The sequence below is a fragment of the Coenobita brevimanus genome, chromosome 115 (assembly GCF_032717465.1).
Source record: "Coenobita brevimanus isolate Jiangsu-jjx chromosome 115, ASM3271746v2, whole genome shotgun sequence".
NCBI lineage: Eukaryota > Metazoa > Arthropoda > Malacostraca > Decapoda > Coenobitidae > Coenobita > Coenobita brevimanus.
In genome coordinates, this window is record NC_137068.1 from 25,503,529 (window position 1) to 25,575,617 (window position 72,089).

A 72,089-nucleotide genomic window follows, 5' to 3' on the forward strand; every position below is an offset into this window, starting at 1 on the left:
CCACCACACTTATCAACAACAGTAATTATGAGCACAGATACACCTCTGACATCACACTGAACAATGTACTCATGCCACAAACACCCCCCACTAAAATCCTTAGAAAGACATATTACTCTAACCTTTGCGGTATCAACCTATGGATCCTGTGTATCATTCAGCTGAATAAAGTCGTCTGGATTTATCTGAAAAACATTATTTAAAGACTTGTCTGACCCACGAAAGGGTTTGGTAACTACTTGTGGAATCAATTTTGACATATCAGTGGTAATATATCTTCACCACAGTAAACTCCACTGGAGCAAAATGTTGCATGTTATTTAGGTCAAAAGTGTTCTTTACCTTGTTGGAAGCGACGAGACGTTCATGGTAGCGCGGTGATCCCCAGTCAACACAAACAGTGCCATCCTAGTTCTTCCTGGACACAAGCACACGCCTGAAAACGAAAGCAAGTTTTACTTCCACTACTGAATTTTTCACTTTTTTTTTTTTTTGAGCAATTCTGATAGTGATTTCTACTGGAAATTACCAATTTCGGTGTAATATCTCCCCCACCCATCAGCAAGTTAAAAGGACACCAAAAAATATGTGAATCATATAGCTCCAACCTAAGCGAATCTAAAGCTATCCTGAAACACATTGTTATCACACGCTCGTGGCACAGGCCTGCCATCTCCGAACTAAACCAAGTCAATTTCAACAGTCAGCACTACGCCGAACTGGCAATGGTTGTAATCCCACCACCACAAACTATGACTGGCTGAAACTCAACCCCAATATTATATACCCACACAAATACTAATTTGTGCCGGAACTGTATGGAAGACAAACCTCATAATAAAAAACTTATAAATTGCATACCCTAAATTCCTAAGACTCCATGTCTGAACGGAAGCTAATATAGGTAAGAAACAAGTCAAATCCTCCCATTACTTACTCCAAATCCAACACAGCTAATTTATGCCAAACTCATACTAATGAACTGATCCCAAAACTAAGCTAATGACCTAATTCCCAACTCAACCCAAAGAACTGATTCCAAACCCGACCTAATGAATTACTGTACTAATCCAAGGAATAATCACAATATAATCACACTTCAATATTAAACCCCAAGCTCAATCTCAATTCCATACTCAGTTACCTGTTTTGATTTTGGCCAGATGCTAAAGGGCCAAAGTCAAAATTTCTGCCAAGGTATAACTATAGGGAAATTATTACAATATCTAAATTTAGATTTGCAACCTGTGTAGCACCGAAAACTTAATTCCTTCATTCTAATACCGTAGTCTTGCTGCCTCCTGTCTATTACTGTATATTACTGTAATACCGTAGTCTTGCTGCCTCCTGTCTATTACTGTATATTACTGTAATACCGTAGTCTTGCTGCCTCCTGTCTATTACTGTATATTACTGTAATACCGTAGTCTTGCTGCCTCCTGTCTATTACTGTATATTACTGTAATACCGTAGTCTTGCTGCCTCCTGTCTATTACTGTATATTACTGTAATACCGTAGTCTTGCTGCCTCCTGTCTATTACTGTATATTACTGTAATACCGTAGTCTTGCTGCCTCCTGTCTATTACTGTATATTACTGTAATACCGTAGTCTTGCTGCCTCCTGTCTATTACTGTATATTACTGTAATACCGTAGTCTTGCTGCCTCCTGTCTATTACTGTAAATTACTGTAATACCGTAGTCTTGCTGCCTCTGTCTATTACTGTATATTACTGTAATACCGTAGTCTTGCTGCCTCCTGTCTATTACTGTATATTACTATAATAACGTAGTCTTGCTGCCTCCTGTCTGTTACTATAATAACGTAGTCTTCTTGTCTCCAGTCTATTACTGTATATTACTATAATAACGTAGTCTTGCTGCCTCCTGTCTATTACTGTATATTTAGCATTGCAAACACCTCATACTCAAGAGACTAATGAAGGATATAAATCTAACCTTTCACCTTCAAAGAAAAAAAAAACTATCAAGGCATATAAAATGATGTAAATACGGTAGCAAGAACAGTATGTAGTAATAACAGAATATGTGCCGTAACCTGGCTGAAGGTTGCAAGATCAGGAAGGATCCATCTATTAACGTCCATTTTACATCTTCAGGTAAAAGGTGAAAGTCGTGATCTAAAGTCCTTTTTAACATTCCCTCACGCCGAACTAACTCCAAAATAGATTAACTTTATTCCTAAAAGGATAATACGAAAAGAGGAGGCTTCAACACACACACACACACACACACACACACACACACACACACACACACACACACACACACTCTCTCATGCTGTTCTCTAATTTTCGCACTTTTCCTCACACCCTTCCTACCTTCCCGTGTCGGTACTCTCCCTTGTTATGCCTGTCCCTCAGTCTCTCAACTTCAATTATTCTCTCTCACTTGCTCAGTTTTTCCCACTTCTCGGTGTTCATTTCTTTTCCGTTAACTCTGTCCATCAGATTAACTTTATTTTTCTCTAACCCCCCCTCACTTTTTTTCTTAATTTTCTGTGCCATCTCTCTCCCTTCGTATCTCTCTCCCCGTCTCTCTTTACCTCTCACACTTTTCGTCCTCACCCTCAAGTGCAAGAGTTAGTTTAATCAGCCAGAGAGAAGGCGTATGCAAGCCGGCAACTAAAATACATATAACTATGCAAACACTAATAAACACTTTGGATCGGAATTTACGTGCCTTTGCAGAAATCGTAAAATTCTTCCTCTGCGCCGATTTCTCCATGTCACACCTCAAAATCTCCTCGTCCTCCTCCTACTCCTATTGTCATCCTTCTTTCAGTTCATTTCTGACAAACATTTCTCTTCTCATCATTCTCTCTCTCACTCTCACTCTCACTCTCTCTCTCAACAAACAGATCCAACGTTGCGGTGCTCGCGCGCGCGTGTGCTTTCCTGTGTGTGTGTGTGTGTGTGTGTGTGTGTGTGTGTGTGTGTGTGTGTGTACTTGGTTTGCAATAAACATGTTTACGTATATACTTGGCTGCATATTTAGTCTTATTTATGTGCATGTGTGTATTTCGTAAATATGCTTCCTTATGTGCGTGTGTGTGATGTAGGCCTCTCGTAACCCAGCCTCCCATATTTACGTGTATGCATGTGTGTGCGTGCCACTTCAGAGTTAGTCTGCCTTTGTGTGTGTGTGTAATAATAATAATAATAATAATAGTAATTACTGCACAGTCATAGAATATTTTCCATCACTGAGGACCTCTTATAAGCATTACAATATAGTTTGGAGGCAACAAGCAAAAAAAAAAGTTACCGTACTATAGACATTAAAAATAAAACTGCCAAACATATAAATACAAATTCTCTCTCCCGTAACCTCTTTCCAAGGATATATACTGCCTCCATTCTAAATACGTATATATTTTGCTCCCTGATCACCAGACGATTTATTCAACTATGGAATGATGTCTGGCTACTAGGGGTTTATGAAGGCTATATCTATCCCCTGAACAACGAAAAGTCTATCCTAAGTGAATTATACTGTTAGAGAAAAAGAACAGAACTACAAGACGTTGCCGAGAAAATGGTGTTAAGAAAAAGGAATCTAACTTTCCCACAGATAAACGTTGAGAATGTTCTCAAGCTAGACAGGTTACATATATCCTTCCCTAACCTCTTCGCTACTACAGATCCTTCCATACATTAATAAAATCGGGTGGTAATAAGAATGAAAAATAACAAGGACATCACTGTATTTAACGCTGGAAAAAAAAAAAAAAGTCTCAACACAGTCACTTCAATAACTTTCCAAAAATATTAACAAAACAAAATTCCCTCTTTTCCTTTCAATATCCAAGTTGGCTTTCTGACAGCTACCCAAACTTCCAACAGATTAAAGTTTTTCCCTTTGCCAGGCTCACAAAAGAACGAAGTTATTTTCGTTCTATTAAACTGGAGGTGAAAGTTGACAATTTTACTTTACGTTACCCTGCCAGCGTATGATATTCATGGCTTTCTGTCCACTGTTTCCTTTCCTCTTTATGTTCCTGTTTTCCTCACACGATATCGTTCAGCTCACGATACTTGGCCAACTGCTGGCGTTGCATAAAACATTCATGAACCCCTGAAATTTCATGACATGTTTCTGTATGACTGCCACAACGTCCAGGCCGCTTTATTCATTTTAGTACATTTTTCGAACCGGATTAGTAGACGCGAAGTATTAATTAAACCTTTAATACTAGAGAAGTTAGATATAAAGCCTTCATTAAATCTTAATACTATAGGAGTCAAATACAAAGCCTTCATTAAACCTTTAATAATGAAAAGTTAAATATAAAACCTTCATTAAATCTGCAATACTACAGGAGTTAGATACAAAGCCTTCATTAAACCTTTAATACTGAAAAGTTAGATATAAAGCCTTCATTAAATCTCCAATACTACAGAAGTTAGATATAAAGTCTTCATTAAACCTTCACTACTAACGTTAGAGGTTCTCCTAACCTGAATAAAATCAACTAATGACAGAAGGAATAAATACACAAGAATAAGTCTTCCACCCTGAAGGTCAGAACGTGGGAATCGGTGCTGTTGGCAAAGTACTGAGCTTAATGAATGATTGAATCTACAGCCTTTTTACTCATCATCATTTATCAACAAAGCTGGTGTTTAACATGGTTCGAATTCGCTCTGAATCACTCAAACAGGATAAATTCAAGTCATGTTGGCCTTTCAGGTCTATTTCTTTAATTCCAATGTAATAATTTTAACTGTCTGGGACTGGGTAGAATCTGCTCCAATCGGCCTGAATCGAACTGTCTTGACTTCTGCTATCTACAGTCAGAACTTCTAAGTGACACGGCCTTTTTTTTTTTTTTTTTTTTTTAATTGGTGCTAAAAATTTACCCTAACCCCTATGTAACAGACATGGAGACTAAAGGCAGCGAATGCCAAACATACGTTCTCATGCGATACGTAAGATATTCCATACACTATGTCTAGGAAGATTTGAATACTGCCTTTACTGACTCCTAGACTATCACGTTGATAATTATGCACAAGATTAAGTTTATGAACAGGCTAGGCTAGATACCCCCCTTCACTGATCCCTTCACTATCAGGACACTCTTCATTAAAATACTATCTTCTGTTACAATACCACGAAGAATAAAACACATTTCCTCAAGGTTTCACTTTACATTAGTTCACCCTGACAGAACTGAGAATCACGTTTTCTGTTTATTGGTACCTGAAGGCAGAGTTTGTGAGATCAAGGGATGGCGTATTAACGTCAACAGTGTGACCTGGGGCGACCTGCATCTGTTGAGAGAGAGAGAGAGAGAGAGAGAGAGAGAGAGAGAGAGAGAGAGAGAGAGAGAGAGACAGAGACAGAGAGAGAGTGCGTGTTAAGGTAGTAAAAGGAATACGTATATAATTCTCTCTCTCTCTCTCTCTCTCTCACACACACACACACACACACACACACACACACAATTTCATCCCTAAATCGTAAGGTCTAAACTACTTTGCCCTATCCACTGGTGTGGCGTTAAGGGTGACCACTGAATTATATCCAAACGGATGGTGGTCTTAATTGACTCATCCTGACCCCTGACCCTAGCCGTGTACCACATTCCCTTCCTTGTCACTTCCTACTCTCATTTACCTTCCTCTTCCTTACCTTCCCTCCTTCCTTCCCTCTTCTCTCCCATCCGCTTCCTTCCCACCCCACCTTTCCTCCCCCCACCTATCTCTTCCCCCTCCATTCCCTCTCCTTCCTTCCCATCCCCTTCCCTTCTACCTTAATCCCTCCCCTTCCCTCATCTTACTCTCCCCGCCACACATATCTCATTCCATTCTGTCTATTTCCTCTTCCTAAACCATTCCCATCATATCCTTCCCTTCCCAATTCCCCTTGCTATTCCATTCATTCTTTCCTCTTCCGCTCTCATTTCATTTCATTCACCTCCCTCCCTTCCCACTCCTCCTCCTCATCTACTCTCCTATCTCCTCTCTACCTAACGTCGCCTTGCCTCACCCCTTCTCCCTCCAATCCTAGGGCTAGGGAGAGTCAGTGATATATGGAAAGGTAGAGGGAATTACCTCGGCACACACACTACACAGACGCTACCGTCAATACTGGGCATTTCGGCTGACGGCAAGCTATTTTATTCACCTTTGGAGGAACCCTCGCAGTGAAGGGGTTGTTGAAAGCTATATCCAACCTTACAGTTTGTAAAATCTCCCCAAGGCTGAATAAAATCGTCTGTTAGTAGCGAGCATAAGTATAGCACACGTCTTGCAAGTCTCCCTCTTTTTCTGTACAATGATTCCTTTTCAGGCCACTGATATTAATAAAATCGTCTAACTGAAGGTCTAGTAATTCTTGCTCATAGGTTTAACTGTAAGAGACGGCTGCTGGTTTAGACGGCCATTGTTCTTCTCCTTGATCTATCAACAGTGGTGTTCCTCAGGACTCTGTCCTATCACCAACTCTCTTTCTTTTATTCATCGATGATCTTCTAAGCTGTACATCTAATCCACTCATACGCTGATGATTCCACCCTTCACCTTTCCATTCAGTTTCCGCAACGTCAATCTCAGCAGTTACTTCGACAGACAAGGGATGATGCTATGGCACACCTAATGTCTGACTTGGCTCATAGCTCTGACTGGGGTAAAAATAATCTTGTTTTTAATGCATCAAAGACTCAGTTTTTACACCTATCAACTCGTCAAAATCTTCCACAGGAGTACCCACTAATGTTTAATAATAATCAGCTCAATCCTGTATCATCCTTGAACATGCCTGGGATTTCACTCAGTTGGCTTATCTTGGAAAGATCATATTGCATCTCTTGTAAAATCTGCTTCTGAGAGCTTGGGTGTGTTAAGCCGACTCCGTTCCTTCTTTACCCCTGCACAGTTGTTGACTTCATACAGGGGTTTTATTCGCCCGTGTACGGTGTAGAGTACAACTCTCATGTATGGGGAGGCTCCCCACATACAGCACTTCTCAATACGATGGAATCAAAGGCTTTTCGTCTCATTAACTCTCCTCCTCTTACTGGCCCCCTTCAACCTCTGTCTCTTCCCCGCACTGTTGCATCTTTATCTTTCTATCGCTACTTCAACAGTCACTTCTTCTCTGAACTGTGTGCTTGCATCCCTCCACCTCTACGAAGGGTGCGTACCACCCGTCTAGCAAAAAACTCTCATCCCTTTTCTGTCCAACTCTCTAATGCAAGAGTTAACCATTACTCCCAGTCCTTCATTTATGCAACAGGTCAACTCTGGAACTATCTCCCTCTGTCTGTATTTCATACTTCCTATACCTCCAGTCTTTCAAACACACTGTGTCCAGGCAGCTCGAAATGAACGGATCTTGAATTTGGCTCTCTTTTGTATTGTTTTTTTTTTTTTCTTGGAAGGAACTGTTTTGCGGGCTTAGCCTTTGGTTCCTTCTTCCTCGCATTTAAAAAAAAAAAAAAAAAAAAAAAAAAAAAAAAAAATGAATTTCTGATGCATTAAAAACAAGATTACCTTTACCCCAATCACAGATATGAGCCAAGTCCGACATTAGGTGTGCCATAGCCTCATCCCTTGTTTGTTGATGTAACTGCTGAGATGGACGCTGTGGGAAGCGAATGGAAAGGTGAAGGGTGGAATCATCAGCGTATGAGTGGACAGGGTTAGATGTACAGCTTAGAACGTCACTGATGAACAAAGAGTTGGTGATAGGACAGAGCCCTGAGGAACACCACTGTTAACAGATCTAGGAGAAGAACGATGGCCGTCTACAACAGCGGCTATAGAACGACCAGAAAGGAAGCTAGAGATAAAGGCACAGATAGATTGATAGAAACCGTAGGAAAACAGTTTGGAAATTAAAGATTTATGCCAGACTTGATCGAAAGCCTTTAAGATGTCAGGTGCAATGGCAAAGCTTTCGCCAAAGCTGTTATGGATTAGTTCTTAACGTGAGTGCATACTAATGATATGCTAAACCTGAATGGTTCACATGGAGGTGAATGTTGGCTTGTGTGGTGCACTGATGAAAGAAAATTTCAGCGTAATGCCGATGCTCTTACCCTCATCTCCGCCCAAAACACACACATTTCCCACCATCCTGCACCAGTTTCCCCTTCACCTCCTTCCTCTTCATATTCTTCTCCTCCCTTCCCCACCCCTTTGCCTCCTTCCCCTCCCTTCCCGACCCCTTTGCCTCCTTCCCCCTCTCCTTCCCCTCATATTAACCTCCTTTCCCTCCCCTTCACATACTTTAACATCCCATTGCTTTCATGTTCCTTCCTTTCCCTTTGGGCTTTTCCCCTTGACCTCCCTCTTTCCCTTCCTCTCCTCAGAAATATTCCGCTCTTCGCTTTACTTTCATTTCCATCTTTCCCTTCCCTTCACCTACCGTGCTCTCCCTCCCCCTCTTCTCTTTCCCCTCTCATTCATTTTATTTTCCTCTCCCTTCTCTCTGTTTCAGATTCTTCTTCCCTTCCCTTCCCTTCCCATCATGCCTCTTCCCTTCATGTCTCCCCCACTTCAACTTTTTTTCCCTCCTTACCTCCCCTGTTTTTACCCTCTATTTCTTCCCATCCCCCCCCCCTTTTCCTCCCCTTCATTTCCATCCCCTCCCCTTCCCTCCTATTCTCATTTCCTTCAGCTTCTTCCTTCCTGGTTCCTCCCATTCCCTTTCCTTTCCTCCCCTTCACCCTCTCTAGACAGTGACACACGTGGATAAACTGCTGCCATCAAACTGCACTTACACTGTTTACTGCATGTCTGGTGAGCAAGAACAAACACACAAACTATCTGTGTGTGTGTGTGTGTGTGTGTGTGTGTAAACTAAGAAACATGAAAGGAATTACCTTTGTCCAAATTTTGTAGGATTCAATCTTAAACAGGCAGACAAACAAACATGAATAAAACGCCAAACATGGACACAAACAAAGATAAATGTCAACACTCAAGTACAAAAACAAACACACAAATACACAGACAACTAAAAAACACTAACAGATATGGAAACGCACACACACACACACACACACACACACACACACACACACACACACACACGCACACACACACACACACACAAACACACACACACACACACACACACACACACACACACACACACACACACAAACACACACACACACACACACACACACACACACATAGAACAATAAATAAATCAATTCCTTTCCTAGGTCTCTCTCACACACAGAAACATGAAATAAATTAATTCCTTTCCTAGGTCTCTCTCTCTCTCTCTCTCTCTCTCTCTCTCTCTCTCTCTCTCTCAGCAAAAAGGTACTATTAAGGACCTTTGCCATACAGAACGACAAAAGCCAGCAATGCTCTCTGTTTATCTACCTGTATCTTTATCTGTTACTGCCTGCATCTATGTCTACATCGATATATAGTTATTTGCTAATGTATATTCTGTATATAGTTACCTGCTTATGTCTATCGTTGTACTTGCCTCTGTACTGTATCCATCTTTATTTACCTGTCTGCACGTATACCCTTGTCCCTGTAGGTCTTTATCTGTCTTTCTCACTATATTCGTCTCCTGCTATGCTCAGTAAGTATTTATGTCCCTATACATACCTCCTCCTCAGCATCATCATCCCTCTCCCCTACCCCCCTGTCCTTATCCTCTTTCTCCTCCTCAAGCCCTCTCCCCCCAGCTCCTATTACTCGTCCTCCTCTCCTTTTTCCTCCTCTTCCTCTTCCTCCTACCCCTCCCACTCCTCCTCCTCCTCCTCCTCGTCGTTTTCCTCTTTCCACTCTTCCTCCTTTTCCTCTTTCCACTCTTCCTCCTTTTCCTCTTTCCACTCTTCCTCCTTTTCCTCTTTCCACTCTTCCTTCTTTTCCTCTTTCCACTCTTCCTTCTTTTCCTCTTTCCACTCCTCCTTTTCCTCTTTCCACTCTTCCTTCTTTTCCTCTTTCCACTCTTCCTTCTTTTCCTCTTTCCACTCTTCCTTCTTTTCCTCTTTCCACTCTTCCTTCTTTTCCTCTTTCCACTCTTCCTTCTTTTCCTCTTTCCACTCTTCCTTCTTTTCCTCTTTCCACTACTCCCTTTTCCTCTTGCCACTCCTCTTTTTCCTCTTTCCATTCCTCCTTTTCCTCTTTCCTCTCCTCCTTTTCCTCTTTCCACTCTTCCTTCTTTTCCTCTTTCCACTCTTCCTTCTTTTCCTCTTTCCACTACTCCCTTTTCCTCTTGCCACTCCTCTTTTTCCTCTTTCCATTCCTCCTTTTCCTCTTTCCACTCCTCCTCCTTCCCTCCTCCTCCTCATCTGTCTCTTCCCACTTCTCTCCTGTAATCCTGTTGCTCTCCACCTTTTTCAAAACACGAGACTTTATTTGCTTCCCTCAGAACTAAATTTGAAAGATTTCTGGATATACTTCCCACTCTTGCAAATATACAATTAAATGGCTATTTTTCACTAACTGCTGTTCTCAGGTATAATGCAGTAACAACATCTCTTTTTACAAATGCACTAAATTTGCTCTACTTACAATTAAACGGGCGATTTTTGTTTACTCCCAAATTACTTATAAGATAAAACATCAGCAACTATTTTCGCATATACAGCATATCTAATAATGGTGTATACCTCTGTATACCTCAGTAACACAAACACCACCTCCTTCCTCCTCTTCTTAAAAACTCAGTATTAATCATATTCCTAAATCAAGACGTTTTCATTCTCTTCTCATCACCATATTCCAAACCAACTCAAATATTTTCATTCAGATCTCATTTCTTGAGGTGCAAAAATCGCTTTTTTACACCACCATTATGAAAGCAACACATTCATCTTCACAACAGCTTTTGGTAAATTTTTACATCGTTGGAATGACTCTATCTTCCTCCTCCTCCTCCCTTCTTTTTCTGCCACCATCTCTTCCTTTTGTTCTTCGTCTGCCTCCTCCTCTTCCTTCCCCCTCCTTCAACCTCACCCTCTTAAAACTTCCTCCAGAGTGGTGTTCTCTCCACGATTTTTTCTCTTATCAGTTTCCTTCCTCCAACACTTTCTGCTTCCTCTCTCTTCTTTGTTTCACTCTCTCTCTCCTTCCCACCTACTGGTACTCTTTTCTTGTCTTCCTCTCTTTTCTATTATCACTCCCTTGTTATTTCCTTTGCATTGTGTTTCTGTTTGTCAGTCTTCAGGCAAATTTATTTCTGACGCCCTGGCTTACTTTTCACTACACGTTTGACCTGTGCTTGTGTGCTAAAGATGCTCTCTAACACTTCCTTCTTAAAGATTTACTTTGCCTACTGCACGTTACCAGTTATCTTTCTCTAAAGTTCACAACTTAAACCCACACTGTGAGGTCTCCCCGTGGATGAATAAAATCGTGTGACGGCAGTAAAACGGTACAGCAGCCCAGCCTTTCATGTTCAGGATGGCCCCAGGCTTGACTACCACAGTTGTGATCATTTAAGCCACAGGACGCCACACTACGTCCCTGGCCCATTACATCACTGGACATTGCCCGTCACTTGGATTCCAACCACAGCACATTAACCCACGGCCGTCCCCAACCCCACACCACAACAATATAGTCACCTCGCGTCATTACCGTTTTTTTTTTTTTTTTTTTTTTTTTTTTTTCGGAATGGCGTTTTATTGCTGCTTCCACACGATTTTAATAAACTGTGGGTAGAACTCTGTTGGTGATGGGAGTAGTGAATGATATACGGGTATCTAACCTCTCCAGTTAGAAATCTCTCTCCTGAGCTGCATCAAATCGTCTGGAGGCAGTAAGAATAATATATAAAAATTCATCATCGGCCCGAGGACGTCTTTGTCATAATGTTCTAGCTAACTGCACACTGCTTTATTTAGTAAGAAGAGCCCCCTCGTTGCTAAAGGGTTAATGGAGGCTATTATTAACCCATCCAGTTCCAAAGTCTCTCCTAAAACTGAAGAACGTTGTCTGTGGATGACAAGATTAAAACAAAACATACGTCATAGGACTGAATGGGTCAACACTTTCACTGCAATGTTTGAACTTGGATACTTTACTCCCACTAACTACAAACGATTTTACTCAGCACAAACATGCCCTATGCAGCCAGTGGGATAAACTATCTCTCTACAATCCTTTCACTGCGAAGGATGAGTTTAGGTATTGTATTCTGGCCGACTCTGATGATTTCACGAATCAATATGCAACAATCGGATCCTCAAATTCTCTTAAGCACTTGAAAATTTCTATTCCTTATATTGCTGTAAATGCCCAGGTAATCCCTCACCAAATCCCTGCCCCCTAAACTTTACAATTCCTAGGATTATAGCTTCATTCGAATCCCAAAAGTACTCAAGATCTCCACTCCCCCCAAATCCATCACATGGAAAACTTTCTCACTTTCAACCAATTGTGAACAAAGAACTAAATACATTCAAGACGAGTTCACTTCGAGATGGATGAACAAAAAAATACTGGAGGTCATGATCGGTGGGAAAACAAACTGAGAAAGACAGCCCCAGTCCTGGCCATATGCACAGGTAACAGACGTGTGTGTGTGTGTGTGTGTGTGTGTGTGTGTGTGTGTGTGTGTGTGTGTGTGTGTGTGTGTGTGTGTGTGTGTGTGTGTGTGTGTGTGTGTGCGCGCGCGTGCGCGTGCCTGCGTGCGTGCAATAAAACCGTATACAGATAAAGACAAAAGTAAACCATGTAGCCTAATCGTCGTGAAGCGCAAATGTGCGTCTCAAAAGTACGTGTGGCAAATGAATTGTATGTAGCATATGTGGCTTCGTAACATCTCCGTCAGCGATTCCTTTTGCGTACTACACCTTACTCTCTTACGTGTTAGGTATATGTTTTAAACACAGGCTATTTTGTATCAGTAGTATAACATAAAAGAGGATATTCACATGTAATATCAATAATAAATTTTAGGAAGAAATGCCATTAAATCTTCAAGGCCACTAAGAATACGATTTTAATTTTCAGGGTGAAGCTTTCAGTTTGTCTAGCCGCACCCAGCCTCCTGTGCGTCAGCTAATGAGTCTTGTGTTACCTGTCTCACATGTTCTCTCACCTGAGCACAGTAATAATTAGATCTCTCTCTCTATCTCCCTCTCTCTCTCTCTGGCCCTAGCGTTATCAGTAGTTCAGGGTGCTGGACACAAGTTTTGATAAGTTGGCATCATGTTTCGCTGACCAAGCCAAGTTTATCATAATGAACCCACTCAGCTCTGCCGCAGCTGAGATGGGGAGTGTATAAATGAGTGGGGTTGAAAGGAGGGGCAGAGATGGAGGGGCAGAGATGGAGGGAACGGAAGGGGGAAAAAGGGGGATGGGAGGGAAGCGAAAGGAAGGGGGGGGGGAGAAGGGAAGAACGGGAGTGAAAAAGAGGAGGAGAGTACGATGAAGGAAAAGGGTGGGCGTAAAGGAAGGGTGTTTGGAAGATGGGTCTAAAGAAAGTGAAAGGCGATACTGGAGAAAGAGGTGATCATGGGAAGGAGGAAAAGTGTATGGGTAAATGGACGGGAAGAAGTGAAGAGTCGAGGGAAGGGTAAGACAGAGACTGATAAGGGGAGGGGGCAGAGTAGGGCAAGAAGGTATGAGAGGGAGGAAAGAAGTATGAGACGGAGGAGGGGAGGTAAACATAACGGAGGTGATGCGAAGATAAAAAAGGAGATAGAAATGGGAGGAAGTAGGAGGATAATGGTGAGTTGGAAACATGGGGTGGAGCGAAGGGATGAGGGGAATGAAAGAAACGAGAGGGAGAGGGAAATGGAGAGTGAAAGGGCAGAGGAAGGATAGAGTGGATGATGAGGAGAAAGGATGAGAGAGAGAGAGAGAGAGAGAGAGAGAGAGAGAGAGAGAGAGAGAGAGAGAGAGAGAGAGAGAGAGAGAGAGAGAGACGGTTAGGAATGAAAAAAAAAATGAAAAAAAAAAAAAAAATCACCAGAGAAGGGGGTGGAAAATGATGAAAGGAAGTAGGTTAATATCCTCCACCATTGTGTTATTTTGCTGGGGAAGGGAGTGTGTCGCGAAATTAGTGTATGGGGCAGAGACAGTATGTTTGTATGTATGCATGGCTTGCACACGCCTGACATCTGGCGGCAGGTGTAGTACAACAAGTTCAAGCCGTGTTTTACGGGTGGTGAAGGGTAACTGATCCGTAGGGCTGAGGAACTCCAATTTGTCAATGGAGAAGTGACCCGTCTATGAGCAGTGATTTACGCACGGGCACAGCTGTACAAGGCTTTTGCAGAGAATACACATGGCAAGTTGGTGTGGCATCACCTGTGTTTTGTAATTAACGTGAGACAGGTGCTCCTTTCATCGAGGAAAACATGGACAGGGACAAACACCTGAGAGCACATGAAAGGCCACACCTGGTGCAGTACAAGGACATACCTGGTGCAGTACAAGGACATACCAGGTGCAGTACAAGGACACACCAGGTGCAGTACAAGGACACACCAGGTGCAGTACAAGGACATACCAGGTGCAGTACAAGGACACACCAGGTGCAGTACAAGGACATACCAGGTGCAATACAAGGACACACCAGGTGCAGTACAAGGACATACCAGGTGCAGTACAAGGACACACCAGGTGCAGCACAAGGGCATACCAGATGCAGTACAAGGACATACCAGGTGCAGCACAAGGGCATACCAGGTGCAGTACAAGGACATACCAGGTGCAGTACAAGGACACACCAGGTGCAGCACAAGGACATACCAGATGCAGTACAAGGACATACCAGGTGCAGTACAAGGCCACACCAGATGCAGTACAAGGCCACACCAGGTGCAGTACAAGGACACACCAGGTGCAGTACAAGGACACACCAGGTGCAGTACAAGGACATACCAGGTGCAGTACAAGACACACCAGGTGCAGTACAAGGACACACCAGGTGCAGTACAAGGACATATCTGGTGCAGTACAAGGACACACCAGGTGCAGTACAAGGACACACCAGGTGCAGTACAAGGACATACCAGGTGCAGTACAAGGACACACCAGGTGCAGTACAAGGACATACCTGGTGCAGTACAAGGACACACCAGGTGCAGTACAAGGACACACCAGGTGCAGTACAAGGACACACCAGGTGCGGTACAAGGACACACTCTTAAATGTCTGTCCTCGGGTGGGATCGAACCCAGGTCACTGGAACCTCCAACAGAGAGGGTGAAAGGACAAGGTAGAGCAAAGGTAGTTACAGGGAGAGGGAGGAGAGGAGGGATGGGGGACAGGGAGGAGAGGAGGGATGGGGGACAGGGAGGAGAGAAGGGATGGGGGAGAGGACGGTGCAGGAGAGGAGGGATGGGGGAGAGGAGAAAGGATAGAGAGAAAGGACAAAGAAGGCGGAGAGACAAGACAGGAGTGAAAACGGTCTGAGAGGAGAGGAAGGCGGACATGGGAAGAAGGAGAGAGAGGGGGAAGGAGAGGAGAGAGAGAAGCGAGCGAGTGGGGCCGAAGACAAGAAGAAAGGGGGTAAAAAAGGGGGGGAGCGAGAGAACAGTGAAGAAAAGGAAGAAGAGAGGAGGACAGGGAGAGAGGGAGAGAACAGAAGAAATGGGAAGAGACTAAGAGCAAGGAAGGGAAGGGCTGTTCCGGTACGACTGTCGTGAGGGGGTTAGGAGGGACAATGGTGGCGGGACGAGGGGAAAAGTTGGCAGAAAGGGGAGAGGAGTAATGAAAAGGCTTGAGCATGAGGGGAAGAAGAGAGGAGAGGGGAGAAGGGAAAGGATGGGAGAGGGGAGAGGGGTCACAAGGGTGATTGGTAAGAGGGAGGTCGAAGGAAGAGAACGGAGATGGATGGCAAGGAATGGAGAGGGAAATGAAGGAATGAAGAACGGAAGAAAGAAGCATAGGGAGGTACAGAGAGGAGAGAGGAAGCAGCTAAGACAGGGGGGAGGAGAAAGGAGGGAGGGAAGAGACCGGAAGGGAAGGAACGGAGAGAGGCTGGAAGACAGCAACTTATGAGGGATGAGACAGTGAGAGAAAAGTGCATGTGGAGACAAAAGGATACGGGGAGGGGGAGAGAAAAAGAAGCTTCAAAACTGGACTAAAGCGACATAGTGGTTAGTTCAGTGACCGTGAGGAAGTGGGGTATGGGGGAGGGAGGGAGAGAAGGAGGGAGGGCGAGGAAGCGAAAGAGGAGAAGGACAAAGAGGGGAGAAAGAAGGGAAAGAGGGAACGACAGGAAAAGGAAGAGGAGAGCTCGGGGCAAATGGGAGAGGAGAGATAGGAAAGGGAGACAAAGAGGGTGTGGGAGGAGGGGAAAAACAGCGAGGCGAGAGGATAGGTCAGGGAAAAGAAATATGTAAAGAGGAGAGAGAAAAAATTATACGTGGGAGGAAGACGTGGAGAGAATAGAAAGGAGAGAAGAAAATGGGAAAGGAACATGAGAGGAAGGAGGGAAACAGACAGGAGTGAGGCAAAAGGGAGTCTAAAGAGGGAGAGGGGAAGAGAGGGGATCAAATATGTGAAAGCGACAAGGTGGGTAGTTTAGTGGCCGTGTGTGTGTGTGATGAGGAGTAAAGGGAGAACATGGAAGGAAGACAAAGGGAGGAAAACAATTTTGATGGAAAGAAGAATTGAAAAATTATGACTAGTGGAAAGAAGAAAGTACACAAGAGAAAGGGGAGGAAGAGATAATGAGAAGGGATGTGGAGAGATATGGGGAGAGGAGGAACGCAGGGGGGAAAAGTGATGGGAGAGAGGGCAGAAGGGGAGGAGGGAAGAGGAGGAGGAAGGAAAACTGTACAGGAGAACAGAAAGGATGGGAGGGACAGAAGTACGGATGGGCTAGAGGGGGTGGGAAGGGGGGAAAGGGAGGAGGAAGGGAAAGCAGAAGGGTTGGAGATGAGTGCAGGAGGAGGAAGGGAAAGCAGAAGGGTTGGAGATGAGTGCAGGAGGAGGAAGGGAAAGCAGAAGGGTTGGAGATGAGTGCAGGAGGAGGAAGGAAAAGGGTGAAGAGGAACTGAGAACTACCAAATCACCTCTATCACCAGCACTGCTACCACCCCTTCACCACTATTATCACCACAACCATCATTACCGCCACCACCATCACCACTTCTACCATCACCACCACCATAGCCACTATCATCTCCATCATCATCACTACTAAAACCACCACAATATTTCAGTTCAGCCACCACACCACCACCACACTCCCTCACCCTCACTCCAACGCAGCCAACGAAAGTAATCAACAGTATATATAAAAATAGTGTGGCCCAGTTTTTGACCCACAAGAGACGCGCTGGTTTATTACATTAATTACCCGGTGTCACTTCACGATAAAAATGGTCATCAGGACCACACATTAAAAAGGAATTTACAGAGTTAGATATTTTTGCTTTTACCGGGACGGGTAGGAAGGTGGCTGATGAAACTGTCTGGCGGTGGCAACAATTTAATTTAATTTACATTTCCCAAGGGGACTGTGTGTGTGTGTGTGTGTGTGTGTGTGTGTGTGTGTGTGTGTGTGTGTGTGTGTGTGTGTGTGTGTGTGTGTGTGTGTGGTTTTAATATTGCAAAATTTTCGTTCTAGTTTCAAGAAGGCTTAATATTCCTTTATATGCAACATTTTGGTATTCTCTCTCTCTCTCTCTCTCTCTCTCTCTCTCTGATACTCTCCTTCCCATTACCAGGCCAACAAAACCTCCGCCTAAATCACTTTGCCACGACAACCCAGTTCCTCGCCCCGATACCGTCGTGCTGGTGTTATCGGTGTTATTGCCAACTGGTTATGGCAGCAGGCTCACAGGACGGTCACCAGCTGGCCACACTGTACCACACCAAACTGTACACCTCAAACACACTGTACCACACCAAACTGTACACCTCACACACACTGTACCACACCAAACTGCACACCTCACACACACTGTACCACACCAAACTGCACACCTCACACACACTGTACCACACCAAACTGTACACCTCACACACACTGTACCACACCAAACTGCACACCTCACACACACTGCACCACACCAAACTGCACACCTCACACACACTGTACCACATCAAACTGTACACCTCACACACACTGTACCACACCAAACTGTACACCTCACACACACTGTACCACACCAAACTGCACACCTCACACACACTGCACCACACCAAACTGCACACCTCACACACACTGGATTCTAAGGCTTATACATGAATGCTTTGCAAAGTACAATCACACTACGACCTGATATGGGCTGGCTTCTGCTATCGGTGCCTGACCTGATTTGGTATGACTTCACCTACCCTGACCTTATATGGCTCGGCTCTTGATATCGTGGTCTGACCTGATATGACCTAATTTCACCTGGCTTCTGCTAGCCTAACTTTATCTGACCTTATCTGACATGGGTTCACCTACCCTGACCTGATCTGGCCTGACCATCCAACCGAAGTGTATCTTTTACCCTGTTCATGCCTTTGGTCTCTTTCCTCCACCACTACGATTGGGGACCTGGATGTAAACTTGATTGTTGTGTGTCGTATTCTACGCGAGGATTTAACTAAGGCATAATTATCTGCCTTAATAACCCCTTTGCAGTCCATTAGCATTCTTATCAGTCTATTACAGCTATATAGTATTTCTGTTATCTCTCTCCTACTAGTGTTGAGTTACGTGATTTAATTCTCACACCGACAAGAATACACTTCTAAGCTGAATAATGTCGCCTGGCGTTCTGTAGCTGCAACTGTTTCACGCCATATCAGAGCCACAGCAGGAAAGGGCCTTGTCTTCGGCGGCCAAATGATCGCCAGAATTAACCCTTTCCCATACTGGCCACGTACGAATGGAGACGGTGTTGTGTGTGGGAGGAGTGATGCATGTGAAAGTGCAAGTATTGTACTGACTATGTTTACGTGTGTCAGAGTGTGTGTATGTCAACGGTAGAACCAAGGGAGTGCCAACACATGCAGACACACTCGTATGAGAGGACATACAGTACTACCAACACCCACCTTAAATGTCCGCCACGGCCTGGGTTCCAACCCTAGATTCATATCACGAGATGAGTACGCTGTGCACAAATACTTCCATCACACAACGGAAACCTATCCTAAGTCTTAATACACAGTGCGTCCACTCTTTCCTTCACCTAATTATACTTCACCTCAAGTTAATGTGTTATTCTGACGCACACATCCTTCTTTTCCCCACTTAATTTTGTTTTAATATTCCTACGTTCACATCCATCTTTCACTTAATAGAAAATGAAATCTCCTTAATACTACACTGTTAACAGTTCAACCATTTCACTCACTCCATCAACACAATTAATTTTCCCTTACCTGTTTTCTTCAGCCAGAAGTCTGGGTTTTAATCTCTCTCGTTTCCTTCACTATGCTGAGTTCAGGTACAAGCTGCATAGCTCAGCAAATCTCTGAAATACATGAAAAATATGGATAGGTATGTTGGGAAACACGTACAGTATACTGAATAACACATACATACACAAACACAAAGCCTAAAGACACACAAACACACACACACACACACACACACACACACACACACACACACACACACACACACACACACACACACAAACCTCAAACATCACACAAACGGGTACACCAACAAAAACAGAAGCCTGAGGTATCACACAATGCTACACTGTTTATTTGTTATCCTTCCTTCTTCTTTGTTGTGTTCTTTGCCAGGGGAAGGTAGAAAGGGCTACAAAGACGCTGTGCCAAGGGTGAGGACGAGAGTGAGGCCGTGAGGGTGAGGGTGAGGATCTGGGTTGAGAGGGGAAGGGTGAGGATCTGGGTTGAGAGGGGAAGGGTGAGGATCTGGGTTGAGGATGAGTGTGAGGGTAATGGTACTACGAATGAGTTAAAATGAAAAACTAAATTATTTTCGTGGAATTACAATGTATCTATCCATCAGTCTGTATCTCTCTACCTATCACTCAGTCTAACTATTCATTTGCTTATCTGGAGATTTCTTTTTTCCCTCTTACTCATATTGTTACTCGTTATTCTCTCTCTCTCTCTCTCTCTCTCTCTCATTGGTCCATCAGGCCCCCGGATGAAAACAGGCCTCTGACGCATTATCATAGTCTTAAGACTCGAATCCCTTTCTTGCCCTTAGGTGGTTTTAGGGAGAAGAAAACGAAGATCGTAGCAAGGGGGAAAAAGGGTAAGCCCATTTCTAATGGGGAAAAGGCATAACCCTAGTTCTACGGGAAAAATGATAGGCCTAGTTCTAATGGGGAAAAGGAATAGGTCTAGTTCTAATGGGGCAAAGGAATAGGCCTAGTTCTAATTGGGAAAAGGGATAGGCCTAGTTCTAATGGGGAAAGGGACAGGCCTAGTTCTAATGGGGAACAAGGAATTGTTTGATGTGTTAATGGGGAGGGAATAAAAGCGGAAGGAGGGAGGAAAGAGTAGTAGTGGTATTTGTAACCCCAAATGAAACTGAACCCAGTAGACTGCAGGCTGAAGTCCCCTCTCTCTTTCCGTCCACCTTCCTCCTTTGTAGGAGAAAGAGAGGGAGCTCACTGTACAGAGTCCTGTGATACTCTAGTCTTTTTTCTCCTTAAGACACACTTCAAAAGTCACTAACAAGTTTTGCTTTTAAAGTTTGATTATCTCTTTCCGTCTCTGCGTTATGCTCTTTACAAAAAAGTTCGCATTACAGACAGGCGTACGGACAGACACAAAGACATAAATGCGCCAACTTAGGATTATAGTGTGTGTGTGTGTGTGTGTGTGTGTGTGTGTGTGTGTGTGTGTGTGTGTGTGTGTGTGTGTGTGTGTGTGTGTGTGTGTGTGTGTGTGTGTGTGTACAGTGGGCCTAGGGCAGGGGCTGGTATTCAGTGTACAGGCCGTTGCATCAGACACAAAGTTACGTGAATACCACCCTAACTTACACCTGGAATAATGCCACCTACCGTGTGTGTGTGTGTGTGTGTGTGTGTGTGTGTGTGTGTGTGTGTGTGTGTGTGTGTGTGTGTGTGTGTGTGTGTGTGTGTGTGTGTGTGTGTGTGTGTGTGTGTGTGTGTGAGAGAGAGAGAGAGAGAGAGAGAGAGAGAGACCAACAATCTCTCTCTCTCTCTTACCTGTTATGCCTCTCCATCACATTAACTATTTCTCTGTGACTCCTTCACTTTTCTCTCAATTTTCTGTCCTCTCTCTCCCTCAGTCTCTATTACTCTCTCACTTTCTCACTTTTTTTGGTCACCTTTAGTTTCTCATCGCTGCTTCACTTTTCTCTCACTTTATTCTCCACATCCTCATGTACAAGAGTTTAATCGGCCAGAGAGAAAGAATGTGCAAGCCGGCGACTAAATACGTATATTTATGCTAACACTGATAAACACTTTGGGTCGTAATTTAAGTGTCTTTGGAGAATTCGTAACACTTCTTCCTCAGCAACTTATTACAGTATTCATATCATATTTCAAAATATCCTCCTCCTGTTGTTATCCTTCTTTCTTTCACATCTGACTAATATTACTCCTGTCAACTCTCTCTCTCTCTCTCTCTCTCTCTCTCTCTCTCTAAACAGATCCAATTTTACGGTGTGTGTGTGTGTGTGTGTGTGTGTGTGTGTGTGTGTGTGTGTGTGTGTACACGAGGAACTTTAAGCAAACACTTCACACACAATACGCAGCGGAACAAGTGAGATGGAATGTAAGGGAGGAGGGGAGACGCGGGGAGTTGAGGGGAGATGGAGGGACAAGGAGGGTTCTGGGGGGATAAAGGAGATTGGGACTTTTAAGGCTGGGAGATATAAAGGAGAGGGAAAGGAGACTGGTTACAGATATATTGTACAATATGACTACGAAACGTAAACACATACACACACACACACACACACACACACACACACACACACACACACACACACACACACACCAGTTGATCGGTAAGGTAGTAATTTGGCCGTTTATATAAATTTTCAATTATTCATTAAGGTATTAGAAATTGCTCTCATGATTGCTTCCTTCATTATTTAGCACTATGCAAATCTGCTTTTTAATACAGATACTATTGCTGCACTGTACAAGCAGCTGTATCTCACAAATAATGACAGCCAATATTCACCCCATAACACAACCCTGGCTGCGTCCCTGCCAACACCAACACCGTAATGGCGCACCGTAACCACTGCACCAAAGCCCCTTCCTCCAGCTGTTAACCTTCTACCACAACCCCTTCACCAATTTCGTCTCTTCCTCTTTCCTCTCTAAAACTCATTTAAACAAGGGTAAAATATTTCTTCCACCGTGTACACACAAGTTGCCCAGATTCGGTCCACTGACTTCGGTAGTTAGGGGCAGAAGCCACAACCACCTCTAACCAGCTTCTTCTCAGCCACTATTTCACGCTAATGACATATGTTTACCCAGGACTCATTACCCAAACAGCGCTTTATTAACCTCACTTTATTCAACCGCTAGACTTCGTGTGGTTTCCCAGAAAACACCACATACAGAGATGGATAAATGGACACTAATGCGCTTGTTCACAGCGCACAAAAAGGTGCCTGTCCTGCTGGTGAAGTGTTGGTTTCGTCGTTACCTGTGACTGAACAAACCACAACACCGCCTCAGAAGATATCAATCTGGTGTCTGACTCTAATACACACACACACAATCACACACACACACACACACACACACACACACACACACACACACACTCAATAAACACGCAGCCCTCCTAATCCTGAACAATATACCCTCTTCATAAACTCTCTTATCCGCAATGAACCTCTCCATGCATCTATCTGTGTGTGTGTGTGTGTGTGTGTGTGTGTGTGTGTGTGTGTGTGTGTGTGTGTGTGTGTGTGTGTGTGTGTGTGTGTGTGTGTGTGTGTGTGTGTGTACAGTCTGTCTAGTTGGTTTGCAATTAATAGGCTTACGCATATACTCTGCTGCATATTTAGTCGTACTTGTGTGTGTGTGTGTGTGTGTGTGTGTGTGTGTGTGTGTGTGTGTGTGTAATAATAATAATAATAATAATAATTACTGCACAGTCACAGAATATTTTCCATCACTGAGGACCTCTTATAAGCATTACAATATAGTTTGGAGGCAACAAGGAAAAAAAAAAAAAAGTTACCGAACTGTAGACATTAAAAATAAAACTGCCAAACATATAAATACAAATTCTCTCTCCCGTAACCTCTTTCCAAGGATATATACTGCCTCCATTCTAAATACGTATATATTTTGCTCCCTGATCACCAGACGATTTATTCAACTATGGAATGATGTCTGGCTACTAGGGGTTTATGAAGGCTACATCTATCCCCTGAACAACGAAAAGTCTATCCTAAGTGAATTATACTGTTAGAGAAAAAGAACAGAACTACAAGACGTTGCCGAGAAAAAGGTGTTAAGAAAAAGGAATCGGCTGTTTTGCCTTTCACTATCCACGCTGGCTGACAGACTTCTAACTTTGCCACAGATAAACGTTGAGAATGTTCTCAAGCTAGACAGGTTACATATATCCTTCCCTAACCTCTTCGCTACTACAGATCCTTCCATACATTAATAAAATCGGGTGGTAATAAGAATGAAAAATAACAAGGACGTCACTGTATTTAAAGCTGGAAAAAAAAAAAAAAAGTCTCAACACAGTCACTTCAATAATTTTCCAAAAATATTAACAAAACAAAGTTCCCCCTTTTCCTTCCAATATCCATGTTGGCTTTCTGACAGCTACCCAAACTTCAATAGATTAAAGTTTTTCCCTTTGCCAGGCTCACAAAAGAACGAAGTTATTTTCGTTCTATTAAACTGGAGGTGAAAGTTGACAATTTTACTTTACGTTACCCTGCCAGCGTCTGATATTCATGGCTTTCTGTCTACTGTTTCCTTTCCGCTTTATGTTCCTGTTTTCCTCACACGATTTCGTTCCCGACTAGTCTGCCGAGGGACGCCTTCACGCGGTATCACCAGTATAACAAACGCCCCTCAGCTTCCTACCAATCCCAGGAAAGAATACAGATTGCAAGAAAAGGGTTGCTTCAGCCTGCGGTCCACTGGGTTCACGTCCGGGTGAGCCTGGGGCCACAACAACAACAACAGCCCTGTTTGTCCATCAGTACAGCCTGGCACCTTTATAAAGTCTCGTATTCTAAAGCCTGGTATTCTAGAGGACGACTGGGTGTTGGCAGAAATTGACTGGCTGCCTTATTGGCCATCGTGCAGTCGATAGGCATTAATGTCAACCTTCCTCTGGCCTTTTCTTATGCCTACCTTCAGCCCCTTTCTCCTTCATCCCTTCCATGATTCCTAATATCACCTCTTTCCCCTCTTACTCCCTACTCTTGGTCGTTTCCTCCTTTTCTCTCCTCTGTTCTTCCTACCAACCCTCATCTTCCCTCCAAGCACTCCACACTTCCCTAATCCCCCCCCCCTCCCTTTCCCCTACCCCTTGCACTTGTCCGCAAAACCGCAAAACGACAAACACCACTCCTCTCCCCCACACTTCCTCCAACGCAGTCTCAAATTGCCCTTCCCCATCCCTCTTTCTTGGTCCATTCCTACCAACTTTCCTACCACACCCATTCTTCCTTTCTCCTTCCCCTCGTTCTCCTCTCTCGTCCTCCTCTTTCCATCAGTTCTAATCCCCCACCCCGTATAAACGTTAAACACAGCTGAAGTAAAAGGTTCTTCAGCCCGTAACCCTTCAAGTACGAGGGCGTATTCTGATGTTTATTCTTGCATCCACCAAGCGATTTTATTCAACGATTATCTCCGACTCCAGAAGTAAAGATATTAAATAACCTTTTTAGCTGGAAATACCTACCCGACACAGTTGAATAAACTGGTGTGTCGTAGGGGAGACTAAAGAGAAATCTACATCATGGCTGCCTGGGGGTTAACACATCGCACCAAGTCATCGTCCTCCCTGCACCTCCTAACCCAGCCTTCACTCACTCCCCAGCTGACATCATAACTACACAAGCCTTACTCTAAACAATTAACACTCCTGCACTCTGCTTCACCTCTGTTATTACATTTTCCTCATTAAACATACGTGTAATTCCGCTACCTCTTCTCAGTCACTGTCATAGGTTAACTACCCTCACTAAGACAGCTCTGGCAATCGCTTCCTAACCATTATCTTAGCTACAATGCCCTTAAAAACAACTCTGAATACCCCCACACCCCTTTCCTCATCACTACCATAGCTACACAACCCCCCATAGAAAACAGTTTCGGCAATCCCCCCCTTATCGTTGTCATTACAGACAAGGCAATTAAAAATCCCTTAAATTCTTTCTAACTAAAATCAAACCTACATTAACTTCATTGTAAATATAAACATTCTAGTTCTCACACCTGCCACAACTAAACTACAGCAAAAAACAATTCCCGCATTCCCTTCCTAATATTTATCCTTACAATACCCTCACCAGACAGTCAAATGTCCCGCTTTCCCTTCCTAACTACCGCCGTAACTACCCTACCCTAACTAGCAACACTAAAAGGCCAGCACTGTCTTTCTAATGACTAAAGTGACTAAAACCAGTTAATACTCCCGCGCTCTCTCCATGCACTACGCTCGCTAATAGCATGGAAAACGATGGGAGCCGAGCGGTTCCAGGCTTACTAGAAATTTACCCGGGAGTTGAAACCAGGCCCCGTACAAACATTTATTACGAGTATTCCCTAAGGGGTACGTCCTCTTGCGACAAAAGCAACGAGTATTATCTGTCGTTAATTGAGCATATTACCACATCTGCTTTTTATTCTATCGATATTAATATACTGATGTCTCCGGACGGCAGGAAGGGTCGGGAGAAAGGCGAGGAAGAAAAGAGGAGGAGGGAAAAGGCCGCACTGGAGAAAAAACGGCAGGAAAAGAAGAACAAAGAAAAGGCGAGAGCAAAACAAGAAAAGGAACAAGAAAAAGCTAAAGCCAAAAAGATGGCCGATAACGAATGCGGGCTGAACGATGAGAATGCAAAGGATGTGAAAAGGAGAGAGAAGGTGGCCAAAAAGGAGATTCGCCAGGCAGCCATTGAGCGCCTGATGGAATGGCAGTATATGAAGGCCAGGGGAGAGAAGATAAATATAAAGGATTATGACTCTGAAGATGAGGAATATGAAAAGGGCCAGTTGGTAGGAGTTAGCCCGCTTAACGTGTCCCCACTCTGCCCCGCCCCGGGTCGTGGTAAGGGTAAAAAGAATGGTTCCAGCCGGGGCAAAGGGGGGCAAACGTTCTATGAAGGGGCAAAGGCGAAGATTCACAGATCCTCCTGCAGTCACCTGAGTGGTGGTGGTTGATTTGGGGTGATTTTTTCACATTTTTACGTATTGTTTAGTACTTGTGTGGTTACTTTACTATATTTTAAAAGATTTAACTCGGACTATTAGTCACTGGAACTTTATTTATTTTTTTTTTTTACTGCATCTTCACTGAAATCTAGCATTATTTTCTTATCAGGGTCATGAATTATTAAGTATTTCAAGAAATTTTGTATTAATTATTCATTTCTATTTATTTTTCGGGGGGGAGGGGGGTCTTCTTCGATGGAACACTACCTTGGCGTGGTGAAGAAGCTTGTGCATCCCTGTGATCAGTGGAGCTATACTAGTCAGGTGCAACCACACTAGGCAGGTCCACTGTGAGGGATCAGACTAAAAGTGTTCCCCTCACACCAACTCCTGTGCCGGTTCTGTGAGGTACATCGGCTCACACTTCCTTATAAACTAACCATTTTTTTCTAAACTATTGACAGTTGTATCCAGCAGCAACGCAGCAGCCGAGCATGGCAGTAGTCACACCTGTCTGTTTGAGCCGGGGAGTACTGGTTAGCACATGTAGCCCACAACTGCAAAAACCCAAGTTCGATTCCCGGCACGGTCAGACTCTTGGACAAGTTTGTTCTCCCTGTGTCCCTGTTCACCCTGGAATAGTGTACACTTGGGGACCTGGATGTGAATTTGACTGTTGTGTACCGTTTTCTAGGGGAAGAACGTGATTTGGTAAACATTGGTTATCAGCCTTTCTGACCCTGCTGCAGTGGATAGGCATTACTATAATTGTTGTTGTTGCTGTTATTGTTGTTATTATTATTATCATTATTATTATTATTATTATTATTATTAATTATTATTATTATCAGAGTACAGAAATAATAGCGTTGGGCTAATCACCAGGCAACTTAATGAATTAATCAATCGTCCTGGTCAGCAGTGAAGGGTTAACAGCGAGTGTACCCAATGAATTCTTTTGATCTTTCCAAAACAACAGGCCGCTCCCAAGCTGAATGAAATCGTCTTTCCTTTGCAATAATTTTATAGTGATTTGTCTCGCGCTGAGAAGGTTTCTGGAGACCATTTTATTAATTATCATTATTATTATTATTATAAATTATTATTATTAGTAAATCGGACAAGAAGGCTATGTTTTTGATAGCGTTGGTTTGTTTGTCTGTTAGCAGGATTGCTCAAAAAGTTATGGACGGATTTTATTGAAATTTTTTGGAGGGGTAGGGTATGGCCCAAGGAACATTCCATTAGAGTTTGGTGGTGATCCGGATCATCATCCAGATCCAGGAATTTTTTAAAGGATTCTTTATCATTGCGGGATAGTGGCAGTGTCAACATTTTTGCTTCTAACTCGATAAATAATGCCTACAATGCTGGCACAAAAATTACGGGTTAACATCTCCACCTTGGCGGAGGTTTGCAATCTCGGATTGCTCGTTTATAAATACAACCCCTGAACATCGAATATCCCATAATTAGACAAGACTGTCATCACTTGATAAACAGCAATAATGGGAACAGGTGTACACACACACACACACACACACACACACACACACACACACACAGACGCGGGCAAAAACATTATTGCTCCGCCTTGCTAGGGACGGGCGATAATAAAAGGCTAAAATAAATTCTATGTGCTCGTTTCCTTCCTATTTACCCATATCCTCTCTAATTCCTTCATACGGAACCCATGACCTCCACCTTCAAAATTCCTTTAACCTTCATCTAACTTTCCCTCCCTTTCAAACAGCTCTGCCTCATACATACTCATCACCATCATCATCACTACATACCCCATCCCTATATCTCCACTCTCTGCTTTTCTCCAATCTCCTGGTGCCCCTCCAAACACGCCTGCCTCATACATAATCAGGCCATCTCCATACACGACATCACTCGCTGGCCAACATCTCCCTGGACGTGTCTGTGAATAATACATCTTATTTCCTGGCAACTGGAGGAAGGCACAGGTTTAACACAGACACCCATCAATATTAGGCAGATGGAAAATGGGATTAAGTTTGTGTTAACCCACTGTGTAGGACTATGTACTTCACATTTTTTCTTGATAATGCAACTGTTTTCACCTCAGGACCTATTTTATACATTATTTATTAATGTCACCAAGATATTTTTCTCAGTTAAGAAAGTACTTCACATTTTGCGTGATCTATCTATCTATCTATTGTCAAACGTCTCAATCCCGTAGCGGGTGGCCACAAAAAAATCGCCTCCATGTCGCCCTGTCCAATCCCACTTCACTGCCATGCTCCCAGCTCACACCCCCCTCTCTCATATACCTCTCCTACTCCATCCCTCCATCTCATCCTCGGCCTCCCCCTCCCTCTCCCCCCTCCACCTTACTAGCATACATACTCCTCGTTAGTCTCTCGTTCTCCATCCTCTCCACGTGGCCAAACCACCTCAGTGTATTTCTCCTAACGCTTTCTATCACATCCACATCCACACCGCAGCGCTCTTTCACTTCCTCATTTGTCAGTCTGTCTCTCCATGTAACTCCACATGCTCCACTAAAATAACTCACTTCATCAGAATTTTATGACAGCACTGTATATCTTTATGGTACTACCGAACGATTTCTTAAGTAAAATAGAAGCAGACACTAGTGTGTAGTATGCAAAATAAACAGCCAAGGCTGAGGAGCTACAAGTCTCCTATGCCACTTACATTACAGCCACGAGTCTAATATCAGATCTATCAAATATAATACCCAGTGCAACTCATCACAGTTATACACACAAAGTAAGTCATACACCTCCTGCTTCAACATCACAGGCACCATACAAATATAACTGGCTTTGTTCCTCTTCACAGCTGCTTCACATTCACGTGCGGGATGGTTACTGTCACGTTAAAAAGATACACATCAATGCTCACAATTTTAGATAACAATAAAAATGATTTTTTCCCCCCAATTTTTCAAACTCACTGCGCCATAAGACCTTCCTCATCACATTTCTCTCTCTCTCTCTCTCTCTCTCTCTCTCTCTCTCTTATTCAAATCCTGCCTACTGCGTGTTTTATGGCTGGCTCACAGGGCAGGCCTGTTCTCTCACCAACAAGCTGTATTTGCCTTAATTAATGACCTAGCTGCTTATGATGCATGTTTCCAGTCACGCCCTTGGAATTTAATCCCCCCCCACCCCCCCTCTCTCTCTCTCTCTCTCTCTCTGTTCAAATGGTTCTGCTACTTTAGCACAATACTATTCACATTAGCTCCTTCAGGTACAGGACACCTCTCCTATGGCAAATAAACTCGTCTGTCTTTATCCAATATACAAGGAAACGGAGGGGGGGGGGGCTGAAGACTGGTAAACTGAAGATTTTAGTAATAAGAAAGTAGACATGGAAATTACTCCTTCACTTGGCCGACCTAAAAATGCCAATCTTTCCATCTAAACGCTGGTGTAACAAGTAGTTAACAACAGAACTGGTGCTACTCAGGATAAAGTGCTATGGGAAGGATGTAAAGCCGTAGTATTGCTTATTCTGCCACTGAGCTATACCAGTAACACTAGAATACAGTATGGTGCCAATCACGACGAAGTGCTATGGAAAGGATGTACAGCCCTACTGCGACATTTATCTATGCGAAATATATGGAAAAACGAATAAAATCTCCTTCAAGTTAAGGTAGACGGGCTAGAGCACAGGTAAAGGAATGCCAAAAAAGACGAGAAGAGAAAATGGAGGAAAGGAAAAAGGAAATAGGGAGGCGAGCGACGGGGACACAGGTTATATCAGCTGCAGGAAATGAGGTTGACTTTCAACATAATTTTACACATAAAAGTGGTAGGTGGGGGCGCTCACTATCCACTCACTCGATGTAGTGCTGCTCTCGGGTGTCTGCCCTTTCCTCTCCTCCATCCATCTTTCCGTCCATCCTCTTCAGTCTTTCTTTCCTTCATTCGTTCCTTGTCCTTCTGTCTACTTTACACTCCCTCTTCTGTCTTTCCTTCCTGTTTCCTCTTCCTTCTGCCTGTGGGTGACTCTACTGTACACTAAGCGATAAACTAAATGGTTTCCTGTACACCAGGAAACCATTTACTGCGCTGGGCGGTAACCATATAACCAAATTTTGGCGCCAGGTGGTTTAGTGGGTAATTATTGTGCTCCAGTCGGACTGAGCCGGTGAAGGTTTATATCCAAGGGGTGATTTGGATTGACTGCTCATGTAATGCCACTCAGGGATGAGTGAGGCTGGTCACTCTCATCTTCAATGTCGGGACCAGCTGCCTAGCGCCGGGCTCCTACGCCCCTAATGGTGCAATGTAGGATTGGATAATGGATGGATGGATGAAAAGCATGAAAGTGTTGAATAGTAAAACAGTTTACGTTTTTACGGCATTTCAGAAGGCATCACGAGGGCTTATGAGTACTGAGAAAATATTCACATTCCATTAAACATTATCGGACATACAGGTTGGTTAAAATATTAAACCTGCCAATACTGGTGTGTTGCAGGGGCAGCGTTATCAATATCAATCCGGCATTATTTCCTTCTTTATCATCACCCTCTTCATTCTTTTTATTGCCCGATTTTTATGGCTTTACACTGTATACTAAATTAGTAATTAAACGAAGCAGCCAAAATGTCTGCGCTCCTCACACCGGCAAAATAAGCCGTCCACGCAACACACAAGATGGAAGGGCGCAAAATATGGACCACCCTGTATAATTATATAAGAGACTTTCAGTACACTACAGGTCATACATAGTCAAACTGGTGGGCAGCTTGCTGGAAAGATGTTTTAATTATATATATATATATATATATATATATATATATATATATATTAGAGACAGATAGGTAGACAGATATAGATGGATAGACAGGTACAGATAGATCGATGGACAGACATACTGTACAGTATGCGAGTATACACGACTGGAAACAAAAAGTTGTAACAAAGTTAATACAAATATAACACAATCTCTGTACCCTCCATATTCATCCCTGTTATCAAGGCTACAACAACCACGACACAACTATGAACAAATAAAAATTGAATAACATGAAAGGAAAAAAAATGGAAAAACAAGACGAAAATTAACGAAAGAACGGAAACTACGACGGACAAAACAGAAAACAATGAGACACAACGGTTACTTTTCCATCTTATATGCCGAACTGCAAAACCAGATTAACAACAGAATATGATGTTAAGTCATACGAAATGCTATGTAAATGCTTTAGAGCCATAGCATTGTTTTTCTGCCTCTGAGCTTTGTGAAACACGCCGCAAAAGGATGAAAATCTGGGCCAAGCTAAGGTGAGAAGCATATAGTTTTCATGTTTCTGTCTCCAGCCAACCACGTGAGGCACACTGGTGAGGTGCAGGTACGGGTAAATACTGCATGAGGGTAAAGCCGACCTGGGCTGTCACCTGCCTGACGTACTACAGGTGAGAATCAATTATGTACGCATTGCAAAATGTAACGGTAAATGTTATCATCCTTCCTTCCGACGGATGCACACACTCAGTTATACATCCGGGTGTACACACACACACACACACACACACACACACACACACACACACACACACACACACACACACACACACATACATACACACACACACACACACACACATACACACACACACACACACACACACACACACACACACACACACACACACACACACACACAATTACTGTAAGGTACAACGAATTTTCGCAACATATTTATTCTCTATTAAAACATAACTTCCACATCCTATCTTCTCCATCTTTTTCTCACTCCATAACCTATGCTCACTTCCCAGCAAGCTTATAATCATTCATACACTCACTCACTCACTCACTCCTTCTCTGCTGCCATTAACAACGTGCCCACAAAGTATCTTTATCCAGGTAATAACTAAATGGTTTCACAACGACCGCTGTTGCTGTTAATTTTCTCATCCTTAAGCAAATAATTAGCTCTTTATATTGCATTAATAATAAATGAAAGAATGCATATAAGCGAGACGTTGCCGCGGAATATCATCATCATCAGCATCATCATCATCAGCATCAGCATCGCATCATCATCAGCATCACCATCACAAAATCCCGGGGAGGGAAGGCTTCAGGAACAGGAAAATAGAAAAGCTGAATAGCGGCTTTCAAAATTTCATCCAGTGTTTCCAAATGTAAAGATGAAAAGTATTTATTGCAGTGAGTCTTGAAAGCAATGGCGAAAAAATAATAATGTGCTGGCATAGAAATACTCCCACTCCTTGCCCCACAAATTTCCTGACAATTCAAAAACGCAAGAACGGAAACACGTGATACAGCAGATTAATAAAAACACCAAAATAACAACGGAAACAAAACGTATCAAAATTGAATGTACGATAATAAAAACGAAAAAAAAAGGGAATAGAATGTGATAATATAAACGAATGAATCATAAAACAAAGAAAATGTATGAAAAACGAAATAAAACAAACAAATACTGGAAGATGAATACATATCTATAATTACACACACACACACACACACACACACACACACACACACACACACACACACACACACACGCACGCTAATATAATGCACACAGATTCTCAAACCGCCAAACACTGCACGTCTGACACCTGCCAGACACCTGACTCGACTGACTGACATTTTACATTAACCAACCTGCCTTCATATCATTAGTCTATCTCATGCATTACGATGGAAGAAAAAAATAGTAATGTACCTAAATTTTTCAGTGCTATCACGGATTTTGTTTTATCTGAGGTTTAGACTATATCAGTTGGTGAATCATCATCATCATCATCGCATTTTCTTTTCTTCATTTACACATTTTTTTTTTTTCACATCCTACCTAGCCTCTTTTCACCACCACCATCACCACCGTCACCACCACCACCACCACTATTACCATCCTCCTCCTCACACCCCTCTTCTCTCACCTCCTCTACCTATCCTGGTTGCACTGCTATTCTCTTATTTCTCGTACTTCCCTTCACCCCTCCCTGGCTTCGAGTCCTCACACTTTCTTTCCATCACTGTTCCTTTCTCTCTGTCTCTCCATCGGTCTTTCCTTCCTCTCTCTCTCTCTCTCTCTCTCTCTCTCTCTCTCTCTCTCTCTCTCTCTCTCTCTCTCACACACACACACACACACACACACACACATTTGTTGCAATATCGTGTTCGGGGCAACTCCATTTCGCCACTCCTGAGATCCTTAACAAGGCCGATGTGGCTTTAAGGTCGTGGCAGTGGCCCAGATCCGTCAGGTGAAAACAAACACACTATAGTAACCAAGGAGACTCAGTCCTACCATGTAACTAAGGCTCATCGAATTTCATGCAACTATCATTCAGTATTCGAGTTGTGGACGTTACCCAGTTCCGTCAGGTGAACACAAACCCACTCCTGTACACTGTGCCCTTATCAATATGTACTTTGATACCGTACACACTGGTGCCTGTACAGTATACTGTGCCCTTATCAATATGTACTTTGATACTGTACACACTGGTGCCTGTACACTGTGCCCTTATCAATATGTACTTTGATACTGTACACACTGGTGCCTGTACACTGTGCCCTTATCAATATGTACTTTGATACTGTACACACTGGTGCCTGTACACTGTGCCCTTATCAATATGTACTTTGATACTGTACACACTGGTGCCTGTACACTGTGCCCTTATCAATATGTACTTTGATACTGTACACACTGGTGCCTGTACACTGTGCCCTTATCAATATGTACTTTGATACTGTACACACTGGTGCCTGTACACTGTGCCCTTATCAATATGTACTTTGATACTGTACACACTGGCGCCTGTACACTGTGCCATTATCAATATGTACTTTGATACTGTACACACTAGTGCCTGTACACTGTGCCATTATCAATATGTACTTTGGTACTGTACACACTGGTGCCTGTATACTGTGCCCTTATAAATGAGTACTTTGATACTGTACACACTGGTGCCTGTACACTGTGCCCTTATCAATATGTACTTTGATACTGTACACACTGGTGCCTGTACACTGTGCCATTATCAACATGTACTTTGATACTGTACACACTGGTGCCTGAACGGCGTAAAGTTACTTCCTTTAGCCTAACTAATTGGTATGAGTGTACGGGTGGGTTGGTGTGGCAGTTCCGTCAGATGAAAACCAAATCACTATACTGTACCCATATTAAAATATACTTTGATATACACCACAAACACTGGTGTACGACTACCGTACAGTTACTCACCTTGGCTGGCTTGGGATGAGTGTGAAGGTGGCTTGGATGGTGGCTTGGATGGTGGCTTGGATGGTGGCCTGGAGTGGTGGAAGGGAAAGGCAAGGAGTTGATGAGGATCAGGCAAGGTGTCCTGCAAGACAGACAAACAATTATTTGTAAATAAGAGTCAAAAAACAGCTTAACCTGCAAGAGAGAGAGAGAATTACTTGTAAATAAGAGACAAAAAACAGCTTAACCTACAATACATAATTCAATAACATGTATTTATCTTCCATTCTCACGAACACATGAAGGCCAATTACCCAAACCCCAGACCAGAGCCAACCACATGAACTTGGCTTATCAAAGGCAGGACATGTGCACAACCTAACCAATGAATTTTTTATCTACTTGCATCAGTTTAAGCTGACATATATTTCACAGCTTCATCTCACCTGCATCTACCTGCAATGATATAACACAATCTACTTTAGGTACAATATTTCACCTTTATTCACCTCTACCAACAATGGCATAATTTCATCTACTTTTATCCCGAACGGTATTTCAGCTTCATACTATTCCAGCTTTATCTACTACAACTAGTGAATAACCCAATCTACCACACCACCACCACAGTGCCACACCTTCAACGCCTCAAATATGTTCAGTGTCACCTCCTCCTCCACCACACCACCACACTACCATCACACTACCACACCCTCCAAGACCTTAAGTACCGCAAGTACAAAATTACCTCCCTCCACCACCACCACCACACCACCTCCCTCCACCACACCACCACCACCACACTACCACATCGCCTCTCTCCACACCACCACCACACAATAAGCCAGGTATATAGTGTGGCATCACTGGAATACGACTTAATATCACATTTCCTGGCTTGGGTGAGATACCATGCAAATACAGCCAAGGGAAAAACATATTACCGTGTCTCACCAGGGCAAACCCGAATTTATTGTGGTTTTACATTCTCTTTCTCTTTCTCTCTCTCTCTCTCTCTCTCTCTCTCTCTCTCTCTCTCAGGATCAAATGTGTGTGTGTGTGTGTGTGTGTGTGTGTGTGTGTTTTACCTCTCATGTAAGGCATTAGATATAGTCACCATTAGCGAATTCAATACCCGTACATCTTAGTACTTCTTACTAATATCACACCTTTAATTAATCTGAAAAACCAAAATATTAGATAAATGTGTAAATATAGACAGAAAGACAGACAGATAGGCATAGATAAACAGGCAGATATAGAGAGATATAAACACAGAGTACCGTTAAAGTTCATTCTGCCTAAATCGATAGTAATGCATGAGTTAGAATGAACAACAATGTATAAGAGCTTAATAAGAAGTGATATGCAGAATAAATCGCATAAGGGAATGTGTTAAGTGCGCCCCTAAAGTCACACAGCTGGCAAGGAGTCAACGCTCTGGCAGGCCGAGAGCAAAACCATAGTGTAATTGATGATTAGAGTGGCTGGAATGGTTTTATACGGAACTTATTAGTTATCATCATTATTATTTATTAATGTTTAAGATTAGAGTGGGTGGCAGCCCAGTAATTAGTGTTGTGTGATAAGTGATGTCTTGCCCCCGGGGTCGTCTTGCCCCCGGGGTCGTCTTGCCCCCAGGGTCGTTTTGCCCCCGAGGTCTTCTCTTCTCCAGGGTCGTCTTGCCCTCGGGGTCTTCTCTTCCGTGGTCTTCCTTTCCCTGGGGTCATCTTGCCCCCGGGGTCTTCTCGTTCTCGAGGCCGTCTTGCCCCCGGGGTCTTCTCGTTCTCGAGGCCGTCTTGCCCCCGGGGTCTTCTCTTCCCCGGAGTTGTCTTGCTTCCGTGGTCTTCCTTTCCCTGGGGTCTTCTTGCCCCCGAGGTCTTCTCGTTCTCGGGGCCGTCTTGCCCAACGTTCTTCTTGTCCCAGGGTCTTGTCGCTCCCGGTTTTCTCGTTCTCGGGGTCGTCTTGCGCCTGCGTTCTTCTTGCACCAGGTTCGTCTTGTCCCCGGGGTCTTCTTTCTCAGGGTCAGCTTACCGACGAGGTCGTCTTCCCCTGAAGGCTTCTCTTCCTCGGGGTCGTCTTGCCCCCGGGGTCTTCTCTTCCCCGGGGTCGTCTTGCCCCGGGGATCTTCTCTTCCCAGGGGTCGTCTTGCCCCCGGGGTCTTCACTTTCCCGGAGACGTCTTGCCCCGGGGGTCGTCTTACCCCCGGTATCTTCTCTTCCCCGGGGTCGTCTTCCCCCCGGGGTCTTCTCTTCCGCTGGGTCGTCTTCCCCCTGGGGCTTCTAATTCCAGGGGTCTTCTTGTCCCAGGGGTCTTCTCTTTCCCGGGGTCGTCTTGCCCCCGAGGTCTTCTCTTTCTCGGGGTCGTCGTGCCCCGGGGTCGTCGTGCCCCCGGGGCCTTCTCTTCCCCGGGGTCGTCTTGCCCCCGGGGTCTTCTCTTCCCAGGGGTCGTCTTGCCCCCGGGGTCTTCTCTTCCCAGGGGTCGTCTTCCCCCGGGGTCTTCTCTTTCCTGGGGTCGTCGTGCCCCCGAGGTCTTCTCTTTCTCGGGGTCATCATGCCCCCGGGTCTTCTTGCCCCCGGGGTCGTCTTGCCCCACCGTCTTTTCTTCCCCGGGGTCATCTTGCCTCCGGGAGCTTGGGGTCGTCTTGCCCCCGGGGTCTTCTCTTCCCCGGGGTCGTCTTATCCTCGGGATCTTCTCTTCCCCGGGGGTCGTCTTGCCCCTGGGGTCTTCTCTTTCCCGTGGTCGTCTTGCCCCAAGGGTCATCTCTTCCCCGGGGTCGTTAAGCTTACCCCTGTGGTCTTCTCTTTCTTGGGGTCGTCATGCCCCCGGGGTCGTCTTGCCCCCGGGGTCTCCTCTTTCCCGGGGTCGTCATGCCCCCGGGGTCGTCTTGCCCACGGGGTCTTCTCTTTCTTGGGGTCGTCATGCCCCCGGGGGCGTCTTGGCCCCGGGTTCTTTTCCGGGGTCTTCTCTTCCCCAGGGTCGTCTTGTCCCTCGGTCTTCTCATCCTCGGGGTCGTCTTGCCCCCGGGGTTTCTCTTCCTCGGGGTCGTCTTGCCCCAGGGGTCTTCTCTTTCCCGAGGTCTTCATGCCCTCGGCGTCTTCTTGCCTCGGGGTCGTCTTTCCGCTAAGGTCTTCTTGCCCCCAGGGTCTTCTCTTCCCAGGGGTCGTCTTGCCCATGGGGCTTCTCATTCTAGGGGTTTTCTTGCCCCTGGGGTCTTCCCTTTCCCGGGGTCGTCATGCCCCCGGGGTCGTCTTGCTCCCAGGGTCTTCTCTTCCCAGGGGTGGTCTTGCCCCCAGGGTCTTCTCTTTCCTAGGGTCGTCTTGCCCCCGGGGTCGTCTTGCCCCGGAAGTAGTCTTGCTCCCAGGGTCTGCTCTTTCCCGGGGTCGTCTTACCCCCGGGATCTTCTCTTCCCAGGGGTCGTCTTGCCCCGGAAGTAGTCTTGCTCCCAGGGTCTGCTCTTTCCCGGGGTCGTCTTACCCCCGGGATCTTCTCTTCCCGGGGGTCGTCTTGCCCCCGGGGTCGTCTTTTCCGCAGGAACGTCTTACCCCCGGGGTCTACTCTTTCCCGGGGTCGTCTTGCCCCAAGGGTCTTCTCTTCCCCGGGGTCGTCTTGCCATCGGGGTCTTCTCTTTCATGGGGTCGTCTTGCCCCAGGGGTCTTCTCTTTTCCGATGTCGTCTTGCCCCCGATCTTCTCTTTCCCAGGGTCGTCTTGCCCCCGGTGTCTTCTCTGCCTAGGAGTCGTCTTACCCCTGGGATCTTCTCTTTCTCAGGATCGTCATGACCCCGGGGTCATCAGTTTCCCGGCATCGTCTTGTCCCCGGGGTCTTCTCTTTCCCGGGGTCGTCTTGCCCCGGGGTCTTCTCTTTCCCGGGGACGTCTTGCTCCGGGGACGTCTCTTTCTCGGAGTCGTCTTGTCCCCACGATCTTCTCTTTTCCAGGGTTGTCCCGGGGTCTTCTCTTCCCCGGGGTCGTCTCTTCCCCGGGGTCGTCTCTTCCCCGGGGCCTTCTCTTTCCCGGGGTCGTTTTGCCCCCAGGATCTTCTTTCCCGGGGTCGTCTTGACCCCGGGGGTTTCTCTTCCCCGGGGTGGTCTTGCCCCCAGGGTCTTCTCTTTCCCGGGGTCTTCTTTTCCCCGGGGTCGTCTTGCCTGCCCCCGATGGCTTCTCTTCCCCGAGGCCTTCTATTTCCCAGGGTCGTATTGCCTCCGTGTTCGTCTTGCACCCGGAATCTTCTCTTCCCCGGGGTCGTCTTGCCCCCGGGATCTTCTCTTCCCCGGGGTCGTCTTGCCCCCGGGATCTTCTCTTCCCCGGGGTCGTCTTGCCCCCGGGATCTTCTCTTCCCCGGGGTCGTCTTGCCCCCGGGGTCTTCTCTATCCCGGGGTCGTCTTGCCCCAGGGGTCTTCTCTTTCCTGGGGTCGTCTTGCCCTGGGGTCGTCTTGCCCTCGGGATCTTCTGTTTCCCGATCCTAAAGTTCCGATCAAAGACACTCCGGCCAAAGCCGTAGACGTCCTTATCACAGACGCCCTGATCACAGACGTCCTGATCACAGACATCCTGATCACAGACATCCTGATCACAGACGTCATGATAGACGTCCTGATCACAGACGTCCTGATCACAGACGTCCTGATCACAGACGTCCTGATCACAGACGCCCTGATCACAGACGTCCTGATCACAGACGTCATGATCACAGACGTCCTCATCTTGCCGGGCCACTGGCGCTACTCGGCCAGCTCTCACTCCCCCTCCAGTACCAGTTGGAGTTGTGGGGGAGCCTGAAGGTGGCGCTGGAGGCGTTGGTGGCGAGGGTGATGGCGTTGAGGGGGGCGTCCAGGGTCGCCTGGGTGTAGTTAGCTGCGTTCATGAGATGGGTCGGAGGCATGCTGACCTAACTAAGTCTTGGGGTTCGCATCGCGACTTTTTTGTCGCTAACTTTTATCGTAAGCTTTTCAACGTGTAAGCATCTACGACTCGTAAGATACGTTCGGCAGGTGTGAGGAATCCTTGCCATGAATTTAAGATGCAGGCCAACTCAAAGGGCTGCCTCAGGCGCTGCTTTGCTGCCTCTCTTATATACAAGTCTACCATCAGGTTAGTAACAAAAATTATATTGTTTATCCACACTGATTGCTGAACTGTAACAACAGATTAACACTACAATATGATGCTAGTCACGAAGAAGTGCTGTGGAAAGCGTATTCTTTTCACCTTAACGTGGTCAAGATTTTCGCCTTTTCCAACCTATTTCCCGTAGCTTAATGGCAGAATAAAACCGTACCGGAGCTCTAAATCCGCCTCGTAACACTTCTTCGTGACCAGCACCATGCTCTAGTGTAATTCTCTTGTTGCAGCTAAGAATTCAAGATGGACATGCAGGAATTTCAGTCCTTAAATGGAGTACAGTCAGGGGTTAAAACTGCCATCTCTCCATCTTTAGTGTTTTGTAACAAGAGATAAACAACAGAATATAGTGCTAGTCACGAAGAAGTGCCATGGAAAGGTTGCTGGGCCGCAGTACTGTCTAATTCTGCCACTGGGTTACGGGAAACTGGCTGCAAAAGGAGGATAATCTCCCCCAATTTAAAGTGAATGAACTATAGTCAAATCTACCCGCCAATCTGACTACACTTGAACCCGTATTCTCCTCGGTTTAGGAGGCTCCCTTACACCTCATTCTTAGCGAGCCCAAAACAGTAGGTAAACATACAGGTGAAGGTTAATAAAGAGGTAAACGTGATGTGAAGGTGCAGGTAGTGGTTCTCTGACAGGCAGTAATTTCCCTCAGGTGGGTAATTTGGTAATTTTCTTGGGGTAATGGAAGGCTGGGGAAAAGGCAGTATACGAGTACTACACTTTCCCAATATACATATACATCAACAAACTCACAGCCGTATTCCAAGCGGCAACAGAGGCTTCGTAGCACGTTTTTCTTAGCGATTTATTCCGCACATTACCAGTCATTTTCTTGGCGAATTATTCCGCATGTTACCAGTCAATATCCTGTTTTGCAAACCATGTCGATATTAAAACGATATAAATAACAAAGCGTACAAGAGAATCTTAAGGAGTACACTGTGCTTGGGGAATATGCCAACACCACAACAGGGTCAGTACAGTGAACGATGGCTGTTGTATTACGCCGTGAGATTTACCCACAGATTATATTTTATCATCATTATCACAACTCTAATGCCTGCCTGAAAACTCCGGTAAGACAGGATTCAGGAACACTGACATAAGAAGCATAGGCCTAACCGTAACAGAAATAAAAAGCACAACCGTAACAGGAATAGAATGCATAACCGTGGCAGAGATAAAATGCATAACCGTAACAGAAATAAAAAGCATAACCGTAATCACATCATTCAAGCGCTCGGAATCTTGGCTCCACGTCACGCAAAACCATCAACAACTTCCTTTTTTCTTTTTATACTTCAGGTAGGTGGCGGCACCCACCATCCACTTACTCTGTCTAGTGCTGCCTTGAGGGAACTGTACACTGAGTGACATGCCATGTGTTTTACTGTAACCCTAGAAACCATTAAATACGACGTGGTAACCATAAAACTAGATGGCGCCTGGTGGTCGAATGTGTTAAGGCGCTCCGACTGGATAGGACCCTTAAGAGTTTACATCAGGGGGAGGGTTGAGGTTATTATTCGTCAGGATAGGTTGAGTCTGATCACCCCCGCGTTAAATGTCAGGACTTGTCTGTCACACCGTACACACACTGGAAGTAATATTATACTGACTCCAAAACAGTACACAGCAAAAATGCCAATACCAGTGCGGTTATGTATAAATGTCTTTCACTTTCTCTAGCCACTGGAAATTATACTAATACTGTAATCTCACACTAACTCTAAAAAGCACACAAAAGTAAGAAACTTGGTCTCTTTCCTTTACGTAAAAAGTCTCACACAGACTCTATAACACTTAAGAGAAAGATTCTTATTCTCTTTTAGAAGCATCGTTACATGATTTATTAGAGGATAGTTCCAAATGGAGGGGTGAAGATGAATTCTTAGTTAATTCATTCACTACTAATAACACACACACACACACACACACACACACACACACACACACACACACACACACACACACACTTTCCTCGGTCGCACTTCCCCAGCGTGGGTAACGGTTAACTGTAGTTAACACTCTCCCTCTGAGGATAATACCGGTGCTGTGGACCTACATGGACTGATACAGATAACCCACTGTTAAATGCATAATTATCCAGAGCCAAACAACAATAATAATGTTGATTATACACTGGACCGTATTTCAGGCGGCACAGGAGGTTTGGCAGCACCAGTTCCTTAGATATTTATGTTGTATATCACATCTAAAATGGAAGGGGGACTCAAAGCCTGGGTCTAAGAGATGCGCAGGTATAAACAGGTATGGGAAGGTACAATGTTAACTGTTTTCTGTTACTTATACAGCTCTATTATTGAAATAGTTTACATCAATAATACAAGAAGATACTGAGGTGTGTTGTGCAAAACAAATCGCCAAGATGGAGGTGTTACGATGCCTCCTGTTACTTACAATTTGGCACATAACCCACCCTCACCACATTAAAGTTACCTACGGCAAATATACCATTAATTCCTGCCTATCAGGTCAATTATACCCTTATCAACCCAGCCACACCAGCCATCGTTATCTATGACCTCATTACCCTAACAACTCCACCACCACCACCACTACTCTCCATCTTACATTTGAGCTAAGACGACATAAAGCTGATATTAGTATTCATCTGCCTACATTATCACCCTCTGGAGATGTCGAAATGGTGCGTGCGAGGAAGGAGGAAAGGACGGGGGAAGGAAGCAGTGAAGGAAGGAAGAAAGATGGAGGGAGGGACAGAGGGAGCCAGAGAAATGGAAAGGAAAAGGAAATCGAGTGGAGGAGAAGGAAAGGAAAGGGAAGGGAAGAAAATAAAGGCGGGGAAAGGAAAATACGATAGGAGAGAGAACAAAAGACATGAAAAAAGACAAAAATTGAAGAAAGAAGAAAATTGAAGAGAAGAAGAGAGAAAAAGAGAGAAGAGGAGATAACAGAAAGGATATTACCTCACCAATCTCTTTGGTGGGAGTTAAGAGTTGGGACGATGATGATGATGATGATGATGATGATGATGATGATGATGATGATGATGATGATGGTGGTGGTGGTGGTGGTGGTGGTGGTGGAAAATTGTCGGGACTAAGCAACACTAAAAAGTTTCGTTGTTTTTCTCCTTCTTCTCCTTGTCCTTCAGGTGGATTTTTTATGTCATGTCTCAGAGTTTTCATTTTTTCCTCACCATCAGACCACCATTTTAATCCACTAAAGTTTTTTTTTAATATATTCTTGCAACTGCCAGATATTTTTATGCAAGTTAATAAAGGCCTCTTGTACTGAATGGACTATTGAAGGCCATGTCAAATTGATACTTACATAAATTTATATAAAACAGGAAAAGTGTCTGGTACTGAAGGGGTTAATAAGGGAAAAAGGTTAAAAAAAATCAGTCAAAATTCAAGACAAAAACTGCCAAGGAAGAAAATTCTTCCACTGAGCAATATGACGAGAGAAAGAGAGAGAGAGAGAGAGAGAGAGAGAGAGAGAGAGAGAGAGAGAGAGAAACAAAAATCAAAATTACGGAGAATATAAGAAAAACCATATGAAAACAGGATTTTTTTTGCCCTGAGTAATATGACACTACGGGTGAGAAAGAATGCATAAAGGGGAAGTGAAAAGGCGAATGGAGAAAAAGTGTTGGAGGGAGGGAAAAACGGGAGGAGAGGAGAGAAGAATGAATGGGAGGAAATGAAAACCGAGACGAGAGGAGAGAAGAATGAGAAGGTGAGACAAGACAAAATACGATGGGTGGAGAGAAAATACGAAGAACGGTTTGGTGGAGAAACGGCGAAAAATAATGAGGTAAGAAAAGGGTGGAGATGATTTTGGTGGTGAGAGAGTAAAGGAGGGCAGTATGCAAGAATGAGAAAAGAGGGAGAAGAAGGAAAGTTTAAATAAGCGGGAAAATTTAAAAAGAAAGGCAAGGAAGATGACAAGAGGAGGAGAGAATAGAGGTAGAGAGACGACGACGACGAGGGACTGATGGTCATTGGGGTTAAGCTAGTCACAACTCATCAGCCCAAATGAACGAAATACACACACACACACACACACACACACACACACACACACAGCAAAGGAGATAATATTCATTTCGAGGTTGTTTGTTACAGAAAACTATGGCTACGATATACTTTCTGGGAGTCGTAGAAGAGAAAAAGAGAAGGGGAAGAGCAAGAATGGATGGGATGGCGATGTGTGTTGGGGGGGGGGGAGGAAGAGAGTGAGACGGTAAACGAGGGTGAGGGTTACCTCCATGGGTGAGAGTATGGGAGAGAGGAGGGGGAACTGTAGGGGGAAGGGGGTGACGGGAATACAAAAGGGAGAATGGGAAAGTAAAGAGGAAGGATGAGAGAGAAGGGAAGGAAAATGGAAATGGGATGAGATGAAAAGGAGAAGGAAAAGAGAAACGGAAGGGTGATGGAAATGGGGTGTCAGTGTGGAGTCCACGGATTGTGTCATTAATACCTGTCCAGATCTCTGTTAGTCTCTCACCTGCCTTCCCTCCTTCCTTCCCTCCTTCCTTCCTTCTCTCCACTCACTTTTCCTTTCTTGTTTTTATATTACTTTACACTGTATTGTCCCATCAATGGCGTAGGGATCTGGGGCTAGGCTATTCAGTCCAGATAATACGAGTGGCCAGTCAGTCATCCCTGAGTGGCATTATGTGAGCAATAAACCTCTACTACCCCTTGACTTTATACCCATACGGGCCATATCTGACTGAAGAGTCTTAACCCACTACACCACCAGGAGTCCAATGTTTAAGTATATAGTCATCACGTTCCATGGTAAGTGCTTCATGAGTTACAGGAAACTATTTGTTATGACACCAAAGTGCAGTCACATAAAGCTAGCACTACGTCAAATGAGTGGATGGAAGGCGTCCCAACCTACCACCTTCCCTCCATTTCTTTCCTCCCTCCCTCATTACTTCATTCATTTATTCTGTATCCTTCCATTACGCCCTCTCTCTCTCTCTCTCTCTCTCTCTCTCTCTCAGGTCCCAAAGGTCCTATTTTCCCACCAAACCATCTCATCCATCCATTCACCCTCTCTTCGTCTCTCTCCGTCCTTCTCAGTTTCAAGAACTCATTCTCAGGTCCATTATTCTCTCTCTCTCTCTCTCTCTCTCTCTCTCTCTCTCTCTCTCTCTCTCTCTCTCGTTTCACGATCTTTCCCTCTTTTACATCTCTTTCGCCCCCTACTTCATCTCATTCATCTTCGTTATCTCTTCTTCGCCTTGTTTCTTCTTACTCTTCCCCTTAATTTTATCCACCAGTCTTCTCTTCCTTCTCTGTCTTTCTCCTCTTCATGATCTTTCTCTTTTCCTATCTTACTGAAGCTCTCTATCCTTCCCTCTTACTCCTCATCCTCTCTCTTACTGTTCTCTCGATCTCTTACTCTTCGTTCATTTCCCCCCTTCTCCCCCTCTTCCTTTTCTCTCCATCTTTATATCCCATTCTCATGTTTTTCCCGTTTCTTTCTCTCAAATTTTCTTTCCCATCCACCTTTTCCCTAATTCTTCCCTGTTCCTTTTCTTTCACATCGTCGTTTCTTCCTCCTCCCCTCCTACATTTATCTCCATCGTTCTTTCCATTCCTCCTTCCTCTCTCCCTTTTCTCTTTGCACTAATCACCATTCCTCCTCTTCCTTCTTTCTCCCTTTAAATGTCTTCTCCCACTCTCTTCTCCCTTTATGTTTCCTTCCTCTCTCTTCTCCCTTCAAGTCTCCTCCCACTCTCTTCATAATTTCCTCCTCCTTTATTTCATTCCTTCTTTTTTTCATTTACCACATATGCAGTATCTCTTTTACCTGCCTCTCTCTCTCTCTCTCTCTCTCTCTCTCTCTCTCTCTCTCTTACACACACACACACACACACACACACACACACACAGGTAACGTTTATCACCACACAATGAAATCCCATAAATAACAGAAAAAACGTACACAAAATATAACGGGTCATTTTGAGGCGACATTGGAAAAAAATGAAAAAATGAGGAAATACCCAAATTTGTGTATTTTTAGGCTCAGACGCCTTTATTAATTTGTTGGAAGGTCTTTTTGTGCTGAACTGGATGACTGGATGATTGTTACACTTCATATGCGTTTCTGTGGTGTAGTGTAGTGTAGTGTAGTGTAGTGTAGTGTAGTGTAGTGTAGTGTGGTGTAGTGTAATGTAGTGTAGTGTGGTGTAGTGTAATGTAGTGTAGTGTAGTGTAGTGTAGAGTTGTGTGGTGTGGTGTACTGTAATGCAGCTGGACTTATGTAACGGGTAAATGTTTTCTGTGTTGCCATATATTACACAAAATGGTCAGATAAAACAATTACTCTTTACAGTGCAGAGACTGACAACACTGTCTTGAAGTGAACCACAAGAAAAACAAATATGACAAAGAGTTCATCACGAATTGACAAAGGTTGACAATGCAATCTAATTAACGGGGGGGGGGGGGAATCATCTACTTATTTCCAGAGTAAAGGCAAATGTATCTCAACAGTATAATTACAATAAAAAACAAAGAAAACACACCCGTTCAGCCCGTGGATGTGCGGGTAAAATGATACCATTACACTGAGCTTAAAAGAGTCTTCCTGGGTTGAGGGAACTGCAGTGTCTATTACTACCTTAACATCAGCAGCGCCATTTATTTAGGCACTTAACATCAGATGAGTTTAATCAGTTTAGGAGAGAACTCTCGGGCTGGAGGACTAAAATGAAAATAAATACATAAATAAACATTAATTAGTAAATGTGTACTCACCCACCTGGACATCGCCAGAGACGGTCAGCAGCTTCCTGCGACTTCGTGGTGTGAGAGGCTTAACAGGCCACAGTGTGCATCACCACAAGAACCATGTGTCTGAAAATATATGAACGTATATATAGTGACAGCAACAGGGATAAGGACAGGGGGAGGAAGACAGGGGCAGGGCAAAAACACATATGGAGACAGGGAGAAACAGAGACGGGGGACAGGGAACAAGAACATAGAGACAGGAACAGACGCACAGAAAGAAACAGGGACAGCGACAGCAGTAAACACGTAACATGCAAAGACAGGGACAGACAGGGGCAGAGAGGGATGCATGAACAGGGAACAAGAGCACACAGAGAAAAACACGTGCACAGACAGGGACAGGGACAGGGAAAATACAGGACAGGGAGGAAGACCACACACGAGACTGGGAGATACAGATGCACAGGCAGGGATAAGGACAGGGGACAGCAGCACACACAGGGACAACCAAAGACAGGGACAGAAAATGGCAGAGAGAAACAGGCAATGGCAGACAGACAGGGGGAGGCACAGACAGAACGACGGACGGGGAAAGAGACAGGGAAAGGGACAACGGCCGAAATAACAGAAAAAAAAGACAAACAAAACAGACAGCCAGACAGAGAAAAACAAATGGAGAAACGGCCAGGGACAGAAAGACAAACACACGTGACAGTGAGGGACAGAAACAGACAGACAAGGACAAAGACAGACCCTGGCCCAGGCCCCGTCTCCTCTGACCTGGACTCTCTTCAGTGGCAAATGAAAGGAGGCATAAAGTGCAAATCGGGACCGTCTTTTAAAATGGAGCTTTAATGGAACTCCCAGTGATAGAGTGGGAATTATTGGTGTGTGTGTGTGTGTGTGTGTGTGTGTGTGTGTGTGTGTGTGTGTGTGTGTGTGTGTGTGTGTGTGTGTGTGTGTGTGTGTGTGTGTGTGTAATTCACCGGGTCGGTCAGGATCACTTGATGGTCGTGATCGTCAGCTTTTACCCTCCCGGAAGGGAGCTGAGAGCTCATATAGTCCGATCTAAGGGCAAGGCTGTGACCTTCACACACGCACACACCCGTCCCTTTGCTCAAGGGGGACAGTAACCACCCACTTCGTCAGTGAAACTTTTCGCAACCTGAGCGAGGCGCGAACTCCCGTCCACCAGTTGGCAAGCGGGAACGTTACCACTGCACCAGCGTGTGTGTGTGTGTGTGTGTGTGTGTGTGTGTGTGTGTGTGTGTGTGTGTGTGTGTGTGTGTGAGAGAGAGAGAGAGAGAAAAGGAGGAGGAGAAGGAAGGGAGGAAAAGACTGGAGATAAATAGGGAGGGAGTAAAGTGGTGAAGGAAGGGTAGAAATGGTAAAAGAAAAGCAAAAGATGGTAAAAAAAAAAAGTGGGATGAAAAGGGACGGAGGAGGGGAGAATGAAAGGGGGAGGAAAGAAACGAGGGCAGAAGGAAGGAAGAAGAAGGATAAAGTAAGGAGATGCAATGTTAGTTAAACAAGAGGAAAAGGTGAGGAGGAAGAGGAGGAGGATGCACGGAAGAACGGAGGGGAGAAGGAGGGAAGAAGGGATCAGGGATTTATCGTATACAGTAGATAGAGATGGAGAGGAAAGACGGAGGTGAAAGAGAATTTATTTTTAATTGAAGAAACGAAAGGAGGAGAACTGGGAGGGAAGGGGACAAAGAAATACATAGAGATGAGAAATGAGGTGGCAGAGAGAGAGAGAGAGAGAGAGAGAGAGAGAGAGAGAGAGAATTTAAATAAATAATCGAAAATTTAGAATATCACACATGAAATTATTTTCCCTGTGAGCAATAATTATGACACAGAATGTAAGAAAGAATCCGTAAAAGGGGAATGAAGAGGCAAAAGGAGAGAGAAAAGGCAGGTACGACCGAAACAGGTGAATGGTGAGAGGAATGACTGAAGGGAGGGAAACCTAGATGAAAAGAGAGAAGACGAGTGGAAGGGAGAGAAAAGGCAGGGTGCAGTGGGAGGAGAGAGAAAATTGGGAGAAGGATATGAAGAAGAAACAGGTGAACAGTGTGAGAGAGAAAGATGATGATTTGGCAGAGATGGAAGTAAAGGTGGGGAGGGGTTGAAGAAAGAAAAGAGGGAGCACAAGGAAAAGGTATATAAAGATATGACAATTTAGAAAGGAGAGGAAAATGATGATGATGATGATGATGATAGAGAGAGAGAGAGAGAGAGAGAGAGAGAGAGAGAGAGAGAGAGAGAGAGAAATAATCAACGGTGCTCACAGAACATAAAGACCTGACCAGTGACCTTGACCTTATACCGCTCTGCTCCACAATCGAATCACTTCTTACCGTACCAGCACACGATGTATGTGCAAATTTTGACCCAAATCTCATCAGCCGCCTTTAAGTAATTTTATTAACCTACATAAATACTAATACAGTTATACACAAATGTAGAAATCAACTATCACAAAAGCTGCAACTTTATCGTTACTGTAAAGAAATACAAGAGGGAACACAGAAGGGAACAGTCTACACGATAAGCAACACACACACACCTTCAAAGAAAAGCAATTTACACTGCCACCACCAGCCAGGTCGAGACAGTGCCACCAAAAGGACACTGTAGACAACAACACCTTCCTTCCCGTGACCGGATCTATCCAACTCTATTTTACGATCCAGTTACCAGTGTCTCCCTCCAACGGGGCACTGAGTAAGGCAATCAAAAGCCTTTGGAATTATTTACACCGACAAGTGCTTACAGACACGTAAAAGGAAGACTGTTGTAGTTGGCGAGTGGGATATTTTTACCTGAGTCGCAAAACGCCCACATATACCACTATACACTTTGCGGGGGACAGAATGTAGGAGGAAGGGAGAAAAGGAAAAGAGAGGGATGAGAGGGACGGAGGGGTGGGAGGGTAGGAGAAAATGGAGAGAGTGAAGGATGAAAATGGATGGGAAGATGGGACGTAATCGACTCTACTACACGCAAGGACCATCCACCTACCCACCTACACCACTCCACACTATGAGAGGGAGGGACGGAGGGATGGAAACAGAGGCGTAGATGGAGGAATATGGAAGAGAAAGTAGATCAGAGGATAAAAGGAGAGAGGGCGAAGAAAGAAAAGAATCGTCTATTCTGTCACTCAACTCCACACTTTCTTTATTATCACTCACTTTTTGGGCCTGTCCCTATTGTTAGCATTCCCTCTTCCATGTTCCTTTCTGCACCCCTTTCCCCCGCTCTCTCTCTCTCTCTCTCTCTCTCTCTCTCTCCTTCCCCTCCCACTCGCTCATTTATTATAATTACCCTCAATTCAAGCCATCTCCCATCCCCTCCGTCTCTATATGTTAATCCCCTCCCGCTCCCTCTCCCCTTCATTTCTCCCCACCCCCACATCCACCCTTACCTACATCACACACACACACATACATATATTGACACACAGACAGAGAAGCAGATAGGAAGACAGAGTGACAGGTAGCCATACAGATGAAAAGACAAACACAGATAAACCGATGGATGGACAACAGGGCAGTTTTCAATCTAAACTGAAGTACAGGAAGAAGAACGAGTAAGTTGTGTATACAGCAGCTGACGCCAGAGTGGTGTGTGTGTGTGTGTGTGTGTGTGTGTGTGTGTGTGTGTGTGTGTGTGTGTGTGTGTGTGTGTGTGTGTGTGTGTGTGTGTGTGTGTGTGTGTGTGTGTGTGTGTGAGAGAGAGAGAGAGAGAGAGAGAGAGAGAGAGAGAGAGAGAGAGAGAGAGAGAGAGAGAGAGAGAGAGGCAGTGTGCCTCATGTCCCAGTGTTGACATCAATACGCCTTCCTTTGATCTCACACACGGTGCATCCAGATACCAAGCAACAAAAAACGACGAATCCATTTCTCCCTGGGTAAACTAAACTATTGCAACCTCCAGGAAAACTATTAAAAGCTTCCTGTGACTTTAGTCGTCTGTGGCACTTTGAAGCTGCGGATTAGGAGGCCCTCAGGCAGTACTTCTTTGATTTTCACTAGAATGATTATTGCTTCCATGGCCGGGAGCCATCTGAGTGTGCCTTGCGCATTACGGAGGTTATTCTCTCGGGCATGGAAGCATACATTCCCTTCTCATATCCTCTGACTAATGCAAGAAAGCCTTGGTTTAATCACGCTTGTCCTAGTGCTGTCCGCAACAAGGAGAGGGCCTATAAAAGGTACCGGAGCCAACCCACCCATGAATCACATCTTTTATACGTTTCTGCCCGGAATCGTGTTAAATCGGTTTTCGCTCTACTAAAAATAATTTCATCTGTACTAAATGCTCTCAACTCTCCAACTCGAATTCTTCCCGCTCCTTCTGGCTTCTGCCAAAAACCTTTCTAAAAACTTTACCTCATCATCCTTCCCTCCTCTTTTCTACTCTGATGGCTCTGTAGCTATTTCTTCTACTGATAAAGCAGATCTCTTCACTCAGATTTTCTCCTCCAATTCCACCTTAGACGATTCCGGTGCTGTTCCTCCATCACTTCCCCCCTCTGACTTCCTCATGGCTGACATCAAAATCTCTTCAGCTGATGTATTTTCTGCCATTGCTGGCCTCAATACTATAGTCGCGGCGCCCGACTCTGAGGTTGTTATTATCGTGCCCTGGCAACTACCATTCAAAAGTACATCTAATTTCTTGTATTATATGAGATGCATGTGATTCGTGTATAACATGTTCGTATATAATAAATATTGGTGGATAATATATTCGTACTTAATAATTTGATTCGTGCTTTATACGATACGAAATCGGACGCACTTTTGAATGGTAAGTTGCCAGGGTACGATAATGACAACCTCAGAGTCGTGCGCCGCGACTATAATAAGGCACATGGCCCTGATGGAGTCCGTCCTGTTATTCTCAAGAACTGTGCTTCTGTGCTTACACTCTGCCTAGGCAAGCTCTTTCGCCGTTGTCTATCAACTTGTACCTTTCCTTCTTGCTGGAAGTTTGCTCTCATTCAGCCAGTCCCACAGAAGGGTGACCATTCCCCACCCCCTAACTATCGTCCAACTGCTTTAACATCCTGTATCTCAAAAGTTTTCGAGTCAATTCTTAATAGAAAAATTTTAAGAGATCTTTCCTATCACAACCTTCTTTCTGATCGTCAGTACGGGTTCCGTCAGGGACGCTCCACTGGTGATCTCACCTACCTTTCAGAATCCTGGTCATCCTCCTTTCGGGACTTTGGCGAAAGCTTTGCCATTGCACTTGACATCTCAAAGGCTTTCGATCGAGTCTGGCATAAATCTTTAATTTCCAAACTGCCCTCTTACGGTTTCTATCCCTCTATCTGTGCCTTCATTGCTAGCTTCCTTTCTGGTCGTTCTATAGCCGCTGTTGTAGACGGCCATCGTTCTTCTCCTACATCTATCAACAGTGGTGTTCCTCAGGGCTCTGTCTTATCATCAACTCTCTTCCTTCTATTCATCAATGACCTTCTAAGATGTACATCTAACCCTATCCACTCATATGCTGATGGCTCCACCCTTCACCTTTCCATTCGGTTCCCGCAACGCCCATCTCAGCAGTTACTTCAACAAACTAGGGATGAGGCTATGGCACACCTAATGTCTAACTTGGCTCGTATCTCTGACTGGGGTAAAAATAATCTTGTTGGTTTTAATGCATCAAAGACTCAGTTCTTACACCTATCAACCCGTCAAAATCTTCCACAGGTATACCCACTAATGTTTAATAATATCCTGCTTAATCCTGCATCATCCTTGAACATGCTTGGGGTTTCATTTACTCTGGACTTGGGACTTATCTTGAAAAGATCATATTACATCTCTTGTAAAATCTGCTTCCAAGAGATTGGGTGTGCTAAGCCGACTCCGTTCTTTCTTTACTCCTGCACAATTGTTGACTCTATACAAGGGTTTTATCCGCCCCTGTGTGGAGTACAACTCTCATGTGTGGGGAGGCTCCCCACACACAGCTCTTCTCAATAGGGTGGAGTCAAAGGCTTTTCGTCTCATTAACTCTCCTCCTCTTACTGACTCCCTTCAACCTCTGTCGCTTCGCCGCACTGTTGCATCTTTATCTCTGTTCTATCGCTACTTTAATGGTCACTGCTCCTCTGAACTGTCTGGATGCATTCCTCCACCCCTACGACGGCCGCGTAGCACCCGTCTAGCAGCAAACTCTCATCCCTTTTCTGTCCAACTCTCTAATGCAAGAGTTAACCGTTACTCCCAGTCCTTCATTTATGCAACAGGTCAACTCTGGAACTGTCTTCCTCTGTCTGTATTTCCTGCAGCCTATGATCTCCAGTCTTTCAAACGCAGTGTCCAGGAATCTCGAAATGAATGGATCTTGAATTTGGCTCTCTCTTGTATTTTGTTTTTCTCTTGGAGGGAACTCTTACTGCGGGTTAATGGCTTTTGATTCCTTCCTCCTCGCATTTAAAAAAAAAAAAAAAAAAAAAAAAAACATTATATTCCGCGTTGCTGAAGGTTGATGTAATAAACTTCTAAGATAATCCATCCCGTCAGTACCCTTCCACACACAAATTCCGGTTCCCCACGAGCCCCATGACGTCATTTTATTCCTGCTACGTCCAAACCATTTTATTTAGCTGAGGAGAGCATTTCCAAATCGAAGAGATTAGATACCGCTTTCATTTACGCCATCATTTTAAGAGATCTTCCTTACCCCTTTAACTATGATACTGTCTCTCGGCAGTTTATCAAGTAACTCAAACTACGACATCATTGGATTCAAAGGGATTTGTCCTAGAACGTCTTGAACGGGGGCAGTTATACAGCCTTCGTTAACTCCCACACTTAAAGAGTTTAATAAACTGTCTGGAGATACAGAGAGTAGATCCAGCATAAAAGTCTTGGTATGCCAGAGTACTAATCCAAGAACACCTTCCATGGATGCTTAAACAAGTCTGAAGGAACTGTGAGAGATTTAAGTTCCTGCATGTATTATACCCGATGTTCTTAATGGCTAAGACTGAGTGCAGTTCTGCTGACTTACTGACTCCTTAATGGAAGACCAATCCGCTTCACTCAGTCCAACACGTTACATTCTCACATTACTGAATAATGCATGATTTTTACCCGTGAACCTATGGTTAAAACTTTAACTCCTTCCCCAAGCTCTCATCTTTCAACTCACTTCAATCATGATATAATGATGGAAAATGGCGTAATAATGTTTCAACGTGCTTCAGACAAAATAGCTTTCTGCTATAAGGAAGAGGAGAAACGTAAAAGATCAAAATAACTTATCATCCTGATTTTCATTTTGAATGTTTATGGGTTAATCTACGTCTGGTTCCATGAAAAGGCAGTCATGTATACCAAATGGCTCCTGAAATCTAAACAGCTTCAATGATACGACCTTAACATTCATCATCACCTTAAGGTAGTGTACAATCAGCAACAGAAGTCCTATCGCCTCTCGTGCTGTTCTCTCCATGGGCTTTGAATATCAGTTAAGTATATTCGAAGTAAATAAACGGCACTGACGACAATGATCTGGGGTCAAATTAAGTAGTCAGCGTCAGTTTCATCAGATTCACAAAGCTGATTGTCTAAGTTCGTGAAGAGATAAACAGAAGAGGCGTCTGGACTTCTGTCGTCGACTGCATAAATCAGTTCTAAAAGTATACCACACAGAAACTGGGGAAAGACTCTGATTATGCAGTACAAATTTTTCCGAGAAATGGTGAAACTTCAGGAGGAATACTCATTGGTAAATTTTGAGTACTGAATGCTATATTATGGGTTCACTTCTCAGCTGTTATGGAGCTACAGTTACTGATGACCTTATAGGTGCAAATGGTGTGCCTGCTAATTCCCCCACAAGGTGCTCAGTAATTGCAGCTCGGTAACGGGTGACATTCTGACCACTGTTGATATAGCATTTATTACTCGATAATACCTCAAGAACAGCCTCTTAAAATTTCCCACCCATTTCTCGGGACACCGTGTAATGTGGCGAAATAAAATGTCAGCAGGAGGGGAAGCAAATATATACAGATAAAAATATACAAGAAGCCGTGCTGAGTATTTTTGGTAGAAGAAGCGTTGAGAATTTCCAAGCCAGGGGGAAAATTATGGGTCATTGAATAAACTGGAGGACACACACACACACACACACACACGGTCTAACGGTAGAAAAAAAAATGAGTAAAAAAAATCATTGTTAAAAGAAATATATACTTCTTTTAATGATACAGGCACCTGCCTTCTCCCACACAGATGTTTTTACTCCCACTAAAGTCACTCTAGTCAGCACAAATAAATTCTTTGAACTTGTTTTTTTTTTCTCTCTCTCAAGATGTGAATACACGAAAGCATTCAGGATATTTTTGTGCCCATTTTCCTCTTATACATCACCACATTTAAGAATGGAGAGCATCTAGCTGAGAAGTATGCATATATCTATCTATCTATCTATCTGTGGGCCAATAGGTGCCTTAATAAATCACATCACTCATAGAGCCACCTCTCTCTCTCTCTCTCTCTCTCTCTCTCTCTCTCATTTCAAGATCACTGGCCAATCACAAACTCCACATTCCAACTTCCTTCCCTCCAAACTTTTCCCCTCCCTTCTTGTCCACTTCCCCTCGTCTAACTGCTGTGATTCTCTCTCTCTCTCTCTCTCACTAACCCTACCCACTGGTACAATTCCATCAAGTTCCCAGAGTTAAGAATAAATCGTTCAGACCCTCTCAAGAAGTGTTGGTCTTCAGGGGGAAAGAGAGAGAACGCACTTCACACTCGCTGCTCTCTCACTTCTCAATTTTTCTTGATCCTCTTCCAACTCTTCTCGCAAGTACTTTCTCCCGCGTCTATCTCTCACACTGATTTTCTACCACTTTCTCTTTCACTCACTTCTTTCTTTTCCCGTTCCTTCCCTTGTTATGCCTATCCCTCAGTCTCTCACTATTTCTCTCTCACTTTCTCACCTTTTTTCACCCCTTTCTAAATGGTCAACCCTGGGTCTCTCTGTCACACTTCTCTCACACTTTTTTGTCCTCATCCTCATGGACAAGTTGGTTTAATCGGTCAGATAAAAGGCGTCTGCAACCCGGCAACTAAAATATAAATAATTATGTCAATACTAATAAACACTTTGGATCGTAATTTATGTGTCTTTGGAGAATTCGCAACACTTCTTCCTCAGCAACTTATTCTCCTTATCACATCTCATAATATCCTCCTCCTCATGTTGGCATCCTTCTTTCATTTCTGACTAATATTTCTCCTGTCACCATCTCTCTCTCTCTCTCTCTCTCTCTCTCTCTCTCTCTCTCTCTCTCTCTCTCTCTCTCCAAACAGATCCAACTTTATGTGTGTGTGTGTGTGTGTGTGTGTGTGTGTGTGTATTTCGTCTAATGCTTGCTGACGTGCGTGTGTGTGATGCAGGCCTCTCGTAACGCAGCCTCCCATATTTACGTGTGTGCATTGTGCATGCGACTTCATAGTTAGTCTGCCTGTGTGTGTGTGTGTGTGTGTGTGTGTGTGTGTGTGTGTGTGTGTGTGTGTGTGTGTGTGTGTGTGTGTGTGATAAATAATATAATAATTATTAATCTTCTTATTATTGTACTGTACAATGCATAGATATTATTCACCACTGAGTACCTCTTATAAGCTTTACAATATCAATTGGAGGGAACTTGGGAAAAAATAGTTATCGTACTCTTGACATTTAAAGTAAAACTATCAAACGTACACATTTTTTTTCCCGTAACCTCTTTCCAAGGATATACAGTAAACCGCCTCCATTCCAAATACGTATATATTTTGCTCCCTGATCACCAGACGATTTTATTCAACTATGGAATGATGTCTGGCTAGAGGGGTTTATGAAGGCAATATTTATCCTCTGGAAATCAGAAAGTGTATTCTAAACTGAATTAGACTTTTAGAGAAGAAGAAAACTCGACCGGAATCGCTTTTCATTATCCACGTTGGCTTTCTGAGAGCTACCTAAATTTTCCATAGATAAACGCTGAGATTTTTCAAACTAGACGGGTTACGTATAGCCTTCATTAACCCCTTCGCTACTACAGATCCTTCCATACATGAATAACATTATGTGGCAGCAGCAAGAGAACTATAATGAAGTCACTGTATCCTGGGTAAAAAAAAAAATATTAATAATCTCGACACAGTCACTTCAGTATATTTGCAAAAATATAAACAAAACAAAACTCGCCTTTATCCTGTCAATATCAAAGTTGGCCACCCGACAACTACCCAAACTTCCAACAGATAATAGTTTTCCCCGCGTCCCGCTCACAAAAGAATAAAGTTATTTTCTGTTAAACTGGAGATGAAAGTTGACAATGTTACCTTGCCATAATATTCATCGTTTTCTATCCACTAATTCCTTTACACTTTTTGTTCTTGCTATCCTCAGACGAGGAAGGATAGGCCTACTTGTCCATCTGCTGGCGTTACATAAAACATTCATTAACCTTTGACATTTGATGACATGTTTGTATTTGACTGCCACAAAACTTTAATCACTTTAGTAGGTTTTTTGAACTAGGGAAGTTAAAACCTTCGTTACACCCTCACTACTAACATTAGAGGGTTCTCCTAACCTGAATAACACCGTCTGGTTATGGTAAAGACAAATATACAAGAAAACTCGTCCACCCTGACGGTCGGAACGAAGAATTCGGTTGTTGTTTGCATACAGTAAGTACTTCTCTTCAAGAGCCTAACCCCGCCTCATTCATCTCAATTATTTATCAACAGAAGAATGCTTAACATGGTTCAGATTGGTAAAATACGATTATTGAGGCCAAATTCGGGTAACTTTGGTCTCGAAAGTGTGTTTCATTAGTCCCACAGCAATGACTCTAACGTTGTTTGATACTGTTAGACTCGCCCCAAATGGCTCGATTCATCTCCAATCGAACTATCTTGGCCTCTTGTACCTACATGCAAAACTTAAGGATGATGAATCAACTCTGTGTATGTCTTAAAAAAAAAAAAAAAATGGTGCAAAAAATGTTACCCTAACCCCCTATGTAACAGACATGGAAACTAAAGGCTTCAAATCCCGGAAATCCTCATGCGATCTTTCGGCGATTCCATGTACTGTAATATGAACACTAAACAGGAGGGGATTACATACTGGCTTCGCTGATTCCTTTACCATCAGGGTGACCTCTTAACTAAGCATAAGATTCAGTGTATGAACAGGGTGGGCTAGACATTTCCTCACTGATCCTTTCATTATCAGAGTGCGCTCTTAACTAAACTTAAGATATGTACAAAACAGGTTACATATTGCCTAAACTGACCCCTTCACTACAGGTCGCGCTCTTAATTAAGTTTAAGATACAGTTTACGAACAAGATAGGTTAAGACACTGCCCTCACTAACTCCTTCACACTAAGAATGCTCGTAACAAAGCTTAAAAGATACTTTATGAAAAGGAAGGGTTATATACTGTCTTCACTAACTCCTCACTATCAAGATGACCTCTTAACTAAGCTTAAGAGTCCCTATATGAACAGAATGTGTTATGTGCAGCCTTCAATGATCCCTTCACTATCAGGATGATCTTAATTAAAATAAAAACCTTTGCTACTACATCGCATGGGGATAAAAATAATCTTCATGGAGGTTCATCTTCTTTAGTTCACCCTGAGATAACCGTCATTCGCGTTTTATCTGAAGGCAGCGTTTGTGAGATCAAGGGAAGGCGGATTAATGTCAGCAGTGCGACACGGGGCGAACTGCATCTGTTGACAAGGCCACACACACACACACACACACACACACACACACACACACACACACACACACACAGAGTGTGTGTGTGTGTGTGTGTGTGTGTGTGTGTGTGTGTGTGTGTGTGTGTGTGTGCAGAATACTCGTCAATGGGAAGATGAACATGAGTGTGTGATAATGAGGGAAGGTAGGTAGACTAGGTGTGAGGAAAGACAGGTGGGTAGATTAGGTGTGAGGAAAGACAGGTGGGTAGACTAGGTGTGAGGGAAGACAGGTAGGTGGACTAGGTGTGAGGAAAGACAGGTGGGTAGACTAGGTGTGAGGAAAGACAGGTGGGTAAACTAGGTGTGAGGAAAGACAGGTAGGTGGACTAGGTGTGAGGAAAGACAGGTAGGTAGACTAGGTGTGAGGAAAGACACGTGGGTAGACTAGGTGAGGAAAGACAGGTGGGTAGACTAGGTGTGAGGAAAGACAGGTGGGTAGACTAGGTGTGAGGAAGACAGGTGGGTAGACTAGGTGTGAGGAATAACAGAATGGCATTTGGGAAGGTAAGGGGCACAAAATATAACACAGGTCAGAAGGGACAATACTGAACAAAATTCAGAAGGAAATGTGATGGAGGTCAGATGTCAGGAGAAATACTGAGGGTCGGGGACTCTGAATATTAGTATATCAACTGATCTTTGTCTATCTACCTATCTATCCATCTATCCATTACGTAGCATTATCTTTTAAGAGAGATATACTCAGTGCCTGTTTTATATTTCATTTACAAAGCAATATTATTTGTAAGTTTATTCCACTTTTAACTGCGTACATGCTGGTGATCACATTTTCAAACCAATATTTTCAGAGTGGAATAATATCAGTCACACAAAGCGTTATCTCAACTGCATAAAACTTAATAACTGTGCCAGAGAATATTTGTGTAACCCTGTCAGTCCAGTGATATATTTTTGTAGTTTATCGGCGAGGCTGCCAGAGGATTTTATTCAGTCTAGGAGAGCCATCTTGTACAGCTGAGGTGGTGAAGGCTGTATCCAACCACTTAAGTCTGAAAAGCCTACCCCATGTACGATGAATCAGACTGAGGCTAGCGAGAGTAAATATACCAACTGTCATCCAGGTATAGGGATTAACTGTTAATATCTGTGTGTGAAGCATGACACGTGAGGTTGTACAAGGCCAGCTGATAACACTACCGAAGGTGATGTCTGTGTGTTTACTACTGGTGGATAAACTGTGCAACGTTTTAAGCCAGTACTGGGCGAGGCCTCATTTATGTAACTAATTTTGGCTTCCGCCAGATTATGTTATTCAGGCAAGGGAAACACCTGCACTAGAATGGGTTATACACACTCTGGATAGCCTTTGCCAACACGTTGTCTCATTTAGCTAATAACATTGTGGCTGCAACTACACAATTCTATTTAACGCGGCAAACGCTCCCTCAGTAAACAGTTAACCCCTTCGGTGCCACAAGCAAAAGAAAAATCCGAAAGGATATAAAAGAGAGAGAAGTTATGTAAAAAGAGAATGAAAGAGAGACAGATGGGAATATTGGGTGAGTTGTGAAAGGATATGGGAACGCTGGGTGGAGAAAACGATCACAAGAACAATACTGGGGAAAAGAGAGAGAGAGAGAGAGAGAGAGAGAGTTCTGTATGAGGACTTGAGAGAGAATGCCTTAAGAAGAAAATCGAAGAGAACCTAGTTTTATAAAGAACTAGTGGAAAATAAACACAAGAAGCGGTGCCACGGCACAGCAAACCCGGCCCCTGCAGTCGTTTTAGTGCTGACGTATAAACACAACAGGATATCTAGTCAAAGATGCCACATACCAAATCTGGAGTGCATCGGGATAAAACTGACGATTGTATGTCTACTTAAAGTTCTGGAACCGACCCACATGACACTGATCCCCCTAATGCTAACTGGGATGACCCCCCAGATGTAATGAGGCACGTTATGGGATGCAGATTTGAAAGATGCATCTCTTGGTTTGGATTTCATGTCGTTATGACGAATATGAAAGAAGCTCTGGCGAAAAAACGATTTTTTTTTTTTTTTTTTTTTACATTTTTGGGCCTACGGCCTGGGCCTTGGCCCAATTTGGCACAAAATTTAATCAGGTGATTAGAAGCTCATAGCCCATCATCCTTATAGTTTTAGCCAAATCGCACCAGTAGTTTTCGCGCAAAGTTGTTAGCAGAGAGACAGACAGACAGACAGACAAACTGGGTAAAAACAATACCCCTCCCCAAGCCCCTCCGGGGATGGGATGGGTAAAAATACAATAACGAAGAGTAGGAAATCGAAAATGAAAATACGATAAGGACAGAGAGGAAACATGGAACAATTATAACAGACAGACAGACAGGCAGACAGATCGATATAAAGACTGATAGACACAGAGAGATAAAAACAGATAAAGTCGATCAAACAAACCCATCATCAGATCACACACACACACACACACACACACACATACACACACACACACATACACACACACACACACACACACACACACACACACACACACACACACTTATATTCCTTCTCTACCTCCTCCTTCATGCACCTCCCTCTCAGCCTGCCTCCGTCTCCTCCTCTACGTCTCTCACGCCATTACTTCCTCCTTCTGAAGTACAGTCCTCATCAGCATTTCATTACACAAACACTTCCCTTTATCACCCTTCCTCTGCTTTATATAGCTTCCCACTTCTTCTCTAATTACATTCCTCCCTCTCCCCCTCCCCCTCCTTCTCCTCTTTCATTCCTACATAACTCAAATCTCAAATTTAGCTCTCTCCTCTACTTACCTCCGTCTCTCCCTCTCCTCCTCTTGCTTCATTCCTTCTTCTCTACATGTTCTCCTCTTCTTTTCTACTTTAACATAACACCTCCTTTGGTATTTCCTCCCACCTCTCTCTCTCTCTCTCTCTTTCTCAAATATATCCTCAAACATCTCCAATTCTCATTGCTTTGGTAGAAATTTCAAGCATAAGCTATGGGAGTCTGATATTCTCTCTCTCTCTCTCTCTCTTACTAGCAAGCACATCAATGGGACCCAAGTTCTTACCAGAGTTTCTTGATCTGTTTTGCTCTTCTGCCTGTCTACCTACCTATCTATCTATCTGTCTATCTTTCTGTTCATTTATCTTTGTCTGCCTGTTCATCTATAGTACCTACAGTTTATCTGTATCTATCTGTTCTGTCGGCATGGAATAAGCATGCTATAAGCATATGTGAAACATCATGTGCTGGAATACAGTTTTTTGGATCTATTCCTAAGAGTAAGCAGAAAAATACACAAACTAAATGAATGATCTGATTAAATAAATCCTGCACCAGCACTGCATAATACGTCACTACACGCTTATTAACTGACCTCACATTTTCCAGAGAAATTTCATCAAGGCAACTGACTTCCCCATGGTGGTGATTCTCATTACTGTTGGTGATTCTCATTACATCCCTGCATCGTCTCATTAATTACACATATATTACTTTAAAAGCCACTAAGCATTTCGTAACACATTTTCAAATGAAATATCTTCCAGGTACTTTACTTCCCCAGGCTGGTGCTTCTCACTACTTTCCTGTACAGCACAGGCTACAACCAAAGGTATTGGTTTGGGTATCAGTTACTGCATTAGCTCAACGATCAGATCATCTTGGAAGGACTGCAATGTCTGTATCATCTATGTAACACTGCTAACACCCCCCTCCCACCCATTTCTCTAATATCATTTACTTCCTTTTTAGCTTCCTCGGTCCCTTCCTCCTCTCTCCCAAACTATTGGTCCACATCTCAGTTTCCTTAATCAGTCACTCGAGTTGCCAGTTTTTAACGCCTAGATATCGGCCAAGCCTTAGTATTTCACTTTGGAGAGAGAGAGAGAGAGAGAGAGAGAGAGAGAGAGAGAGAGAGAGAGAGAGAGAGAGAGAGAGAGAGACAGACAGACAGACAGACAGACAGAGCTCTGCGCGCCGCCAAAATAACGAAGTGAATACAGAGAGAGAGAGAGAGAGAGAGAGAGAGAGAGAGCTCTGCGTGCCGCCAAAATAACGAAGTGAATACAGATGAAGATGAAAATTTTGTGAATTTAAATTCGATTCACGCTCTGAGGAGGGAAGCCTGATTTTGTTACACACACACACACACACACACACACACACACACACACACACACACACACAATGTAAAGAAACTGCCTGAAATTTCCACACAATATCACAAAGAAATAACAAAAAAGATAAAGAAAAATAAATCAACAAAACAACCGAGAAAGAGAGCCAGGCCGTGACCCCGCACAGAGTAGGTCAGAAAAGGTTAGGCCAGATTGGGTGACGTCAAGGAGGTACTGAAAAAGACAGAGAAGGGAGAAGGAGGGTAGGGGAAGACGGAAACGGATGAGAGGAGAGGAAAGGAGGGGAGAGGAGAGGCAAGGAAAGGGGAGGGGAGGGGAGGGGAGGGGAGGGGAGGACAGGGGAGGGGAGGGGAGGAGAAGAGAAGAGAAGAGAAGAGAAGAGAGGAGAGGAGAGGAGAAGGGAAGTGAGGAGAGGAGAAGAGAAGAAAGGAGAGGATAGCAGAGCAGAGCAGATGAAATAAAATGTGATGTGAGGATATACAGTATACTCGTATTACGATATACAGTATATGAGAGAGGAGAGGAGAGGAGAGGAATGAAGAGAGGAGAGGTGAAGAGAGGAGCGCAGAGCAAAGCAGATGAGAGGTGAGGAGAGGAGAGAGGAGGAAAGAAAAAATTAAAGAATAAGGAGAAAGCAGGCAGAGAAAGAAGAGATCAGGTCAGGAGAGGTGAGCGAGGTAATGAAAGAAACAGTCAAGATGTGGTAACTCAAGTTTGATAAGGTCTGGGTATGGGGGAGGAGGGGAGAGGGGAGTGGAAGAGGGGCGAAAAGAGGAAAAAAGGGAGGAAGAAGAAGAGAGAATGGGAATTAAGGAGAAGAAGAAAGAGAATACCTAAGGAGAGGAGAGGAGTGGATGGGGAAAGGACAAAAGGAAGAGAAGATGCGCAGGAGAGATCGTATGGGAGGAGACGAAAGGAATGTGAGAGAGAGAGAGAGAGAGAGAGAGAGAGAGAGAGAGAGAGAGAGAGAGAGAGAGAGAGAGAGACTATATAAATCGCTAAGCATCACATGTAGTTTACACGGTTTCATACACTAAGTTCAGGCTGTAACAAAGCACATCCTGGACTGACATTACATTACATTCTTGCCTTACTTTTCCTCTTTACTTTCCACGTTCCTTACCTCCTTTCCTTCTTTCCTTTCTTGCCTAATTTCCTTTCAGTCACTTCCATTTGTCTGTTACATTCATTTCCTTCCCCAAATGTTTTTTCTAACAATCATGAGAAGGGAAAGAAGTTGTATGCGGATTTCATTGAATTGGAGAAAGCATATGACAGGGTGGATAGACAAGGATGGTGGAAAGTGTTAAGAATATGTGGAGTAGATGGGAAGTTGTTGAATGCTGTGAAGAGTATGTACGATGGTGCGAAGGCTGCAGTGCGTGTGGATGGTGAACTAAGTGAATTTTTCTCTTTGAAAGTTGGTTTGAAACAGGGATGTGTCATGTCTCCATGGTTGTTCAATCTGTACATGGATGGGGTAATAAAAGAGGTACAAGGTAGGGTAGTGGATGTTGGAGTGGCCCTGGTGAGAGAGGATAGTGTTTGGAAACTCCCTGTACTGTTGTTTGCAGATGATACTGTGTTGTTGAGTGAAGACGAAGGGGAGCTGCAAGGCTTGGTGGATGAGTATGAGAGAGTGTGTAAGAAACGGAATCTAAAGGTGAATGTAGGGAAGAGTAAAGTGATGGTCTTTGAGAGAGGTGAAGTTAGTGAATGTACAGCGAGGTTGGATGGTGAGGAATTGGAAAATGTGAGTACGTTTAAGTACTTGGGCAGTGTGATGAGTAAGGATGGAGGTTTGGAGGGTGAAGTGCTTGAAAGGGTACAGCAGGGAAAATAGGTTGCTGGTTCTTTGAAAGCAGTGATAAGAAACAGGGAAGTGATCATTGAAGTGAAAAAGTTACTACATGACAGTATTGTGATACCAACTCTAACGTACGGAAGTGAAGCTTGGACATTGTTGGAAGGACACAAGTCAAGAGTGAGAGCAGTGGAAATGAGCTATTTAAGAGGAGCCTGTGGAGTCACGTGGAGAGAGAGGCTGACGAATGAGGATATAAAGGAGCGTTGTGGTGTTGATGTGGATGTGATAGGAAGCGTTATGAGGAACACACTGAGGTGGTTTGGCCATGTGGAGAGGATGGAGGGTGAAAGACTGACGAAGAGAGTGTATGTGAGTGAGGTGGAGGGGGGAAGAGGGAGGGGGAGGCCGAAGATGAGATGGAGGGATGGGGTGGAGAGGTATATGAGAGAGGGGGGTGTGAGTTGTGAGCAGGGCAGTGAAATGGCGGGGGACAGGGCGACTTGGAGGCGATTTGTTTGTGGCCACCCCAAACGGGATTCAGGCGTCTGGCAATAGATAGATAGATAGATGATGTTTTTCTGCACCTTATTTCCTTATTTACTACCCCCCCCCTCTCTCTCTCTCTCTCTCTCAGCCACTGACACTTACCTCTGACCTTTCACCAGTGATTCCAAAATAGCCCAAGAAGCTCTCGATCGGTGTAAGGAAACTGGTCAAATGGGAAGGAAAAGACAGGAACTGGAAAACGATAGGGCTTTTTGTGTGTGTGTGTGTGTGTGTGTGTGTGTGTGTGTGTGTGTGTGTGTGTGTGTGTGTGTGTGTGTGTGTGTGTGTGTGTGTGTGTGTGTGTGTGAAATGGTTGGAATGGTAAAGCTCATGTATACAAATTAGGTCAACTGGATCCAACTCAAAAACTAGCCATCAAATCCGAACCACTCAGTTGATGACCTCTACTTTATTTGGCAAAAAAAAAAAAAAAAAAAAAAAAAAAAAAAAAAACTCAATCCCCCTCTGTCTGTCTGTCTGTCTGTCTGTCTCTGTCTGTCTGTCTCTCTCTCTCTCTCTCTCCGATTAAAGTCTCTTTAATCTCCCTCCCTCCCTCGTTGCCGTGTCCATCACCATGCCTCTCTCACTTCACCCACTAGTCTTCTCGTCCTCCACTAGATCTGATCTTAAGTCTATCCTCACTATACTCCGTTTCTTTATTGAGGCGACGATGCACTCGACATGTCCGAATAACATTTACTAACCCAAATGTCCCCCTCAGATATGTGTTGTTTAATGATGCTAATGAGTAAATGGATTATGAAGTAACGTTGCATTCAGCCACTCATCACCAACCTGTCAAGTGAATCTTCGCATCGATTAAAAAAAAAAAAAAAACTACTCCCTCTCTCTCTCTCTCTCTCTCTCTCTCTCTCTCTCTCTCTCTCTCTCCGTTTAACGTCTCTTTAATCTCCCTCTCTCGTCCCGTGTCCATCACCATGCCTCTCTCACTTCACCCAGTAGTCTTCTCGTCCTCCACTAGATCTGACCTTAGTCTCTCCTCACTAGTTCCTTCTATTTTCTTTAGACCCTTTATTTTTTTTTATCTTCCTGTATTTCGTCCAACTAAATTTTGTGAAGTCCCTTCCTAGTTCCTTCCATTTTCTCTCAAGCCTGGTTTTTCCTTTGCCCTTTGCCTTCAATACTTCTTTCAGACCCCACAAGGCCACAATGGTTATGAGGGCTCTGAAGGTGAACTGAAGTGTTAGGGTTGGTTCAAAACACTGCTGAACCTAAAACAATGGAACTGCAGTGGTCTGAACACTGAACTAATCTGATCCGAATTAGTTCACGCAAAACAGCATAGCATTTTATCTGTTGTTTTAACGGTTGTCACAGCCAACAGTTATGCCGATGACTTAACAGAAATGTGAAAGTAGGGAGGAACGAGGATAAACTGAATAAAATGGAGAATAAAGTAATGGAGTAAAGAAATGGTAGAATGAACTGACAAAAAGATTAATAAACGACTAAAACACTGAACACTGATGAGAGAATGATAGGATGAACATAAAGAACAGAAAAATATGAATGAGAGACGGACATAATAGAAGGATTATGACAGAAATTAAAGGAAGGAAGGAAGGAAGGGGAGAAAAGGATGGTTTGAAAAAAAATAATATTGGATGGAAAGAGGGAAATTAAGATTATGAAAGGAGAAAATTATGGCTGAGGAAGAAAAGAAGCTGAGGCGGAAGGACTATGGGGCTGAAGGAAGAAAAGGAACTGATGAAATATGAAATAAAAAATGTAACAAATGGAAGAAAGAAAACAAGAAAAGCAAGAATGAATTACAGAGAGAAGGAGTGAAAGCAGGAAGAAAGGGAGGAAACAAGGAATACTGAAAAAATCCTGACCATCTATCTAGCACTGTGTGACCTCACCTTCCAGTGGGTCTCCACCTCCATGAAACTGAATCAGAAGACAACAACACAGCGGAACACCCTACACCCTCCTCAGTTATCACCCTGTCACCACACCCTGCCAACACCCTCTTACCCCCTACTACACCCTATCACAGTGGTTGTTAACCCCTGGGTGGCGTCATATCGAGTGGGTGGGCAAGGATCTGCTGTGACTGTCCAATCTGTCCTTTGTAGTCCGTCAATGATGCACCGAGGATCCGCGATGCCCAGTGTACTGGGATTCACATTAGGCTTTATTGCAGAGAAGGACATTAAGATGACGGAACCTTCTCTTATGAGTTCGTAATACATGTAAACTGTTTTAGGCTTTACTGCAGAGAAGATTAAGATGATTCAACCTTATCAGTTCGTTATCTCTATAAATTGTTATCTGCCTTAATGACTCACGATGCCCAGTGTACTAGGATTCACATTAGGCTTTACTGCAGAGAAGATTAAGATGACTGAACCTTCTCTTATCAGTTCGTAATCCATATAAACTGTTACCTGCGTTACTGACCCTTGAGTGGTCGATAGGTATATATGTATTTTAATTAACCAAATAATTTCCTTTGTATCAGTGGTTGTTTCCTCTCACTAAATGGATTCGTCTTGTGATTCTAGGATATCTAACTGTGACTGAAATAAATCAGTAGACTTATCAGTGACCACTTCTATGCCAACCACCACCTGCATGACAAACTAAGTCTTAAAGAAACCGTACGGCCGTGTGTGTGTGTGTGTGTGTGTGTGTGTGTGTGTGTGTGTGTGTGTGTGTGTGTGTGTGTGTGTGTGTGTGTGTGTGTGTGTGTGTGTACCATCATGCCAAACCACACAACGCATGAGCGTTTCTTCCCCACGTTCGCCGTAAGTCACCAGCCTTTTCTTTATCCTCAGTCAGCCATTCTCTTTTCTCCACAAAGTTATAATTTCTCCTCAATGTTCGTCTTTCTTACTGAGTTCCGCTAAAACCCCAACCGACGTTAACATACTCAAAATAGCCATATGGCTATTTTGAGTAAGTTTGAGAGAGAGAGAGAGAGAGAGGGGGGGGGGGAGAAACAGAAAAGCAGGAAAGTGAGCAGACAAACTGAGCTAGAGGAAATGAAAAAGAATGGTCCACAAAGAAGCTAGAAACAAAACAAGAGGGAGAGTGAGAGTGAAGGTTTTGAGAAGGAAAGAAGAAGAAAGTAAAGACAGGTGAAAGGAGAAGGAAAATAACGGAGAAAAGATCAGAGGAGGGGCGAGAAGGAAAATAACGGAGAAAAGATCAGAGGAGGGGCGAGAAGGAAAATAACGGAGAAAAGATCAGAGGAGGGGCGAGAAGGAAAATAACGGAGATAAATATGAGTAAGTGCCAGCCGATGGACAAGGGAAAATATGACACCTTAGTCTCCCTAATAGTTCCTTCTGTTTTTTTTTTTTTTTTACTACTGTACTATTCTCCCCATTTTTTATGCTCCTGTTGTTCGCTCCCCATTAAATCTTACTTTAGTTTCCTCCAACTACCCTCCACTTGCTTTCCAGCCTGATTTACTTGTACGCTTAAAATTAGATAACACTTAACCTTACAATGCCACAATGGATATGGAGAATCTGAAAAGTTGCTAAAGTGCTCTGACTGCCTCTATACACGGCTGAAATGTTATACAATGGACAGGAAGTGGATTTTAACAAGTTTATACATGGCTGAGATGTCCTAACAGAATGGAGCTGAAGTGTCCTGAACCAACCACAGCATTGATCTGCTGCAAATCAGTTCACGCACAACAAAAATGCTGTTTTATCTGTTGTTCTGACGGTTATAACGGCCAACGGTTATGCTGGCAAACAGTTAACGTCAGACGGTGGTTAACCCATCAGTCCCGTGACGTGTGTGTGTGTGTGTGTGTGTGTGTGTGTGTGTGTGTGTGTGTGTGTGTGTGTGTGTGTGTGTGTGTGTGTGTGTGTGTGTGTGTGTGTGTGTTTTAGCTTATTTTTCCTTCTTCCAGACGAACCGGTTAATTTTGGAGAAACCATTTGTAGTGAAATAGCTAATAAGTCTCCATTAACCCACTTTCTAAGCTGAACAAAGTCTGTGAAGACAGTAAGAGTGAATTTTTAAAATACGTCACTGAACATGGGTTAATGCTGGCGGAGGGTTATGCTGGCGGAGGGTTATGCTGGCGGAGAGTTATGCTGGCGGAGGGTTATGCTGGCGGAGAGTTATGCTGGCGGAGGGTTATGCTGGCGGAGAGTTATGCTGGCGGAGAGTTATGCTGGCGGAGAGTTATGCTGGCGGAGAGTTATGCTGGCGGAGGGTTATGCTGGCGGAGGGTTATGCTGGCGGAGAGTTTTGCTGGCGGAGAGTTATGCTGGCGGAGGGTTATGCTGGCGGAGAGTTATGCTGGCGGAGAGTTATGCTGGCGGAGAGTTATGCTGGCGGAGGGTTATGCTGGCGGAGAGTTATGCTGGCGAAGGGTTATGCCAGTTGAGTGTTATTCTGGCAGGGTGCAGGCGTGCGTTCCACAACTGTATTTATCTTACCACCACCAAGATTACTTCATTCAACACGGACATAATCGTAATAAAGGGACTAATACTTTCGATTTTGTTTTTCTTCTTTCCGCATTTAACGCTAATATTTTCTTTTTTTTCTACATTATTCAGAGTGTGTTCCCCCAGTCTACATCTCTCTCTCTCCCTCTCTCTCACTTACATCCGTCTTTTTTTCTCCTGCCGTTAACGTGCCTGGTAAAGCCATTCTCAAGGTCCCCATCTTTTTTTTGTTTGTTTCCTTTAATTTTTCGGCTTTTTACTTCACTGTTATTCTAATGTCTCTTTTCGCTTCGTATCCTTTTTAGAGTTAGCCCCCCACCTCTCTCTCTCTCTCTCTCTCTCAGACCAGTAAAATGTTATGAAGATAAAAATACTAAAGTCTAGTTTGAATGTATGTAGGCCGTGGAAAGGCAGGCTGGAGCGAGAGGAGCGATGGGCGAGGGAGGCGGCGATCAAGGAAGAAGACTGAAAGGCGAAGCAGGAAGAAGATAAATGCGAGTAAGAAAAAAAAAACTGACAATATTGCTGAAAGAGAGAAGAAAAATGGTGCGAGGAAAAAGCTGAAAGGAACATCAGGTAGGAGCGAGGGTAAACGAGAAAAGTATGAAAGTGAAAAGGCGAAAGAGGAAGTAAATAGAATAACTGAGAAAAAATAATGTAGAGGAGTGAGCTGGTCAAGAGGCAAAATAATGAGAGAAAAGAGGTTAAGAGGAGGAGCAGGAAGTAAACAGAATAAATATCAATGGCAAGGCAACCTTAGAAAAAAAAAAAAAAAAAAAAAAAAGATAAAGGACAAGGAGGAAATACCGATGAAAGAGGAAGCGACAGAGGAAGGAAGGAGGTGCTTGAAAAATGGTGGGGAGGAGACTGACGGAAGGAGCATGAAGACGGGATAACTGTGAACAAGAAAGTTAAGTAACAAAAAAACTGGTACGAAAAAAGTGGGAGACAAAATGAATACTAAGGAAAATTATAAGGAGACGAAAGGAAGGAAGAAAGGAAGGTGTATGAAAAGTGGTATGGGGATTCAAAGGAGCAAGAGGAAGAAATAACAAACAAATATAAGACATAAAACTCCCGGATATGATAAAAATGAACAGATAAATCGAGGGAGATAATAGGACGTACACGGCTTGCAACAGACAAAACAATAAAGGAATGAAGGAAAGAGGGATGGAGGGAGAAACGAGGGTGGTTAAAAATGAGAGAGGAGGTGGCTGGAAGAAGGAAGGTACGAGTACAAATATGAGAGAGAGAGAGAGAGAGAGAGAGAGAGAGAGAGAGAGAGCGCTTGGAGGAAGTGGAAAGTAATGGGGGCAACAAAACGAATGAAATCATCCTTCTTTCATTTCTGACAAGCATTTCTCCTGTCACCATCTCTCTCTCTCTCTCTCTCTCTCTCTCTCTCTCTCTCTCTCTCTCTCTCTCATTCCCAGCTCCCTTTTTCACTGCCCTGTCCCTCCACACCAGCTGACTCTACTCCATGTTACTAAGTCTGTACCTCGCTTTGTCTCTGCCCTAAACTTGTGGTTATTTGTCTGGCTACTTTGATGATTACTAATGCTTACACACCCCGCTGTACGTATTCCACACACACACACACACACACACACACACACACACACATACACATACACACACACACACACACACACACACACACACACACATACACATACACACACACACACATACACACACACACACACACACACACACACACGGGGGGGGAGGAAGGCTATATACCTACACCCCTCACTTCACAAACTGTATTCGCCCCATTGGTTAGATAAGTTTGTGGGTGTGGTGATGGTGATGGTGGAGGAGGGAGGGAAGAATGGAGAGATGGAGGAAAGATGACCGAGAAGGAGGGGATGGGGGAAAGGAGAAAAGGATAAATAGGGAAGAATAGAGGAGGAGGAACATAGAAAACGAACGTGAGACTGAGGGAGTGAAAAAAAAAAAAAAGAGGAGCAGAAGAGGAAAAGAAGAAGAGGCAAAAGTAGTTGGAATGAGGGAAAACGCAAACGAGACGTGGATGAATGGAAAGGTAGTAGATAATGGGAGGAGGTAAGAATATGATGAGAGAGAGAGTGTGTGTGTGTGTGCGTGTGTGTGTGTAAATTATCCGTGTCTGTATTTCCAAAATTCCAAAAGCGGTTGCTAAAACGGCAACAGAGAAAATGCAAGGTAATGTAGTTCACCCCAACCACCTGCCTACACTGGGTTGGGTAACTATACTCTTTTTATTCTAACTTGGCCCAGGTTATCGTCCTTTTGCAGCTTATTTCACATAGCTCAATGGCAGAAAAAGACAATACTACAGATGTACATGCTTTCCACAGCACTTATTGATTGGCATCACATTCTAGTGTTAATCTACTATTACAACTCAACATCAAAGGTTGAGAGATGGCAATTTTACGCCAGGTTAGAGTAAAAGCAGTATAGTTGTGACCGCGTCCCTCTGCCATCAGTTACTTCCTTTCATCCTCTTATCCCTCTTAGTTTCCCTGTTTGCTCGTCTCTGCATCCTGATTGACTCTCTCTCTCTCTCTCTCTCTCTCTCTCTCTCTCTCTCCTGCACTCTACTACATAATAAATACGTTTCTGGACCATGAAGCTGTCATAATCCGATAGGTGACGTAATCTTCATAACATTACACGTGAGTTGAATCAAAAGCACTTGTCCTTTTCCTGGGTTAAAGAGTTATTATATATCTAAATATTTTACTGCCACTGGATAAACCACCAGTCACATAGCAAAGTACAATAACACTTTTTTTACCTATTGAACATCGTATGCTGTGTATCTATTATGGAGACAGTTTGCATCAATAACATATAAGGGGATACAGATGTGTGTCGTGCAGAATAAATCGCTAAGGAAAAGGTGCTACGCTGGCTTGTATGTTACCTGGGATTCGGCACGTAATCCACCAAACCCTCAGTACATTAAAACCACCTAATGCAAATAATTAATTCCTGCCAATTACTTCCATTATACCCCTATCAAC